Source organism: Pseudorca crassidens, chromosome 2 (genome assembly GCF_039906515.1).
Source record: "Pseudorca crassidens isolate mPseCra1 chromosome 2, mPseCra1.hap1, whole genome shotgun sequence".
NCBI classification, from domain to species: domain Eukaryota; kingdom Metazoa; phylum Chordata; class Mammalia; order Artiodactyla; family Delphinidae; genus Pseudorca; species Pseudorca crassidens.
The window spans coordinates 173,671,771-173,743,859 of NC_090297.1; the positions used below are offsets into that span (position 1 = coordinate 173,671,771).

General features: G+C 35.5%; 1 protein-coding gene and 1 pseudogene across 1 annotated transcript in view; one reads left to right on the forward strand and one right to left on the reverse strand.

Annotated features, from left to right (window-relative positions):
• Window positions 1-32,975: 32,975 nt before the first annotated feature.
• On the reverse strand, window positions 32,976-48,752 carry LOC137209734 (small ribosomal subunit protein uS2 pseudogene; annotated as a pseudogene).
• A 22,809-nt stretch (window positions 48,753-71,561) lies between these two features.
• Window positions 71,562-72,089, forward strand: part of LOC137212198 (small ribosomal subunit protein uS15m-like) — an 807-nt gene continuing 279 nt past the window's right edge. The window contains exon 1 of the mRNA XM_067715288.1: window positions 71,562-72,089. This exon is cut by the window's right edge and continues 279 nt beyond it. Within this exon, the coding sequence (XP_067571389.1) occupies window positions 71,589-72,089 (501 nt within the window). The 5' untranslated portion in view covers window positions 71,562-71,588.

The window sequence follows — 72,089 nt, forward strand, 5'->3', positions numbered from 1 at the left end:
AGATCTATAAGTGATGTTCACAGAGATATTGGTAATGATGAAGGATGTAGTGTCCAAGAAAATTATACCAAATCTTCCAAAAATACTCAATTATTGACAATCCAAGCTTTTTTCAGCTGGCGGCAGATGGTAGAGTGGCCCCTTGAAGTGATGATGCATTTAGTCTGTATGGGGTTTCTGCTCGGGTTTTTCCTCATAAGACTTTTCAAATACATTCTCTCTGCTCTTATCCACAGGATGGAGCATCTTTGGTAAAGGTTAACAGGAAACACCACATCATCTCTAAAATACACCAACCCATGTAATGTTGGCTTGTTAATGATGAAAGCCAAGATAGTGCCAATGAGGTATTGCAGTCTGTGTAGGTAAACGCCTTCAGGGGAGAGGTAAAACTGGTTTGATATTGTAATTTACAAAAGCTGGGGTAACATAAAGAGAAAAGCAAATGCATACTCCATGCATTAACAGTGCTGATGCATCTGCATCTTTTTATTAGTGTGTCCATAGAACATCTAAATTCATGGCTATGAAAGAAAATGGATTGAATTGAATTGATTTCAATGAATATGAATTGAAACATGATCTAAATTTGCAGTGAAAGAAAAGTCATGTCAAAAAAAAATGAAAACAACTACTTTTTTCTCTAAAAGATTGCCTTGGATTTTATTAGAAAAAAATACTGTGTTATATTTCACAACAATGACCATCCCAGATGACAGAATCAGCTCAAATCACAAACCTTCATGACATTCAGACACAGTTGCATTTAGTTTGTTTCAATGACATAGGATAAAAGATGAGAAGATGCATTAAGACTTGAACAATGTTAGTCTCAAGGCAAATGCTTTAATGTTCCGGCATGCACTGTGCCAACACTGAACACATTTATAAGTGACAAAGGAGCCCACAATATTCTTCAATAAATGTATTTTTACATGTGATACGTGAACCTAAGCACTCCCTACCTCAATTTCCTCATCTATAAAGTGGAGATAATATTATTACTACCTATTGCATAGGCATGTGGTAAATATAAAATTCATGATGTTTATGGCATCTGGATCAAACTGCCTGGTACTTGATAAATTAATGTTAAAGTGTCATTACCTAGTTGGGTTTTATTAATCACCTCTAAGCTTTAAAGGTTTTCTAAACTTATCATATGTAATAAGAAATTCAATATATTTGTAAAAATATTTTTTTAAAAATGAAAAATCTGTTAAATGCGGAGATCAGTGATTAGAAAACTATAACCCATGAACCAAATCCAGCCTACCATCTGTTTTGTAAATAAAGTTTTATTGAAACTTGTCACATGCGTCGTTTTACGTATTGTCCATGGCTGCCCTTACACTCAGCAACAGAGTTTAGTAGCTGCAGCAGAGACTGTGTGGCACCTAAGGTGTAATATATTTACTATACAAAACCTAATATCTTTATTTTATAGAACAAGGAAAACTCCTGTTGCAGATCACAGTGTACATTCAATATCAACTTATCAGTATCCTTCCCCCATCCTAATAAATATTTTAATTTGTAGAAATATGTCATTGATGAATTGTATTTTATATTATTAATATATATATATGTTGAACATTTTATAATGTCCCTACATCCTTAAAAGTATGTCTCCTTAAGTTAGAAATCTGTTTCAAGGGCTTATTAACATTTCATAGTATTACATATCTATAAATTGTGAATGCTGGAATTCAATTCAGGTTTTGCCTGATTCTAAAAACAACATTCTATATTTTTTTTCACTACAGTACATTATGTTAGAGAAGAAATACATTTCAAAACTATTCATAGGGAATTTAAATCACTATTCTCCAGTTAAATTACATTGAAGTAAATAATTATTACAGTACAAGGATGTTAAATTAAATAAAATAATATTTTTGAAAATAGTGTTTATTTTCTTTACTAAAGACAGGACTGAACTAAGGAAAATAATTTGTTTTCCATTAAAAACACACTGTTTTTAAATTATTATCATTTTGAGATAAGAGAAAGTTAAGAAACTGATTAGAAAATCTGTAAACCTATGAAAGCCTGAAGTTTACCATACAAGTCTTAATTCAAATCATTTTGACCACATATAATATATTTTATCAGTCTCAATTTTGTCTTACCCAGTGATCATTTTTTATTGTTGTTTTGAAGTTCCCACTCTCTATTAAAATTTTTTCCAACAGTATTTCCAAAAGGCAAAACCAATATGTAGATAATTTTTACAGCTAGCCCTAGCAGTACGCAATTATTGCCTGTGGTTCGCAATTGTGAATCAAGATATATCAGTTTTATAATGGTTTATACGTTTTCAAAACCAGGGCATATATTTAGGAACTACAGAAAATAACAAACATACGTTTCTTGGTTTTAGCTATGGTTGTCAATTATGGCAAAAAATCCATTAAGTAAATGCATTCCTAGCACAACTACTAATCACTTGGGAAATAACAAAATTGCTTAAAAATTTACAATATTGGAAACATTTGAGCATTGCTAACCTAATACAGATTCAACAATGACCTAAAATGATGGTACTTTTTAATTTTATTTCTGATATTGGGAACATCACTTTTTACTTGTCCTCCTGTAAAATAAAATGCTATTGATTTTTTTAGAATCAAGACATTGCTAGTTATCATGTACATTTCTTCTTAGAAATACTTTTGTGGAAATTAAGATATGATATTATTAGTTCTCTTAAAAACTGATAGGTGTAAAATTTTAAAAAACGCATTTCACAGATTTAAAAAGAAGTAGCAAAGAATTGAAGGATTGTAACTAAGGAAGGTAGCAACCATTTTTAGCTGTGCAGTTATTTATGCCACTGCATTTAGTGTTAACAGTGCTTGCAACAGCCCAGAATCCCAAATGTTCTCCATTACTTTTTCTCCCCTACAGTAAGGAGAAACTATAGAAGATAAACGAGAAACAAGTTTAAACTCATGATGTTTCTGGCATTGGAATCAATAACCAGCACTCTTAAGGTAGAAAAATCAACTTTATAAAACAGTCTTTCTAACAAGATTCATGTTACTCCTGAAGACATATGGTTTCTGATACATTAGGGATGCAATTAATAATAGCTGAAGGTTTAATGTTTCAGAAAACCCCTGCAGAATAGCAAGAAAATTCTGTAACTTATGTGTTCAGAGGAGGCAGATGAAGTTGAGGAAGGCTATCAATCGATTGTGATTTATTCTAGGAGCTTTGAATAATATTGTAGCTATTTTTATTTCAGGCAGACACTGTTGGCAGTATTTTTTATCCACATACCTGAATGAGGTTGAAAATACTTATAGGACACCAATAATCACAATAACAAAACCTAGGCCAAAACTAATACCATTAATACATAAAATTTTTCTTGATGTTCAAGGTGTTATTTTTCTCAGAAATAGTTGATAAGGCTAAGATTTCCTTGAGAAATAGCTGACTTTGCCCCTGTTAAAAAACTGTCAGGTTAGAATGAAATAAATGAGAGTATTTTGTGCACAATTATCATGGACAGTACAGTTAAAACCATCTCAACAAGGAAGCTTTAGCAAAAAACAAATTACTTATACAGCATCTTAAAGACAAGGCAATGGACTCGTTGGTTGAGGTACTTTGAATAATTGGGATATGGATCTAAATTGTTTCATTTTTTAAATCACTGTTTTCAAAGTTATGCTATATAATCAGTTTTTCTTGTCCACAATGACATTTCAAGGAGCATCCATCATTTTATAGTCGCTTTCCATTTTAAAAAGGTCAATTGAGTACGAATTCAGTCTCAAACTCAATTCAGCGTGTTCTTTTTTTCTTTAAATGGTCTAAAACCTTTGAATTGGGAGGACCCAGTGTTGGTTCTTTCATGTCTCCTCCTTCAGGTCTTGCTCTTCTGTGGTAAATCAGCTCAGTGCTTTGCGATGACCTAGAGGGGTGGGATAGGGAGGGTGGGAGGGAGATGCAAGAGGGAGGGGGTATGGGGATATATGTATACATATGACTGATTGACTCTGTTGTACAACAGAAACTAATACAGTATTGTGAAGCAATTATAATCCAAGAGAGATCTATTAAATAGAAAATGACAGTAGTGTGGAACAAGGCTCCTGCCACAATACTGGTGGCACTTTATACAAATTCCATTAATACAGATTCTTTACAAAAACATTGCCTGTTCACACCAATTCCATGTATTTTCTTTCCAGTTATTCCTCAAACCACCCTGACAACTGCCACAACTACTTCACCTTAAAGGTCCAAAATGGAGCTGCTTTTCCCAGGCATTTTCATCCACACCTTCCCTTATCTTTCTCCATAATAACAATGGCCCTAATATCCTCCCATTAATCAAGCTAGAAATCTCAGAATCTTGTTTCTTCAATATTACTATTTGGTATTCTTCAGTATTACTATTTATCTAATATTTTTTTGGTTCCTTTAGTTTTTATATAAAATATGTATATTTCAATCTCCCCTACATATTTTATCTTCACTGTCAAAATTCTAGTCTAAACCAAGGTTGTAAACTTATTTTTAGGCAACTATAGTAGCATCCCCTCCATACTGCTTCCCACCTGTTTCTTTCCTAATGTATACTTCCCACAGCAAAATAATTTATATGTATGTGTGTATATATATATATATATATATATATATCATGTCATGTTAAACTATTTAAACCACTTCCCATTTACTTAGCCCAAAAACCACTTCTAGGCTCAGAACCCTAGCCTCTTTTATCTTTTCCCTTTTCTTTTGGCTTTCTCTCTATGTAATTTAAACATTTAGTATTATTTTTCAGGGCAAGCAGTTTGTTTTTATATGCCTGGCTTTTTTCCATTCCTTAAATTGGATCTTCATTGTGAACATGGCGAAGTGATTTCCCCCAATCACTTTGTTTATGTAGGGTGACCAAGCATTCCTCTCTATTACAGATTGACATTATCTTTGCTAATTTAAAATTTTTGATTTTCAATTTTGTATTTATTTGTTTGTCATTTGTTTATTGTATTATTTTCCTAATGGATGGTGACTTTCACAACAAATGTATTATTGTCTGTTAAAGTCATCAATGTATGCTAGTTCTGAGGAATTAGGGATGGTTTGCCTTATTTAGGCATAACGCATAAGCCATCATACATGCATCTGTGTGTAGGTATGTATATGATATGTATGTTTATGTAAAAGGTACATATATACATGTGTGTGTACAGATAGATAGATAAAGATGGCCCGTTAGTTAATTTAGCATGGGATTAGAAAACAGAGGTAAAATAAAAATGTATCTCTCCATTTCATTATCAATTTAGTACCCTAATTTGAAGGGAATATAGAAAAATATCCTTGTAACCTAGAAATGAGATGATACATTTGCAGCAGTTCAGTCAAATATAAGCCAAAACCATTGCAAGAAACATTAATTAATATGATTACATCTAACTTAGGATTTGGTTAAATGAAGGACATAATGGACAAAGTTTCCAGACAGAGGGCATCCCAGGGAATGATACTGAACTATCTACAATCATGAAGGGAATAATGTTTAAGGATTAATAAGAATACATTTTGTACTTCAATCTAATCTGACAAAAAATATAAAGCTAAATAAAGTCAAGTATTAGTAGGACTGTGGGAAAAAACTAACAGTTGTAGTATTGTTGATCTTTTAAAATTTGTATATTTGAGTGGGTGAATAGTAGCTCGTTTTAAAAAAAAACTTTTAGAAATGTCTAATATTACAGCTATTCTGTGCATATCTGTGAATCTGTTAACACCCAAGCACATTAAGTATTCACCTAGTCTGTGATCGAGTATTTCTATTCTTGGGTAGGTATCTGCATCCCAGAAAATGATCTCACTGCTCTCTTGGTCCTCTGTACAAGAATGGCCATCCCGTTGTTATAAATGATATCAAGGAGTCGTCGGTAGTCTAGGTTTCCATCACTGTAGGTGTTGTTAAGTAAAATGTGATACACACTATGAAAAAGAATGCAGCAGCAAAAGCAGTCTGTTAAGACTGCTAGATAGATAGCAGTCTTAGCAGTCTTTTAGATAGATATTTAAGAAATAGTATGAACTCAAATTACTCATCCACTGGTGAGTTGACATAAACAAAATGTGGTATACCCACTCGATGGAATACTACACAAAAATAAAAAATGAATGAGTACTGATACACTTACCAAAAGCTTCATGATTTGTGAAAGAGCCAGACACATGTAACTGTATATTATATGATTCCAAAGGATATTTTGAGATGATATGAAATTGTGGGTAAAAAAAGAGGCATGAGTGGCGATCTCAACACTCTATCACATCTTTTTATTCTGTATTATCTTTATAAGATGAATGGGCTCTGGTTATGATACGTATATATTCAGATAATCTCATTCATGGAAGATCATGAATCATGTAAGACTATGAATCAGAATGATCTGTAAGGCATACTGTGAACAATACAAGAAATATGAAACCCATATAGAAAACTGGAAAAAGTAAAAATCATCTTTCATGGTGAAGTATACTTTATTCATTTGATTCACTACTCATGTTGGTTGATTTCTTTTTCCGTAAGTGATGTTGATTTAGGTGTTTAAGCAATTTCTCTTATTCGGAGAGGCAAAAGTAAAACAAAGTTTACTGCATAGTCACACACTGGAGCATGTTACCCCAGGAATGTGTTTTCTTTATTTCTTTTATTGCAGGTGGAATTTACTATGGTGGAGAGTAAAATTAGCTAAATTTTCTTCAGGCTACAATTCATAGACCATAGTTTTTACAGGGAATTCTAACTCAAAACTTGCCAATAATACAGAGATAGCAGGAAGTATGAGGCAAACTCTGTTTGAGGACTTTTTTCTCTCCAAGTGACATCCAATATGATGAATTTCTTTTTAACATCATTGACCTGATCTATTAAAATAGCTGTAACAATTTCTGGCTTGGCCATAAAACATGCAATATTTACATACTCTGGCAAGAGCTAATTGCTCCATTCAATCAAGTAGTGTATCAAATATATAATCATGTACAGAACTATACTATCTATTTTATTGAGTGAATTTTACATACGTACAGTTTTTCCACTTTGGAGCACCTATTTACAGTGACAATAAGTAGCACAAGCAAATAAGAGTAAATTAAGTAAAAAAAAAACCAGACAAAACCCAGAAAGTTTAAACAACTATTAATGGAAAGTAAGAAGTAACACATTGAGTTTTATTTGTAGGTAATATGTAAAGACGTGGAGAAACAGATTTGGAGGTTTTGGCGATTTTTTGCTGGAAGAAATCTGTTTCTAACTTGGATGATTAGAGATAAATAATAAACACTTATTTGATTAATCTGGGAAAACTTCCTCAAAGAATTAAACTTCCAGAACTTTTATTCTTTTTATTTTTTTTATTTTTTTAGATTTTATTTTTTTAATCTTTAATTTTAAAAATTTTTTTGCATTGATTGTTCCCTTTTTAGAATTTTTATTTTATATTAGAGTGTACTTGATTTACACTGTTGTGTTAGTTTCAGGTATACAGCAAAGTGATTCCGTCATACATATATCCATTATTTTCCAGATTTTTTCCCATATAGGTTATTATAGTCCAAAGAAGACATACAGATGGCCAAAAAGCACATGAAACGATGCTCAACCTCACTAATTATTAGAGAAATGCAAATCAAAACTACAATGAGGTATCACCTCACACCATTCAGAATGGCATCATCAAAAACAATTAAAAAGAAAAGAAAGAAAGATATACTAGAAAAGAAAGATATACTAGATGCAAAGGTATCAAAAAAAAAAAACAAAGGCATAAACATTTTTGTATTTTAGATGGTGCTATTCAAGCAGAAGTCTAAAAACAATTTATGTAGGCAATTTTATCAATCTTATGTGGTAGAATGCCATAGTGTTATATTTTAATATTTTCCCTAGCTCAATAAGAAACACATTCACCCAGGATATTTTGGGTAGTTTCATCAATGAGAGTCTGAATACCTGACCACCATGACTAGCTTAGTCAGGTGTTGCTGGACTTCTACATTTACCATCAAAACTGGATGAGGGAGTACCACCAAGAAGTATCCAAGTAATAGCTTGAAGACTAAATGTAATTCTCCCCCCATTTCATAACAGCATACCTAACTCCTGATTCAGAGTCAATTACCCCTGTCAGTATGCTGACTCCCCTTCTAAGTTGCTGGTTCCTGAGTTCAAGGATTTTTAAGTGCCCTGGCGATGCTCATAGCTAATAGTTCAGTGGGCCTCTATCTCTTTTTTCATAGTGGAAATGATTATTTTTTAATAGAGTGAACTTGTAAGGAAACCTTTCTGCATATCTACGTGTAAATGCTAAGATTCTGAGCATGCTATATTTTGGGGGTTGGTTCGGTGTATTCTGAATTTTAAACAAGTTTATTTGAAATAAATCCTTACAATTCTTGTATTATTAATAATTATTGAAAAAATGAATAACAACTATTATAAAACCATTGCTTATTTCAATTTAATCCACAGAATATTTTTAAATCATTGAATATAGTCACAAGTAGATTATCTCAACTTATTTTTTTCTTCCAGTTTTATTGAGAAATAATTGATATACAGCACTGTGCAAGTTTAAGGTGTACAGCATGATTTGACTCGCATTATGTTGTGAAATTCACTCCATTAGAGTGTAATAGTGTTGTTCTGTAAGGTAAAAAGAACCAACAGAGTCATAGACAATTCAATATATAAACTCTATATCACACCGAGGGTGTTTTTTCTATGACCCACCGCCAACATTTTAATAGAGCTACAATGAGAACTCCCTTGAATCAGGCAGAAAGGAGTGATGTCACATTCCCTAATGCATTTAGGACAATAATTGATACCAGTACGTATTCACTGTGCACATATTATCTTCCGGAAATAAGTGGAAGGCAGCCAAAATGTACCAGCTTGAGAATAAATTATAACTCATTTTTTAATATCGAGAGGATCCAATATGCTGCAACACTGTAGATAATTGTGTTTGCATCAGCCACTGTGTGATAACATTTCACCTGAAATAGAGAAACTCTTAATGAGTTCCCTTAAAAAAAAAATCAGAGCTGAATTACTGATACCATCCTTCTTCCTAACATCCCCAGACATATGATCTTATAGGACATGAGTTCTGCCATCCCTCTCAGCCATGCTTCTATGAATTTAACTATTTTAGATTTCTTATATGAGGAATATCATGTAGTATTTGTCCTTCTGTGTCTAACTTATTTCACTTACCACAATCTCCTCCAAGTTCATCCATATTGTCACAAAAGATAGGTTTTCCTTCATTTATATGGCTGAATAATATTCCATTGTATGCATATACCACATTTTCTTTACCCATTCATGTGTTGACTGACACTTATGTTGCTTCCATATCTTGGCTATTGTGAATAATGCTGCAATGAGATAGGATTACAGAAAACACTTAAGATATTGATTTCCATTCTTTTGGATATATACCCAGGGACTGCTGGCTTATATGGTAGTTCTATTTACTTGTTTTTGTTTTTATTATTGCTGTTGTTTTGAGGAACCTCCATACTCTTTTCAATAATGGCTGTATCAATTTAAATTTCTACCAGTAGTGTGTAAGTGTTCACTTTCTCCGTATCCTCACCATTATCTGTTATTTTCTTAATAAAGGTCATCCTAACAGCTGTGGAGTGATATTTCAGTGTAATTTTGATTTGCAGTTCCCTGAAAATTAGTGATATTGAACATTTTTTCATATATGTGTTGATCATTCATATGTCTTCTTGGGAGAAATGTGTATTTATTTACTTTGCCTATTTTTAAATTAGGTTATTTGTTGTTGCTCTTGTTTGCTATTGAGTTATAGCAGTTCTTTATAATTTTGTATATTATTTTACTGCATATATGGTTTGCAAATATTTTCTCACATTCCACAGGTTGCCTTTTCATTTGGTTGCTTGTTTCCTTTGCTATGCAGAAAATTTTTAATTTGATATAACCCCATTTGTCTATTTTTGCCTTTATTGCATGTGCTTTTTGTGTCATGTCCAAGAAATAATTGCCAAGGCCAACATCCAGAAGGTTTTTCCCCATTTTGCCTTCTAGGAGTTGTACAGTTTCAGATGTTACATTTAAGTCTTTAATCCACTAATGATGATATTTTATAGTGTTCCTTTTCCCATTCTTAGCATTAATTGAATTGTTGGCCATCTCTGAGTAAAGGCCATTTTAGTTCCTGTATAACGTTCTTGTAACATGTTGTATAATTTATACCCATAAGCATTTTTAAATTAAGTGATAATCAAAGGAGAACATTTTGTAATAAATATGGTAAATATTAAGGTAGATTAATTTGTGTTGCAAACAAGTTTGCAACACAATTTTACTAACTAAAATTGATATGTGGTCCTCATTTTAAAAATCTTAAGAGAAGTGGAAAACTCCAACATCATTTGATCATCCATCTATTCCTGTAACTTTATAGCACCTACAGTTTTATGAACATTTAATTTATGATAGTAATAAACCTATTTGATAGCAAATCCTAACTTCAGTAGAAATAAGTGCAAGATCAGTAATCTTAAATGTACAGAGTCTAACCTTGAACAACATACAGTATCAGCAGTCTAGACTTATATTCAGATACAGGTAACATCCTGTTGGTAACACTTAATGACTTGACAGAGCATCAAATATTGGCAAAATGAGTGTTTAGTTTCATTTTATTAAATATTGAAGGAAAGTTTTAGATACCTATATATAAGGAGTGACCAGTGTTTGCATAAACTTTCGATTTGATGCTTCAAATTTTGACATAGATTTTTTTTAGGACGTTCTGCTAAGTGATTGTTGTATATCTGGTAAGTCTTAAATGAGAAATAACTATTTTATAGGTATATGTTGATAGTCTATAAACAATAATTAAATTAAATACATTTTTATATATTAGCAAAAAGACCTTTGGTGGTGACACAGTGGTATAATAGAAATCAGAAATATAAGTTATTCCAAATTTATTTTTATTTTCTATCACTCCTGCTAAAATATTCTTTCAGGGGGTAAAAAGAAGACTCTGGAGAATATAAACATTTATTGTGTAGTTGTGAGCCTTTATTTATTCTAATGTGTTGGATATCACAAAGCAAGACTCGAAGAAGACAGAAATAGCACAAAGCAATCTTCAAAGAACAAAGACTCACTCTGAGTTATTTTCAGAGTAAAAAAAGGAGTTGTATTTCCCACAATTTTGAAGACTTAATCTTGACGTCTCCCACTTACCCTGAGAACTAGAAAGCAAAGATATCTGCTAGAAATGAGTGGGAGTGTCATATATGAAGGAATGTTAAGGTTCTGTTACTAGTTAGGGCCCTTCCATTGAGGACAAAAAAAAAAAAAAAGGTTATTAGTGAAAATATAAAATGCAAGTAAAAGTTTTACAAATTAAAATCTGTTACCTAAAATGCCACTGCTAATTGTTATCATTGTACATATGTGTCTCTAAATGTGCACAATATTAGTATTAAAAACACAGAAAACAAAAGATAGGACTGATTCAGAGAGGGAATTGGCTGGGTAAGTGACAGCAAACATGGATTGTAAAAGAGATGAGAACTTAAGAAAAACTGGATGAGATGGATTAATGACAGGGGAAAGGTGAAATCCAGAGAGGGATAATAACCCAGAAAAATAATCATGTCTGATTCTAGTAAGGGGGAGAAATTGAGGGCCTTGAGGTGATTATGAGACTGTATATTTAGTATGTATAGTATATGTAATATATAGTATGTAGTATATATATACTATACAACATATATAGTATACATATACACATACTGTACATATGTACCTTTTCTATATACACATTATATATAGATGTACATATATATGAATAATATATACTATATTCAAGCTGCTTCTACTGGAAAATTTTCTCTTTTGGTAATTAGAAATATAGCAGGTATATATTTCTTCTAAAATATTAGAAGAATGCCTAATGTTATATATTTATAAACTGACACATTTTTCTCTTTTTTTAGGCATGACTCATGGCTTGTGGGATCTTAGTTCCCCCACCAGGGATTGAACCCAGGCCCTCAGTAGAAAAGTATGGAATCCTGGTTACTGGACTGCCAAGGAATTCCCAGTGACACATTTTTCAAATGAGTTTTGCATATATAGCTGTCTGGAGTACTAGGTACATTGATTGACTCTAGATCTTTAGATTAGTAACATCTATCATTAGACCTGTGAGCTTTTTGAGATGGGTGCCATCCACATGGTAATTCTGACACTTGTTTTCAGTAATTATTTTAATCTCAAACATATTTTTGTAAGAAATGGTAGACTAGAAATGGAAACATCTGTAACTGAAATAGTGACGTGCTAAATGCCAAATAGATTTTTCAAAAGCAATTTATCAGCTTTGTTGATACCATCTGCAGAGTGAAGCACCATCAAAGCACTGTAAAAGGGCGGTTTTCTCTGAGTGGAAGTTACCGAATGAAGTGATTGAAGAAATCAATATAACAAAAAAGAAATAGGATAAATGCAGTGAAAACAGGGGGAAAAATAACCCCCCCCCAAAATTACAAAGATGAAAAACTACCGTCATTTTGGCTTATTCACATCTTTTTAAATTGCATATTGTATGTCCATCTTTGAAATAAAAGCTGTGAAAAGATGCCCATTTAACTAGTTCTTTAGTTCATCTTAGTTGTGTGTGAGAGGATTTATTTATTGAATACCTTCTACCTTCTCTTTTATCTGTGCACTTTCTGCAAAAAATAAACTCTTTTCGATTATGCATTATTCTTTCAGTATATAAGGGGAGTATTTGCTTCACCATTTGACCTGTGTGATTGGCTTGAAATAATTAATGTGTTCACAATATGAGCAGGATGCCAGTGGTGGGAGCTGGCATCACAGAGGTATGCTCCTTACAAGACTATCAGAGTACAGGGCTTTGGTGAAACGAATTGCCGAGCAAAGTTATGACAATGCCATAGTCGCATGTCATTCAGCCATTTGAAAAATAACACTTATTAAATGCCTGCTCCATCTGTGGGTATTTCTGTGAGGAAATAAAACTTGTTTTTGCATGGCCCTTAGATTCTAGTGGTGACAACAAAAATTTTTTAGACTTAATCTTATAATAAGTTAGGAGGCGATATATGTCATGGAGAATAAGGCATAGAGAAATAAGATAGATTTCAGTAAAAGGGATATACTTATAAAATAAGAGTGGTCAGGGAGAGCCATGTGGAGAAGGTGACCTGGAAGCAAAGACTGGAAGAGGCTGAGGAACAAGTGTTGTGAATCTCTGGGGGGGAGGAGCTCTCCATTTAGTGAGAATATGAAAGGCAAAGGCTCTGAAGCAAGTAATTGATGTTGATACGCCCCAAATATCTGTTAATCAACAAATAGGACAAACATCACGGTTGTCTGTGAAAAATGGTCAATTATCGTGCATTTGCATTTCCCAAAATTAGGTGGAAAAGATAGCAATGTAAAGTCCATGACTTCAATAATAACAGGAATGTAGTCATTTGCATAAAAAGTCTTCTTACCATAACCAGAGTCCATCTTAGTAAATAGAGATCATAGACATGTTTTTACCTACCTAAGTAGAAGACTTTCTGGTTGACATAAATGTATTAATCAACTGGAATAAACCTCCCAGATTAAACCAAATCCTGGTGACTTTTATTATGATAAAAACATTTTTCTTATTTTTAAGGTATTCTCCAAGGCAATATTCTATGAGTGAATTTCTCTGTGTGTGTGTGTGTTTACAATCGTTTAGAAAGTGCATTCTATTAAGATGGGGAGTATTATTTGAATAGATTCCCGAGTGAGTGAGGCATCATCAACAAAACCCACTGCACACCCTGAAGGACAAATCAAAACCCCTTAATAGAGGAATGCTTTACAGAAAAGCTGCATCCCAGAAAACAGAGTGGGGATCAGAGTTGTGACTGTCACAATCTCTTCTGTGTAGACAGATTCACTTGAAAATGGAATTGTTTCATTCAGTTTCAGGAGCACTTTGGGTTCTCTCATGATATTTTTTATTCCCTCCTTTGAATGTGGGTTGTTTATGTCGCCTTTCTTCTTATAGAACATAACATTCTTTAGAAAAGAAGTTGTTCCGCTTACTTTCGTATTTTGCTTAGGATTCAGCAAAATGTTCTACTAGGAGAATCATATAAATATATTTGCTCATTTAAACATCTAATAAATATAATTAATTGGATTACATAGATTTGGTGTTAAATGTATTAAAGTCATGACATACTTAAAATATTCTATCTTTAAAAAGATTATTTAATAAATCAGTCTGTATTTCTCATATGTGTGCCGTTGCCAATTTTTCAGATTTTACATTTGCTAAAAAAAAAAATCCTTATACTTGTGTATAGTAGTTTTTCTGATAGAATGTTAATGTGAAAAGAAATACCTTCTCTTTCTTAGTATCTAAGATTTGGGGAAGATATCCATGTTTCCACATTACTAAGTCTATTTCTCTGTAGACAATGTAACGCAAGTCATTACAAAACTCAGAGAAAGCATTACACTACATTACATCATGTAAGGGAGTTTTTGACATTTCCTAACACACAGCAGATTTCAGGTCTTGAGATGCTGCAGCAGCAGGGAGAGTAGAGAAATTCACTAATTCTAATTTCTAAATAGGATTGTGTGAATGCTGAAAAACATTCAATCCCTGCTGCTTCACTTTCATGCTCAACGATGACCCACAAGAGTCTCATGCATATACTTGGCTACCAAAGAAATTCTATGTTTTATATCTAACCGCAAAAGGAACAACTCCCTATTTGCTTACCATGCAGAAGAAGGTAATGGCCATGTCTTTGACACCAACAATTTTAAAAATCCAGGAATATTTTAAGATGCATAATCTATCCTTCAAGCAATCCATGAGCATCAAATATATATATTTGTATGTATATATATAAAATATGTACATATATTTATATATATAAAGTAGTCTAATAATTAATAAACTATTTTGATGAAAATATCCTATGACTTCATATTGTGTTCCTACTGTGTGATGAATACTATATATATGTATATATAGTAACTTTCAATATATATTACATATACTATATAATAAAATTTCATGTGGTAATCATTGCAAAAATTTTTATGAGGTTCAGAAAGATTACTTTGCTCAACATCATTCTACTTGTATTTCTTAACAAGGATTTATATCAAGATCTTTTCCTTGTAAAGACATTTATCTATTTTGCATATTGCTATTCATAAATATTTATATCTAGTCCCTTCAATAAGAAATAAAAATGCAGTCACCCTTGGTTCTCCTAGTAGAACAATGAGTCTTAACTAGGTTGGGGCATATGATAATCAACTAAGAGGTTTTTTTAATAAATAACGAATATGATACCCTCTCCCCTTTCCCCCATCTGGATGTTGATGACCCTCCAGTAACCACTGTGTGTGTTTAAAAAAATATTAGAGTTGACTAATGATCTTCCTCTACTTCCTCACTGCCTCCCTTCCATTTGAGACGCTATGCTATAGATTTCTATTTAGTAATATCAGGAGGTACTTATAAATAAAATTGGAAATGAATCTCCCTGTTCCCCTTTTACCTTCCCTGTATTCACACAGTTATCCTATGAAAAATGGGAGATGTAGAACAATCCTCTTTTCATATCCCCTTTTGCTCATGCATTGCCAAAGAGTTAGCAATGCTGGATTCAAACCGCAGGACATAATTATCTGAGCTCTTAGGGCTAGCATAAGCAAAATTTTAAGAATTTTTCAAATTAAAACAAGATATAAAAATATTAAGATTCATCTTGAAGGGAGACCTAGTAATACTTAGGAGAATAATACACATCTTATTTTACAACATAGCCAAATCTGAGTAAAGTATGTTATTATATGCAAGCCAGAGCATCTTACCAAATACTATTAGTGTTTAATCAATATCTGTCATTTCCTCTATCAACTGTGATTAGGAGATCAAAGAATTTAGAAAAAGAATATTTATAGAGTTCAGATTTCATGCAGATATAAATACTATAATGTCTTTGCCTTATGTTAGATGATGAAATTTAAAAAACTCAAGTACAGTCTAATCTCGATACTGACTGTGATAATTAAAGAATATAATGGTCTATAATTATGACTTAAGTAAAATAATTAAAATTATTTAGCTGACATATCAATTCCAGCCAGTGCTTTTTTGCAACAGTCTGCCAATTGATTAAGCATGGTGGCCTAATAGATTCAGTCAGTTTAGGAGAGATATTTATTAAAACAGATTAATACATATGTATCTCTGTCCTGGAGAGAATGGTAAAATCTACAACAATATAATGGAGGACACTTAGAAAGAAATTTTATTAAAATACAAACGAGTTGGGTAAGAAAAGTTGAAGACTAGTTATTGGAAGAATAATAGCAAAATGAACTCTCAACTTACGTGGGTCCTAAATGAGACTTTTAGGAAATATAACCACTCTGTGAGCATACTGATTGATCATATTATTTTGAGGGCATGCCTAATAGTTTCACTTATGATGATTAGTAAATATGCAAAGATACATATTTTAAGACAATATATAATCATCCCCGAATTTGGATGGCTTCATATGTGTATAAGTACATGAATATTTTTGTGAGTGAGGAGGAGGGGGAGATGTTTATGTCTAATGTTTAAGAAAATAGATAGTTATCTTAATTGTGAAGGGTTTGGGGAGCCCAGAATAAGTGTGGGTTATCTATCTTATGTTTTCCTAATTATAAGAATAGTAATATTTAAATTTCTTTTCAGATATTTGGTGAAATCTTGAAGTGAGTCAGTAGAAGTTTATTAGCATAAAATGATCTATGTGAGAGGTTTTTTCCCCTGTGAAGAATAAGTGTACGTGGCTGTTTTCATTTCAGTCCACAGGAAAAAAAGGTTGCTTCTGTTATTGTCCCTCCAAGAACAATTAGAACAATCAGGCTAAATATTAAAACATACAATTTGTTTGATTGCATCAGAGTGCTAATAATGCGTTGGGGGTTTACCTGGGGAAGATAATAAGAAAGACCAGAGAAGGTAGCTAAGTTTTACATTTTCTCTGAAACCAATTGCGAATCCTTAAAGTAGTTCATAAGAGATCATGTGGTTGAGCAAATACGTTGACAACAGACTCAAGAGAATTGGTGGAAAAAAAAAAAAATTGGAAATGAAGGCATAACAAAGAGAAGTGCCCTGTTAACCAATCCATTTTTAGTGTAGGACCACAAAGCTTTATTCTATGAGTCAGGGTGAAGTGGATAAAAGCCAACCCTTACAAGGTCTAAATCCCAGTTTAGAAGCATCTTAATTTTTGCTATAAGGCAAATATGAAAGACAATGGTCCGCAGGCCAAATTGGACCCACTACTTATTTGTGTACAGTTCACAAGCTAAGAATAATATTTACATTTAGTAATATTTTACATTTAATATTTTAAATGTAAATGTAGGAAAAACTTTCAGCCTTTTGGCAAAAACTGTTGCTCAGATTGTTGAGGAAATTGTCTCATGGCACACAAAGCCTAAATATATTCTGGTTCTTTACACACAGTTTGCTGACTCCTGTTTTGTGATGATCTGGGCTTGCGAAGCCAAGAGGCATGCCAGGAGCAAAAATAAATCTGTGGAGGAAGATGGTACAATTTGAAGCCTCAAAAATCTCTACCTTTTTTCCCGTAAAAATATTTTCCACTTAATCAAAAATAAAGAGAAAATCTGCAGACTGTACTGACTGTAAACCCAAAGAAGATACAAAAAATATAAACAGATCCAAAGTAGATGCAGATAATTTAATAGTCAGACAAGATCAAAAGAGCCACAATAAATATAGACAAGGTATTAAAAGAAAAAATGAAATATTTGGCAGAAAACTGAAAATTTAGAAAAAATAATCAAATAAAAATCCTACAGCTAAAATGTCAAGAATTGAATTGAATAACTCAATAAATATACTTAGAAGAATATTAGATACAGTTCTAAAGTTCTGTATCATAACTTTTGTTTATTAGTTTGGAGGTTCTACCTTGAAGGCTAAGAGAGAAATATGAAAAAACCCCAGTAAATTGCATATATATACAATTCTTTTTGTATGTCTACAACATACAGATTCTAGTTAAAAAAAAACATTAGAAATTGTACAATATTTTTTACTATTTGCTTTGTATAAATATTTTTAAAAGTCAATATTTTCATATCATATCATATTGGAAATAAGCCTCTGGAAATGATGATTTTACAGTGTAACAAATAGTAATAGTAATAAAGTTAAAATTAAATACATCACAACCGAATTACAATAAAGTGAACAGAAACCGTATTAAAATAACAGTGAAATCCTGTTTAAAGGCATAAAAGTATAAAAAGAGCCACATTCAGGGGCTGCATGTCCGTGGAGGAGGTGAATGAGCAGACACTTAACATCCAAAACAAAAACAGCAGCTAATTTGTGGAGTGGATTCCCAACAATGTGAAAACAGCTGTCTGTCACATCCTACCCCAGGGCCTAAAAATGCTGGCCACCTTCACTGGCAAGAGCGCCCTCCATCCTGGAGCTGTTCAAGCCATCTGGGAGCAGTTCACGGCCATATTCAGGTGCAAGGCCTTCCTGCCCTGGAGATGGAATTCACTGAGGCCGAGAGCAAGGTGAACTACCTGGTGTCCGAGTACCAGCAGTACCAGGACCCCGTGGCTGAGGATGAGGCTGAGTTTGAGGAGGTGGCTTGGAGCTGTCAGCTACCTGGAAAGCACAGAAGTTATGTGAACTCTTCACTCACAGCCTGTTCTCTGATAGCCATGTCACCCTGCCTGGGCACTTGCCCTTCTTTCTGTCTTAACATCACATGCTGTACAGAAGCCACCAGTAAAGCATTTTCATAGTGAAAAAAGATCTTTAAGTTACACTTCTTTATGTACATGTATACATTGTTTTTAAATGCTCATGAAATAGGAAATAATATCAGATATCCTAGTTTATGCACCTTGACAATCTCAGACAGATGGGGTTGAGTTAGGGAAAAGAGTTTAAGTTCGTCTTTCATAACATTGCAGGGTTTTTTTTTCTTGCACTATTTACAATATATTTACCATTTACAATATATTCACTATTTACAATATATTTCAGCAGTTGTAATATAATGCCTAAAAATTTAGAAGAAAAACAACAAGGAGAAATTACACCAATATTATATTGTGACTTCATATGAGTGTCTCAGGGGATCTAAATATTTTCTTCAGCCTCTATTTCAGGTACTTCAGGGAGATGATGCATCCGCCCCTCTCTATACCAAAGCATGAATGTAGATTGCCTGAAATAGAAAGGTTGATTGCTTCCTGGAGCTGTTTCTCCCTGGGAGATCATCCTTTGAAAAGGTTCTACATTAGAAAATAGACTTCATCATATAGCATTCAAATTTGTTTTAAAAGGAGGAAACATGAAAACAGTTTCATGAAGTAAAGAAAATTTGTTGAAATTATTGTAATCTCCAAGGTATTCTCACACTTTGATTAAAAACATAGCAATTTAATATGAAATTCTTTGAAAATATATCATTTTTGAGAGTAGGGGCAATAGAGTGTAAGTTTAATGTCTTTTTGGGAGGCAGCATTTATGTTGAATGTTTAAACGTTAACACCACTGTGAGCTGTCAAAATATTCCTTCCTAGCAAGGTTACAACTTATGGTCTATCATTTTCAGTGCTTTCTGTTCTCAATATTACTGACTTGCTTCCCTGCAACATTCTAATGTTTACTTTTAGCACAACAGTTACTTAGTGTCAGACTCTAACACCAGAACTTAAAAGCTATGTGATTTAGGCCAATCTATTTAGCTTCCTTTTATGTAAATTTGAAAGAATGACACTTTCCTTAGAGGGTAATGAGGATTTAATGAAAATTTTGTAGAAAGAATTTATATATATTGTGTCTAAAACACAAGTGGTGTTTTATGAATATGAATTGTTCTACCTTCCTTTACCATAACTTAACTACACTTTTCTTCATTTTGCATGGACAAACTTAGTTATGGATTACTCCTTAGAGGTCAAAACTACCTCGAAATTCTACCCAGTATGCTGTTAAGATACAGGCTCAAGACTTCTGTTTTTATATATAAATCTTAGGCTTAGGAAGTAATACCTCAGGATCGATGTAAACATCATCAAAAGCTCCTTGTAAGCACTAGGTGGAAGTTCTACTACCAACAAAAATGAAATTTATGTACTATACTCACAGCAACAGAGCAGGATTGTTAAAGAGCCAGGGAGGGCTTCCCTGGTGGCGCAGTGTTTGGGAGTCCGCCTGCCGATGCAGGGGACGCGGGTTCGTGCCCCGGTCCGGGAAGATCCCACATGCTGCGGAGCGGCTGGGCCCGTGAGCCATGGCCGCTGACCCTGTGCGTCCGGAGCCTGTGCTCCGCAACGGAAGAGGCCACAACAGTGAGAGGCCCGCGTACCACAAAAAAACAAAAAACAAACAAACAAACAAAAGAGCCAGGGAAAGGCCCCCCTGATTATTTGTCCCCTGGCTCAGAAATGCAAGTGTTTCACAAACTAGATACCTGGGAATTTGTACCTCTTTGCATAGATGCACCTTCTTGGGATATTCACTTTTACTACATTCCTATCCACAAACCCACTGCCATATTTGTCACTTTCATATATATATTTTCCTCCCCTTTTTCTAGCAGGAGGATTTCAGAAAAGTTGTTAAGAAAAGCCTTCATAAAATAAATGTCAAAGATCGAATTCTATCTGCTTAGAAAAGGCTCAGATAATGGGGCAGGATAAGAGAGTATCATTCCTTGATCCATCAGAAGAATTCTACAGGAAAGCTATCTCACATAGTAATTTCAGCTAAGATTTGCACAAGAATTATCCCCATTGATATACCCTATATGGGTACAATTTCAATATGCAGAAAGAACAATCAAATATGTTACAAAAAGGATATCTTTTTCAAAAACTTTAAGCTTAGATAAATCTCCATGCTTTGAAGATTGATAAAAAGGAAGAAAAAATAGAACTATGAAAAATATTGCAGAAGAAGGAAAAAACAGCATCAGCCTAAATATATAGGGAATACATAAAATATCTGGAAATTACCCATGTGAAATATAAAGTGTTACATTCATCACTTCATTTAAACCTTAAGATCATCCTGTACTCTAAATGGTTATGTATCCCATGTTTATATATAAGTAAAAGTGTTAAATAGCTTACCCAGAGTTACACAGCTAGCATATATAGAATCCAGTATTTAAATCCAGAGAACCTAAATCCATACTTGTTGCTGGATAGATAGTTGATTTCTGAAGATTTAATTACCATATATTGCTTCAAAATTTTTGACTGGAAGCTATTGTATGCTTATAATTTTATTCTTAGAGAACTGTGTGAATGGTGACAGAAAAATAATTCATCAAATTGACTCATTCAGCAATGTTTATTAGGCAAATGTTACATACTAGAACAACAAATTCTCTCCCCTGTATGAGAAGTCTATCTTTCTAGTCAGGACAATAGGTAACAGCGGTCACTGAAATTACTGTTCTCTCAGTAATATTAAGATTTATACATAATGCCATATTATCAGTACCTTAAGAGCTTCATGTCACAGTCCATATACTTTACAAAGTCCTGGTGTCATTCTAGAGTGGATATCTAGAATGGTACACATTTTCTCAGGCCTGAACCTTCAATAAGTAGGGATGCTTTTTGAAGAAGAATACACTCTTGCACATACAAAATTAAGTTACAAAGTGTGCATTTATTTCCAATTAGAAAGACTATCACACCAAACATAAATTTGGTAAATATCAAAATCATTACAATAATCAAAAAATAAGTTTAATCTCTCATCATTCTGAAATACTTCTGTAATATGTATCCTTAATTTTTGCTTTATACTCTCTGATTGCCTCTTCCTATAAAAATGATTTTGGAAGATTATTTCCATCCTGAGAAAAGTAAGTTAAGGTAGTCTTTCTTCTAATATGTTTGATCAAATATTTTTATCATGATTTACATGCAGATCAGTTCCAAAAGTTTCACAACTAGTTTTTGTTGATGTCAAGTAAGTTTTTAATATTGTTATTAAATTTGGGAAAATTTCTCTCAGGCATTTTTGGTTTTCAAATTTTAGCTGTAACAGATAAAATCAGTGTTTGTGCTGTTAAAGTTCAGTGCCTTGCACACACAGGAATTCTGGTGAATTTTCCTTGTGGTTTCCTATCAAAAATGAAAAAAAAAAGCACTACCTCACACATTTATCATTATAGAGTATGTAATCAAGATTATGATGTTTTGATTCTTGTTTTTGCTAAGTATTGGTAAATGAATATTCCACTTAAAAAGTTTATAAGTGTGAAGATTAGGAGAAATTTTTACACACTGCTTTCTCACAACTAAACATTTCAAATCAAGTTTTTCCCTCTATTCATATTTCCGGTACCAGGTAGCATAAGACACATACATACTGTGCTAAAACCTCTGACTTTCCACATAAATGAAATAACACCAGGTGACACAGCACACGAAGTAGAAGGAAATGTCCTGAGAGTCATTTAAACCCTAAATGCTTAGCAATAATTTACCTTTTCATAGAAGAGACTACAAAATACACTGAATCCCAAGTAAACATATCCTCAAACTCCATTTCACTTGAACTAACTCCAACTTTCCTGTGGACCCTCCTGCATATAGTATCATGGAGGGGAAGGCAAATTAGAAAAATATAGCAATCTTAACCAATTTGTGTAAAAATATTTTGCAAATTTTACAGAAACAAACACCATACTAAGGTCTCTGAAAGAGGAAGGGCTCCATGAAAGTGTGCAAAGGTAGGAAACAGTCCACAATCTCACCCTCACTTCTGATACCAATGCTTGGGTGTCCCAAGACCACCTTTAGTTTCAATAATTTGCAAGAAGGACTCACAGATCTCACTGAAAGCTTAATGCTCACTGTTACGGTTTATTACAATGAATTAGTGAAGGGAAGGGACACATGGGGCAGAGTCCAGGAAAGTTCCACATTTGGAGTCTCCACTTATTCTCTCCCCGTGGAGTCACAGACAGTGATAACTTTCCTGACAACAGAATGTGACAGTAGTCATGGAGTATTGGCAACCCGGGAAGCTCTCCTGAGTTTTGGGATCCAGAGTCTTTATTGGGGCTCTGTCACGCAGACATGGATGACTGCCCATGTGGCTAATCTAAGCCTCTAGCCCTTCCAGATGTGGAGCTAATACCACATGACCTAGAGATATCATTGTCAGACTGTCTTTATTGGCCTAAGGCCCTCATGTAAGCAAAGATAATTTTATCAAGTAGAACATTCCCTGGACCTAGAGATTGTCTCACAATAGCCAAGGGCAAAGTCCAGACCTCACCTTGGGCAAAGTTAAACTCTTTACTGCACGAAATGATAGAACCTGAAGCTTAAGTTCCATAAGTTTCACAGTAAATCTGCCCCTGCCAGAAATATAAGTGATTGTTAGTGTTTGTTGAATGAGTGGATGCTTTCTGTGTTTATCTATATATAGGTCCTAGAAAACCTATGTGAATATGGAAATCAACTACATTATCTGTGATATTAGACTACCATGCCTTGTAGTAGGGGTTGCAAAGTAGAGCTACATGCCTTTCCAGAATCTTCACTGAGGTCACAAATTCTGCCTTCTTGAATTTATCTCTTACACCTTAATATGCATATACCTTAAAATAAACCTATATTATCTACAACTTTCTCTTATCCAAGTTCTATCAGCATGATGTAATCAACTCAGGGATTCAGAATGTTTTTGGAATGGTGGAAACACTAGGTTTTACTGCATCTTAAGTTGTATTGCAGAATAATAGAACAAATACAAGTTTGTAGCAAGTCTCTCAAGATGAAGTGTGATCCCTAAAAGGTAGAAGCAAACTCATTCTAATTCTCTGCTTTGGGGATAGAAGAGGTGAAGAGTGGACAGTTTTGAATTCAGTAGCTGCATGCCAGATGCACATATCTTTGCAATGAGTCAGTCATATAAGGTTACAGGGAATGTGCTAGAATCACAATGCCTGCATCTCTCAAGTTGTCTAGCAAAAGGAAAAGAGTAGATATGCACCATATTGGTACCTATAACAATATTAGAACGAGGTTTAGATTTTTAATAAATATATTTAAATCATTAAAGAAAATAATACATCTTAAAACCTTAAGACAGTTATAAATTACTCTGGAAAAAATGAAATTTGAAAAAGAAGATAATGGACCTTATAAAGACAAAGTATTTAAAAGGCATTGGAAAACGAAGAGAAGCCTTATTAAAGCTGAAGAAAACTTAGTGTACCAGAAGATAAAATTGAGGAAAGAAATCAAAATAAACTATAGAGAAAATAGAGATAAAAATATGGAAAATAAGTTGAGTGGCATAGAATAAGAATAAGGAATAGAAAACGAGAGGAAATTGCAGAAAAATAGTGTCTGAGAACTTCCCAGAACAGACTGAGTGCATGAAGTTACTGCCTAAACAAGGAAATAAAAATAAATCCATTCCTGCTAATATCTTATGAATTGGTGAAAATAAAACACTCGACAATACCTTAAGAAACTATAAAGAAAAGGAAACACCCCTAACAATGGCAATTAATGTGTAAGCAGTCTTCTCAAAAGCAAAATAGAAGTCAAAAGAATAGAAACTTATTTTTGAATACTGAAAAAAGTTCCATTTTCAATCACACACCCAATTACACTAACTTTTTAAAATAATGAAAAAATCAACTTAAAAAAAGAAGCACATACAGCACTGCTAATATCAAGTAAATACTATTAAGGCAAGAAAAGCACCATATAAAAAGCCAATATTCTTCATAAAATCCTCAATTTAGAAGAATAATATAACTGTGTCATGCAAACAATAAAATATGCTATATCATTCATAAAATAATAGATTAATGTAAAAATGAGGGAAGAAAATAGAAGATAGGAACAAAAATTAACAAGTTTTTTTTCTAATAGAGAGTAAAACCTACCCTAAACAGATAATATATATTCTTTCTATTTTTCATGTGTTAATCCAGAGAGACCACCTTAAACTAATACTAAAAACATCATATGAACTCAAAAGAAAAATAGAATTAGAAATCAGTAGTGAAGAGAAACCTAGAAAATATTTCTACATTTAAAAATAAAACCCACACATTTATGCCTGTGTTTGCATACAAACATATTTCTGAAGGCATCAAATTGTGAAGTCGAAAAAATTTAGAATTGAACAAAAACAAAAGGATCCTGTATGGAATGTAATTTGAAGTATACTTTAGAGCGAAATTCATCATTGTAAACAGACAAATTAAAAGAAGAAAATAGGGCTTCCCTGGTGGCACAGTGGTTGAGAGTCCGCCTGCCAATGCAGGGGACACGGGTTCGTGCCCCGGTCCGGGAAGATCCCACATGCTGTGGAGCAGCTAGGCCCGTGAGCCATGGCCGCTGAGCCTGCGCGTCCGGAGCCTGTGCTCCGCAACGGGAGAGGCCATAACAGTGAGAGGCCCGCGTACCGCAAAAAAAAAAAAAAAAGAAAAAGAAAAATTAATGGTCTAAGCATCTCATTCATGAAATTAGGAAAAGAAAAATGGCAGCAATCTAAAGAATTTGATGGACAGATATAATAAATATGAATGCATTTGTGAATATAGAGGTACTCAGAAAGCAATCGAGAGGATTAGCAAATCCAAATTTCCTTGAAAATATGCATAAAACCCACTAGAGCTTTCCTCAAACATGGTACTCATTAGCATCATGTGGAGATGCTTCAAACTTCTTATGCTCAGCTCATAATCCCTAATCCAGCCCTCAGAAGTCTTTAGATTTTCCCAGGTGGTTCCAATATATAGTCATGTGGAAAACACAAACAGACAAAACTCTGAGTTTTGTACTAAAAGAAATAGAGAAAGAAATGTACTAAAAGAAAGAGAGAGCTGATGGGGTGATGAAGGATGTTGAAAAAAAGCAGTATTAGAGAGACATGGAAATATGTCAGGGCAATCGTGATTTCAAATTTAGAAAGCATCCTATAAATAAGTTTATAGACATTCTGAGTTTGTTTATGAACATAAAGAGTAATCCAGCTGTTTAAAAATCCATCCACAAAAAACTTGATGATTTTATAGGTAACCTCGACCATTCTTTCAAAGAATAGGAAAATCTAGAGAATGAAGAGAAAGAAAAGACAAGGGCAACAGGGTGGAATGGGGAGGGAATCTGGGAGGGGGAGCTAAAAGGAGAAAAGAAGAAAATGTCCACAGTTTTGTTTTGTTTTCAATTTTAAGGCAAGGTATATGTTAATAGGGAAATCTGGGGCAGCATAAGAGAAAAAATTTAAGATTTGTTTAAGAGCACAAATTTAGTAACAATAAATAAAAGATCAACACACCAAATAATAAGTATGTTTTTTCTCAAAATGAAAAGAAGGATTAAAGTAAGAAAATCTATTAATATAAGTTACAGCACGTGGCAGGGACTGCAAACTGCTGGTATCCACCGGCCTTCTTCCATATGACTACACAAAACCTATCTGATTATTCGACTCACACTTGTTACTTGTCCATGTGAATTAATTCTACACTTTCTCTCCAAGATGTTTAATGGAGATTTTAGGATTTATGCACTTAATTAATTGCGTGCAGAATATTAAATGATTTCCCAGAGTAGAAACCATCTACTCTGAAAATGCATTTACTGTCTCTCCAAGCCATGAATCTGGTGTTCGGTAGGGCACGCAGAGTCGGTTTATGAAAAAGAAAACAATACAATCTTTTAAAGTCCTTGAATTATATTAACACATTTAAAACTGAGTTATCTCTAATAAAGAAAAAATGTGTATTTAATGATTAAGGGTACAAAACATTTGCTAGCCCCTAAGCAAAGCACAAAAATGAGCAAAATGATACAAAATGATACATTCTACAGGAAGGGAGAAAGAAGACATGCATATCCATAATTAGAAGAATGAATAAAAAATGTCATCAGTGCTCCTAGAGCCTAATAGTAACAAGTAAAGCTCTTTGTATGGACAGACATCTTCATGGAGATTGATTTGGTAGTAACAGTTAAGGATAGCATTTCCAAGTCTGATTCATATACAATGTTCATGGCAACAGCTATACCATAATGTGTTCTTCTATAAAAACTGTTTTGCCTTGTCCATGAGCACATTGAGTGCAACTGCATGTGCCAGTAATAGATTTTGTCCATGATCCTCTTATGAAGAAATAGCTTTAAATCTTACTGAAAGTTATTGCTAATAAATTATTCATTATAGATGATATGAGAACTACATACACCGGTTAATCATGGAAAATAAGGGAAACTTACATAATGTATGTTTCACTTGTTTCATAAATCAGAATAGTTGAAACAGACATTTAATAATTTAAATAAAAGTATACATACAATTGTATTTTCAAAGAAATCCCATATTTTAATGATAATAGATGGTCTTGGCTTCATTATGCCTGAAGGTTTTTCTTAATATGAAAAGGTGATGCATATATAGGGGCTGATTCATATAACATATTCTCTAAAGTGCTCAAGATATGCTACATGTTTCTGGACCTCTTCTAGAACATCTTTGAAAGGCAGTTTGAGATATTGCCTTTATTACTGTACTGTGAGATTTTGAGAGTTTCTATAGACACGTAAAAATTGGAGGTGGTTACCCTCAGAAAGAACAGATGTTTTGACATATGTCCAGATGAGTACTCTGAACTAGAAATTCAAATCTCCTTCTGGAAAACTTTTTGTGCTAACATATGGTAGACAATGAATCTTAAAAACCATTGGCTATGGACTTGACAGAAAAAATGGGATTAGTTAAGATTTATTTACAGAGATTAACCAAATTGAGCATAGAAATGGGTGGAACTGGCTATATGCCTCTGATTTTCAAATGATTGGCAAAAATCCTTTAATCTCTCCAAAAATTCTTTAAATTCTCTGAAATTTACATGCAATATAATATTTCTAAATACATTTCCTATCTGTCTTTGTTAAATCATGTGGAACACTTTCCCTGCCTACAACACTTCTAAGAGGAATATACATTTGCAGACCGAAACTGTGGAAAGAAAGGCTCAAATTTGAATAACTTTACTCTCTTTTCTGCATTATGATAAAAAATGATGGATTCAAAGCATAACAATATCCACATTTAAATGGCGTCAAGCAAAATCATATCATTTCTCTATTGCTGATGATAATTACATATGAAAATACCTCTCCATTTTTGTAGAGTTACATTTATATAATTCAAAATAAAAAATGCGTATTTGTCAGCTATTTTTTTTAAACAAACCCAAACTTATATAGAACATTTATGCATTTAAACAAGATATAAGGCATGTTTTTTATTTCTCCTCTTGGAGAAATGTCATGTGAACATGGCAAAAATAGTGATCTCTAATCATTCTTCCTTTTGTTTGAAGGTCATTTCCCTTGCTTTCTCTTGTTTCATATGTTATATTGTCACTGGACATTAAACATGTTTTGAAAAGCACCAGAAACCCAGAATATACTTTCAACACTGTCTACAGAAAAACTTCAAATTTAACTCATAACAGTTTCAACATGCATATGATATATAATAGATTCCTCATACGCTTAGGAGTTGAAATTAGAGATAAAGTGTGAATAATCAGCACTGTTTGGCTGAGAAAGAGTATCCTATAATAGCCACTAATTTGGCAAGAATAATATGTGCTTAAATTATCCAAATTTCCACGTGGCCCTGAAATTAATCTCTTGGGGTATAGGTAATTCTTTAATTCCATTCTTCTCTACAAATCATTGAAAAATGTCCATCCTGTTGTGAACAAAACATTAGGGAAAAGTGTATAAAACTATTTTTACTAGATCTGGGATTTCTGAATAGATCACTGCAATAACGAATAGTGTAGTCATTACTGTTCTGTATATTTTAGCCCAGATACTTTTCCTCACAGACATATTTTCTCCAGCCTGGGATTTTCAACTTTTAAAGAGTGTACATTCAGCGTTCCCTGCTGCAGAAAATAAGAATTACTTTGAAAGTTGCTTTTATCTAATTATAACCATTGTCTTGACAACAACTGCAAACAAAAGTGTTTCTTTTTTTTAATGAACTCATTGATCACTATGCCTAATCTCCATAGGATGGCAAGGCATGTTTATTTTGAATAAATATGTTGAAATGCTTTTAAAATCTCTGATGTCTCCTTGAGAATCACTTTTCTGGATACACTCCATCAATCCCTAATATTCTTCTCCTGCTTCTCAGCTGGTTAATATCTATGATTGATCTTTGGCCAAGCAGTAAACATAGAAATCTGTTTACATTAGTTCACCTAATTATAAATTTGCTTTTCCAGTTATGATAGGACACTTTCAAGTTTCATAGAATTTAAATATGCTTGCTAAATATAATTTTCAAACTCTTTAAAATTTGTGCAGGAATAGTGAAAACACTATATTTAAGAACCACATCTAGATTGGAATGAAAAACCTGCCACTTAATATCTGTGATTTTAGGTGACTTAACCTCTCTGAGACTCAGTTTACTCATCCATAGAAAGGAAATAACAGCATCAACTCTTTAAGAGTCATGGTATAGGTAAAATCTCTTAGCACTCAATATGGTTTAGTTTTCTGTTTCTGCTTCCAAGTCAATATCTCCTTACAAAATAAAAAAGAAGAAAAAGAAACATTAACCCTCTGACACCCCAGTCTGAAAAAAAGTCTCTGTGGCATGCTGAACTAAGAATCTAGCCTCAGTGTCTTTTATTTCAATTATATATCCTGGGATTACACAGTTTGGGGATAATGTTAATGAGTTTTCACACACAATAAATGATGCACAAGACAAGCTATTTAGTATCCAAATCTGACGAGTTGATGTTCTGTAAAGCTGCTTTAAGAATTTGAGTGAAAGATAATTGAAACATTACAAGGATGTAATGTTTCCATTACTTCAATACATATGTTAAAATACTAAATAAAAATTAACTGCAGTCTATAGAACCTGATTCTATTACTATTACTTCTATTATTTCTGGGCTAACAAAATTAAATTTCAGATTGGTTGAACTTTATGGAAAATGAGTAAGTTTGCTGTAGAGCTGTAAAGAAGAATCATATTTTCAATCACACCACACAACCAAGATACAGCATATTCAAAGTGCTGAAAACCAATGATAAAAAAATAAATCTTGGAGGCAGCAAAATATTACATACAAAGAAAAAAGAAAATGACTTCATCAGACAAATATAACCTGAGAGAAATTGCTGCCAGTAGATCTAAGAAATATTAAAGAATACTTTTTATATCAAATCAATATGATATCAGACAGAAATCTAGATTTGTTTAATAAATAAAGATCTCTGGAAATGGTAAAAAATAATAATAACTACATTTTTTCTTATTTTGACTTGCTTTTATAGAAATTTGACTCTCTGAAAGAAAAATAGTAAAAATAAAGTGGCTAATAACATAAATACAATGAAAATATATAATTAAAAGAGGATAGAGGAGGGCTTCCCTGGTGGCGCAGTGGTTGAGAGTCCGCCTGCCGATGCAGGGGACGCGGGTTCGTGCCCCGGTCCGGGAGGATCCCACGTGCCGCGGAGCGGCTGGGCCCGTGAGCCATGGCCGCTGAGCCTGCGCGTCTGGAGCCTGTGCTCCGCAACGGGAGAGGCCACAACAGTGAGAGGCCCGCAAACGCAAAAAAAAAAAAAGAGGATAGAGGAATGGAAGGAGTAATTATACTTATCCTGTTGTAAGTTTACCACTGTTTTTCACAGCTATAAATAATGGACAAACAGTGAAGCATGAATGGAATAAAAAAGAAACACTCAACCCAAAAGCTATCATGATAAAAAGAAAAAGGGAACAAAGAGCCGATAATAAGAGAAAAATAAGTTGGTGTAATTAAATTCAAATATATCAATAATTGCATTACATATAAACAGTCTGTAGACCCAATTAGTGATAGAGATGGTCAAATTGGATTTTAAAAGATACAATCTATATATTGTCTATTGAAACCAAATTCAAATATAAAGATGTTGGAAGGTTAAATGTAATAATATGGAAAAACATAATATGTAAATATTAAGCAAAGAAATCTGGAGGGGCTATAGTAATATCAAAAAATAGAATTCAGAACAAGGCATATTACCAGAAAAAAAGGAGTCAATGAGGGAAAAGACATAATAATCCCAATAAAGCTTCAAAATGCATGAAGCAAAACCTGATAGAACTGAAAAGTAAAAAGAAAAATCCACAATTGTAGTTGGATATATTAATACTTCTCTGTCTGAAATCCATAGAACAGCAGATATACAGTAAACATATACAAGACCTGATAAACAGAAGTTGACCTAGTTGACATTTATAAATCCCTCCAACAAACAAAAGCAAAGATACAAATTTCAAAAAGCTTTTGGAATACGTAACCAAAATAGAACATTTTCTGAGCCATTAAACAAAAATCAATATATCTGAAAGAACTGATGATGGTCAAAGTCTATTTTCTGAGCACAATGCAATTATTGTTGATAACAGGAAGATATCTGGAAAAACCCAAATATTTGGAAGTAAACAAATGCTTCTAAATAACTCATAATACTTCTAAATAACTCATGAGATTCATAAGGGAAATTAGAAAATATTTTAATTGAATGAAAATGAAAACATTACATATTACAATTTGTGGGAAATAGATAAAGCAGTGCTTATGGGGATCTTACAGCATTAAACACTTGTCTTTAGAAGGAAGTAAGGTCTCAAATCAGCTACCTAATATTCCATGTTAAGCAACAATAAAAAAAGGGGGGTAAATAAACCCAAAGCAAACAGAAGAGAGGAAATAATAAAGATAAAAGCAGAAAAGATGAAATAGTAAAGGGAAATAATAGGAAAAATCAATTAAAAGGGAACTGTTTTTTTTAAAAGATCAATGAAACTGAAAAATCTCTAGCCAGAATGATCAACTAACTCAAATCCACAAGAAGAAATGAAAAGCACTGGAATGGTACATCTGTCAGTAAATATAGACTATATATATAATGTTTCTCCTCAATTTTATTAAAAGACATAAGATTACATAAAGCAATAATTATAATCTGTTTTTAGGTTTGTAACATACACAGATGTCATTTTTAAATTCAATTTATTTAAACTAAAAAAAAAGTTCACCCATTTATTCCAACCCCTACCCACCACCTCTGGCAACCATCTATATAAATATAAATATATGTAGATTCCATATATGACAAAGATCATACAGTATTTGTCTTTCTTTGTCAGACTCATTTCACTTCATATAATAATTTGTAAATTATATGGCAAAATAGAACAAAAGAGAAAAATGGATACGGAGCAGTAATAGAGAAAAGTTGCAATATTTTATTGGAATTAAGACAGTATTATTGTGAAGTAGATCATAATATATTGATTCATATTATAAATCCTGGAGTAAATAGAAAATCAACAGAGGAATTAAAATGAATACTAAAAATTTGGTTTTACATGAAATGAGTTAAGGAAGAATAAAGGAGCAACAAAGACAACAGACATAAACAAATGGCAGTCGTAAAGCCAATTAATGACTATATCAAGTATAAATGGACTCATCACTCCAATCAAAAGTCAGAGATTTATTTTATTTTATCTCATCTTACTTTGGAAACTTTATTTTCTGTCACCCTATTTCCTTTTTCTTTTTTCCTTTGGGTACGCGGGCCTCTCACTGCTGTGGCCTCTCCGGTTGCGGAGCACAGGCTCCGGACGCGCAGGCTCAGCGGCCATGGCTCACGGGCCCAGCCGCTCCGCGGCATGTGGAATTTTCGCGGACCGGGGCACGAATCCGTGTTGCCAGCATCGGCAGGCGGACTCTCAACCACTGCGCCACCAGTGAAGCCCCCTATTTCCTTTTTTAAGAGTCTGCAGAACAGCTGCGGACCACTCAGCGATTGCTCCTCCCATTCCATGGCCTGAGCAGTGGCAGCTGCAGCCCATCTTCAGTGGCATCTTCACTGACCGCTGTGCACTGTGGTTCTCAGTGGGGAACTAATGGGCAGGCACAGAGGGCACCTGCTGCCTTCAAACCAGGCTGCCACCTGGGGTTTAGCAGCAGTAAATTCAGGAGCTGGAGAAGTCCGTTCACTCTGAATTCCTCCTTGCTCACAGCCTTCTCAGCTGAGGCCTGCCCTTCCTTTACAAACACCTGTTGAGGATCTTCGCACAAGTCGAGAGTAGGCGGGACTCCCGCAGGTGCTCACGGGAGAGGGAACCGCGCATGCGCAGAACTTCCCGGGTCAGCGTCCGTCCGTCACGTCAGACCCGCAGAGCGAGCTCCCGGTTGTTGCACAGATGGCGGTGTACATACAGCAAAGAGACTGGTTTGTGTTACACGGAGCAGTGGTAGGCAGGTTCACAGAAGATGCCTTTCACGCCGGTGGTCAGGCCTGGTGTCGGGAACCACCACGAGTCGCGGCTCCCGGAAGCCTGCCGGGCTCCGGTGAGTGAGGTTCCAGGAACGAGGTGACCAGCAGTAGGAGTGGCGCCCATGGCAGCAGCAAACTTCCGCACAGCTCTCTGGCTGGTCTTCCTGGAGGTTATGGTACTGACATCAGCCAGATTTTCAATGGCAGTGATGGCAGAAGAGGACGGCAGAAGCTTCTCCCAGGTTCTCTTCAGATTTAGAGGTAATGCCATTACTTTTCCTTCTTAGATAACTGTCCCATTTGGAAGTCAAGGTCGGTGCCACCTAAGTGGGTTCTTGCTGCAAGGTTTGAGGACATCCTCCTTCATTTGCAGGACATTAAAGGCTCAGGGCATTGTGAAAGTTTCTCTTTAAGTTATGCTGGGAACCCAGAACAATGCCTTACAGACCGCTGTCTGGGTAGCACAGAAAGGGAAAAGTCAAAGATTTTAAATTTGTAAATTGGACTAAGGAGCAAGATTAAATTATATTGAGTAGAAAAGATATGTTGGATTCAAAGATGCAAACGAAGGCTTACCCATATATTACTATATTCTCTATCAATATGTTAAATCTATCCACCTTAGTTTTGAAAGATATTTTTTAGGGGATTATACATTTCATGAGGCTTTGCCTATAAAATCTATGTTACTAAGAGATTATTAAAAATGAAAGCCAATCAAATAACAGTATACTAAAAAGTTCATAGATATAGGAAAAGAAATGATTTTTAAGAAGTACCTGAAATTTTAAAGTTCAGACATTTCAGATTGTAATGAAATGTTCTGTGATGGAAATACTCTGTAGCCAGTAAGTTTGGAAATGCTATATAGACTATATCCTCTGCAAGAGATTCATCATTCACATTAGCATCATGGAGTAGTCCTGCAAGAAAAGAACTATGACTGAGTTTAATGTACCATTCCTGTCATATTTGTCCATGAAATGTATGTATTTATAGTCTATATAACAATTGTATTTATATATAACAGTTTCTAATACCCACATAAACAGATTTCCTTGCAGGATTCTCACACATTGATGTAAAGAAGAGCATACAGATCCTTCTTAGTGTTCATTAAAATATAAGCTCTAAGAGGGCCTTTTTACCCCAAAGCTTAGTACGGTGCCTGGTATAGATTGTATGTTTGCTTTTATTTTTGTTATATCTGTATCTATATCTATCTAACTGCTGATCTATAGAGAGTGAGATAAATGGTTGAATGAATAAGTTACTTCATTCCAATTATGAAACAGATACAACATATTAGTATACATCTGAAGGAAAAATCAATACTAAGAAAATCAATATAAGAAAATCAATATAAAAATCAATATAAGAAAACCAAAACAATTGTTCACCACAAACAGGCAGCTTATTTTGTTTCTCCTATTTGTGGATCGTTAATTTTAAGTGAGTGATCTAAAATGAATACGCTTCAAACAACAATACAGAAAGGAATAGTGAAGTATCTTTTGCCATAACTATAGATGCTGGCATTAATAACATTTCCTAGAGAGAATCAGCATTCTACAGGATAATACAGTTGCTTCCTTGGTTGTAGAACACTAAATTGAATAGCAGTGGTGGTACAATTTATTGAAATATGAGCCAATTGATTATTAATTTTTTAAATAGTTTGTCTCCCTTCTGTTTTAAATGGATAGCCAAACTTTGTTCTGTCTTGTCTCAGGAAAGCTGTGGCACAATAAAGATTACATAAAGTCCAAGGATGTTTCTTAAGAACAGATTGTATTGGGTGTCTAGGAAGAAAAGGAAAAGGCAGATGGGAACATTCCTTTGAGGACAGCAGAGAGGAATGGATAAGACCTCTGATGTGACTCCTGGGTGTATGGGGAAGGATCAATTCTAGGCATAGGGCTTTCATGTTTAATAAAACTTCTCACACACTACATATGACAAAGAATTGAGTGACCCAGATAATTGAGGAATTGTATAGTCTTCAACAATGACATTATTAAAGGCCACTATGATAGAAAGATAATTGAAATTCTCTTACATTTTCCGGAACTCAGAGTGCTCCTAGATTCTTAAGAAACCTTACAGAGGCTGAAGAAAAGCAAATGATGCTGACACTAATTATCCTGACAAACTAGTAGTTTAGGCTCATAGATGAATTAGAAGTTAATTAATGGAAACCCAGAAATGTGATATTCTATGATTTTAAAAGTTGACTTTAAACAAAGTGTTTTGTTAAGAATATAAAACATGGGGCTTCCCTGGTGGCTCAGTGGTTAAGAATACACCTGCCATATATCCTGAGAAAACCATAATTCAAAGAGAGTCATGTACGACAGTGTTCATTGCAGCTCTATTTACAGTAGCCAGGACATGGAAGCAACCTAAGTGTCCATCAACAGATGAATGGATAAAGAAGATGTGGCACATATATACAATGGAATATTACTCAGCCATAAAAGAAACGAAATTGAGTTATTTGTAGTGAGGTGAATGGACCTAGAGTCTGTCATACAGAGTGAAGTAAATCAGAAAGAGAAAAACAAATACCGTATGCTGACACATATATATGGAATCTTAAAAAAATAAAAAAGTTCTGAAGAACCTAGGCGCAGGACAGGAATAAAGACGCAGATGTAGAGAATGCACTTGAGGACACAGGGAGGGGATAGGGTAAGCTGGGATGAAGTGAGAGAGTGGCATGGACATATATACACTAGCAAATGTAAAATTGATAGCTAGTGGGAAGCAGCCACATAGCACAGGGAGATCAGCTCGGTGCTTTGTGACCGCCTAGAGGGGTGGGTTAGGGAGGGTGGGAGGGCGATGCAAGTGGGAGGAGATATGGGGACTTATGTATATGTATGGCTGATTCACTTTTTTATAAAGCAGAAACTAACACACCACTGTAAAGCAATTATACTCCAATAAAGATGTTGAAAAAAAAATGAATACGACTGCCAATGCAGGGGTTACAGGTTCGAGCCCTGGTCTGGGAAGATCCCACATGCCATGGAGCAACCAAGCCCATGTGCCACAACTACTGAGCCTGTGCTCTAGAGCCTGCGAGCCACAACTACTGAAGCCCGCATGCCTAGAGCCTGTGCTCCGCAACAAGAGAAGCCACCGCAATGAGAAGCCCGTGCACCACGATGAAGAGTAGCCCCTGCTCGTATCAATTAGAGAAAGCCCACACACAGCAATGAAGACCCAACACAGCCAAAAATAAAAAAATTTAAAAAAATATATAAAACATTTTAGATAAGTGGACAATTTACAAAATATATTGAGGCAGAGAAAATATTTCCTACGATACTATAATGATGGATACATGTCATCGTACACTTGTTCAAAACCATAGAACGTACAGCACCAAGAGTGAACCCTAATGTAAACCAAGGATTTTGAGTGATTATGATGTGTACGTAGGTTCGTCAACTGTAACAATATATCACTCTGGTGGGGGATGTTGATAATGAGGGAGGCTCTACATGTGTGGGGAAGGAGGGGGTATATGGGAAATACCAGTATCTTCTCCTCAATTTTTCTGTGAACCTAAAACTACTCTTAAAAATAATATATATATATGCAAAATAAATGTATATATTTATGAATATATATATATATATATATAGAGAGAGAGAGAGACAAAAAGTGTAGTGGGAGGGTAATTTTTACTAGGTACAGATAAATTTGGACATCAGCAGCAACCATAAGTTAAGGAAAATGTTGCTTTCAGATGTCTGTTGTTTTTGTAGACATCCAAATCCTAGAGGCTTCAAAGAGAGCCAAGCACTGACAATATCGATGAAGTGTAAGAGTAAAAATGTCTGATGATGCAAGCAAAGCCAGACAGAGTCATCTTAACACAAATTTTGCACTGGTAAGACTGAGGCTGGAGGCAATATTCATTGCATTGTTTATGTAAAATAGCAGCCAAGTGAACTGAAGTGGTTTGGAAAAAAAATACATAATTAACACAATTGTGTGCCATAAAAGTTTACATATGGATGAAACCAGATTGCTTGAGAAAAGTGCCTGTTAGGACCTCATTTTTAAAAAGAAAATAGGTTAACTAGGATTGAAGTCTATGGAAATAAGGCTTATGTCTTTAACTTGGGGTAAGTAGGAGACTGCAAGTCAGTAGCACAGCTTGTTTATTACACACACACACACACAAAAACAAGTTTAGAGGTCTCTTTATTTGTTTTTGCTTCACATAAAATTCAAGTTGTGCAAAATTATCTTAAATGGAACAATTGTGAAAGAAAGAATTTATCTCTAATTAGTTACTTCTAAGAGAGGATTATTAAACTGTTACTGGAATTATTTCAATTTGTCATTGTTGATTTAATTTTGAATATTTTTGCCTTTCCTGTTTTCATTCAATGATGTTTTATGGCAAAAACATTTAGAATTAAAATAGATTTAATTAGTAAACTTTATTTGACATGGTACAATCTTCTATAACTTCTAATAGGAGAAATAACCTGAAATAAGAGAGATCTAGTGAAGGCATGAATAATGAAACACATTCACATGGGAAGCCCTGCTTATACTGCAATGCTGTGTACACAAGATTTTTTTTTAACATCTTTATTGGAGTATAATTGCTTTATAATGGTGTGTTAGTTTCTGCTCTATAACAAAGTGAATCAGCTATATACATACATATATCACCATATCTCCTTGCTCTTTTGTCTCCCTCCCACCCTCCCTATCCCACCCCTCTAGGTGGTCAAAAAGCACCCAGGTGATCACCCTATGCTATGCAGCTGCTTCCCACTAGCTATCTATTTTACATTTGGTAGTATATATAAGTCCATGCCACTCTCTCACTTTGTCCCAGCTACCCCATCCCCTCCACATCCTCAAGTCCATTCTCTACATCTGTGTCTTTATTCCTGTCCTGTCCCCAGGTTCTACAGAACCTTTTTTTTTTTTTTTTTTAGATTCCATATATATGTGTTACCATATGGTATTTGTTTTCTCTTTCTGATTTACTTCACTCTGTATGACAGACTCTAGGTCCATCCACCTCATTACAAATAACTCAATTTCGTTTCTTTTTATGGCTGAGTAATATTACTTTTGTGTTTATATACCACATCTTCTTTATCCATTAATCTGTCGATGGACACTTAGGTTGCTTCCATGTCCTGGCTATTGTAAATAGTGCTGCAGTGAACATTGTGGTACATGACTCTTTTTGAATTATGGTTTTCTCAGGTATATGCCCAGTAGTGGGATTGCTGGGTCATATGGCAGTTCTATTTTTAGTCTTTTAAGGAACCTCTAAACTGTTCTCGATAGTGGCTGTATCAATTTACATTCCCACCAACAGTGCAAGAGGGTTCCCCTTTCTCCACACCCTCTCCAGCATCATTGTTTGTAGATTTTTTAATGATGGCCATTCTGACTGGGGTGAGGTAATATCTCATTGTAGTTTTGATTTGAATTTCTCTAATGATTAGTGATGTTGAGCATCCTTTCATGTGTTTGCTGGCAATCTGGATGTCTTCTTTGGAGAAATGTCTGTTGAGGTCTTCTGCCCATTTTTGGATTGGGTTGTTTTTTTTTTTGATAATGAGCTGCATGAGCTGCTTATATGTTGTGGAGATTAATCAGTTGCTTCGTTTGCAAATATATTCTTCCATTCTGAAGGTTGTCTTTTTGTCTTGTTTATAGTTTCCTTTGCTGTGCAGAAGCTCTTGAGTTTCATTAAGTCCCATTTGTTTATTTTTGTTTTTATTTCCATTTCTCTAGGAGGTGGGTCAAAAAGGATCTTCCTGTGATTTATGTCATAGAGTGTTCTACCTATGTTTTCCTCTTAGAGTTTTATAGTGTCTGGCCTTACATTTAGGTCTTTAATCCATTTTGAGTTTACTTTTGTATACGGTGTTAGGGAGTGTTCTAATTTCATTATTTTACATGTAGCTGTCCAGTTTTCCCAGATCACTTATTGAAGAGGCTGTCTTTTCTCCACTGTATAGTCTTACCTCCTTTGTCAAAAATAAGGTGAACATATGTGTGTGGGTTTACCTCTGGGCTTTCTCTCCTCTTCCATTGATCTATATTTCTGTTTTTCTGCCAGTACCATACTTATTGATTACTGTAGCTTTGTAATATATTCTGAAGTCAGGGAGCCTGATTCTTCCAGCACCATTTTTCTTTCTCAAGATTGCTTTGGCATTTCAGGGTCTTTTGTGGTTTCATACAAATTATGAAATTTTTTGTTCTAGTTCTGTGAAAAATGCCATTGGTTGTTTGATAGGGGATTGCATCGAATCTGTAGATTGCTTGGGGTAGTATAGTCACTTCCACAATGTTGATTCTTCCCATCCAAGAACATGGTATATCTCTCCATCTGTTTGTATCATCTTTAATTTCTTTCATCAGTGTCTTATAGTTTTCTGCATACAGGTCTTTTGTCTCCTTAGTTAGGTTTATTCCTAGGTATTTTATTCTTTTTGTTGAAATGGTAAATGGTAGTGTTTCCTTAATTTCTTTTTCAGATTTTTCATCATTAGTGTATAGGAATGCAAGAGATTTCTGTGCATTAATTTTGTATCCTGCTACTTTATACCAAATTCATTGATTAGCTCTAGTAGTTTTCTGGTAGCATCTTTAGGATTCTGTATGTACAGTATCATGTCATTGGCAAACAGTGACAGCTTTACTTCTTTTCTGATTTGGATTCCTTTTATTTCTTTTTCTTCTCTGATTTCTGTGGCTAAAACTTCCAAAACTATGTTGAATAATAGTGATGAGAGTGGTCAACCTTGTCTTGTTCCTGATCTTAGAGGAAATGGTTTCAGTTTTTCACCATTGAGGACAATGTTGGCTGTGGGTTTGTCATATATGGCCTTTATTTTGTTGAAGTAAGTTCCCTCTATGCCTACTTTCTGGAGGGTTTTATCATAAACGGGTGTTGAATTTAGTCAGAAGATTTTTTTGCGTCAATTGAGACGATCATATGGTTTTCCTCCTTCAGTTTATTATGGTGTATCACATTGATTGATTTGCATATATTGAAGAATCCTGGCATTCCTGGTATAAACCGCACTTCAACATGGTGTATGACTCCTTTAATGTGCTGTTGCATTCTGTTTGCTGGTATTTTGTTGAGGAGTTTTGCCTTTATGTTCATCAGTGATATTGGCCTGTCGTTTTTTTCTTTGTGACATCTTTGTCTGGTTTTGGTATCAGGGTGATGGTGGCCTCGTAGAATGGGTTTGGGAGTGCTCCTCCCTCTGCTATCTTTTGGAAGAGTTTGAGAAGGATAGATGTTAGCTCTTCTCTAAATGTTTGATAGAATTTGCCTGTAAATCCATCTGGTCCTGGGCTTTTGTTTGTTGGAAGATTTTTAATCACAGTTTCAATTTCAGTGCTTGTGATTGGTCTGTTCATATTTTCTATTTCTTCCTGGTTCACTCTCAGAAGGTTGTGCATTTCTAAGAATTTGTCCATTTCTTCCAGGTTGTCCATTTTATTGGCATAGAGTTGCTTGTAGTAATCTCTCATGATCCTCTGTATTTCTGCTGTGTCAGTTTTTACTTCTCCTTTTTCATTTCTAATTCTGTTGATTTGAGTCTTCTCCCTTTTTTTCTTGATGAGTCTGTCTAATGGTTTATCAATTTTGTTTACCTTCTCAAAGATCCAGCTTTTAGTTTTATTGATCTTTGCTATCATTCCTTCATTTCTTTTTCATTTATTTCTGATCTGATCTTTGTGATTCCTTTCCTTCTGCTAACTTGTTAGAGTTTTTGTTCCTCTTTCTCTAATTGCTTTTGGTGTAAGGTTAGGTTGTTTATTTGAGATGATTCTTGTTTCTTGAGGTAGGATTGTATTGCTATAAACTTCGTGCTTAGAACTGCTTTTGCTGCATCCCTTAGGTTTTGGGTCATCATGTTTTCATTGTCATTTGCCACTTAGTATTTTTAAATTTCCTCTTTGATTTCTTCAGTGATCTCTTGGTTATTTAGTAGTGTATTGTTTAGCCTTTATGTGTTTGTATTTTTTACAGATTTTTTCCATAATTGATATCTAGTCTCATAGCGTTGTGGTCAGAAAAGATACTTGATACGATTTCAGTTTTCTTAAATTTACCAGTGCTTGATTTGTGACCCAAGATATGACCTATCCTGGAGAATGTTCCATGAGCACTTGAGAAGAAAGTGTATTCTGTTGTTTTTGGATGGAATGTTCTATAAATATTAAGTAAGTCCATCTTCTTTAATGTATCATTTAAAGCTAGTGTTTCCTTATTTATTTTCATTTTGGATGATCTGTCCATTGGTGAAAATGGGGTGTTAAAGTACCCAAGTATGATTGTGTTACTGTTGATTTCCCCTTTTATGGTTGTTAGAATTTGCCTTAGGTGTTGAGGTGCTCCTATATTGGGTGCATAAATATTTACAATTGTTATATATTCTTCTTGGATTGATCCCTTGATCATTATGTAATGTCCTTCTTTGTCTCTTCTAGTAGCCTTTTTTTTAGTCTATTTGTCTGATATGAGAATTGCTACTCCACCTTTCTTCTGATTTCCTTTTTATGGAATATCTTTTTCCATCCCCTCACTTTCAGTCTGTATGTGTCCCTAGGTCTAAAGTGGGTCTCTTGTAGACAGCATTTATACGAGCCTTGCTTTTGTATCCATTCAGCCAGTCTATGTCTTTTGGTGGGAGCATTTAATCCATTTATATTTAAGGCAATTATCGGTATATATGTTCCTGTTACCATTTTCTTAATTGTTTCGGGTTTCTTATTGTAGGTCGTTTCCTTCTCTTGCGCTTCCTGCTAGCGAAGTTCCTTTAGCATTTGTTGTAAAGCTGGTTTGGTAGTGCTGAATTCTCTTAGCTTTTGCTTGTCTGTAAAGGTTTTAATTTCTCTGTCGAATCTGAATGAGATCTTTGCTGAGTAGAGTCATCTTGGTTATAGGTTTTTCCCTTTCATCACTTTAAATATGCCTTTCCATTCCCTTCTGGCTCACAGAGTTTCTGCTGAAAGTTTAGTTGTTAACCTTATGGGGATTCCCTTGTATATTATTTGTTTTTCTTCCCTTGCTGCTTTTAATATTTTTTCTTTGTATTTAATTTTTGATAGTTTGATTAATATGTGTCTTGGCGTGTTTCTCCGTGGATTTATCATGTATGTGACTCTCTGCACTTCCTGGACTTGATTAACCATTTCCTTTCCCATATTAGGGAAGTTTTCAAGTATTATCTCTTAAAATTTTTCTCAGCCCCTTTCTTTTTCTCTTCTTCTGTGACCCCCTATAATTCAAATGTTGGTGCATTTAATGTTGTCCAAGAGGTCTCTGAGACTATCCTCAATTCTTTTCATTTTTTCTTTATTCTGCTCTGCAGTAGTTATTTCCACTGTTTTATATTCCAGGTCACTTATCTGTTCTTCTGCCTCAGTTATTCTGCTATTGATTCCTTCTAGAGGAGTTTTAATTTCATTTATTCATCATTGGTTTTTTGCTCTTTAGTTCTTCTAGGTCCTTGTTAAACGTTTCTTGTATTTTCTCCATTCTTTTTCCAAGATATTGGATCTTCTTTACTATCATTGTTCTGAATTCTTTTTCAGGTAGACTGCCTATTTCCTCTTCATTTGTTAGGTCTGGTGGGTTTCTATCTTGCTTCTTCATCTGCTGTGTATTTCTCTATCTTCTCATTTTGCTTAACTTACTGTGTTTGGGGTTTCCTTTTCAAAGGCTGCAGGTTCATAGTTCCTGTTGTTTTTGGTGTCTGCTCCCAGTGGCTAAGGTTGGTTCAGTGGACTCTGTAGGCTTCCTGGTGGAGGGGACTGGTGCCTGTGTTCTGGTGGATGAGGCTGGATCTTGTCTTTCAGGTGTTCAGGACTGCATCCTCTGGTGTGTTTTGGGGTGTTTGTGACCTTATTATGATTTTAGGCAGCCTCTCTGCTAATGGGTGGGGTTGTGTTCCTGTCTTGCTAGTAGTGTGGCATAGGGTGTCTAGCAGTGTAGCTTGCTGGTCATTGAGTGGAGCTGTGTCTTAGCATTGAGATGGAGATCTCTGGGAGAGCTTTCGCCATTTGATATTATGTGGAACCAGGAGGTCTCTGATGGACCAATGTCCTGAACTTGGCTCTCCCACCTCAGAGGCACAGGCCTGACACCTGGCAGGAACACCAAGACCCTGTTAGCCACACAGCTCAGAAGAGAAGGGAGAAAAAAGAAAGAAAGAAAAAATAGAATAAAAAGAAATGAAGTTATTAAAATAAAGAATTAAAAAATCATTAATAGTAAAAATATTAAAAAGTAATAAAAGAAAGAAGAATGAAAGAAAGAAGAGAGCAACCAAACCAAAAAACAAATCCACCAATGATATCAAGCACTAAAAACTATACTAAAAAAAAAAAAAGTACAGACAGAACCCTAGGACACATGGTAAAAGCAAAGCTATACATACAAAATCACAGAAAGAAGCATACATGTACACACTCACAAAAGGTGAAAAAGGAAAAAAAAAAGTCTATAGGTTAAAGAAAAAGGAAGAGAGCAACAAATCAATGAACAAATGTACCAATGATAATAAACTCTGAATACTAAACTAAGATAAACATAAAATCAGAAACCAGTCAGTTGCATACAGCAAACCCCAAGTCTACAGTTACTCCCAAAGTCCACCGCCTCAATTTTGGGATGATTCGTTGTCTATTCAGGGATTCCACAGATGCAGCGTACATCAAATTGATTGTGGAGATTTAATCTGCTGCTCCTGGGGCTGCTGGGAGAAATTTTCCTTTCTCTTCTTTGTTCGCACCGCTCCTGGGGTTCAGCTTTGGATTGGCCCTCTCTCTGCATGTGGGTCACCTGAGGGTTGCTGTTCCCTTCCAGACAGGACAGGGTTAAAGTAGCCGGTAATTAGGGGGCTCTGGTTCTCTCAGGCCAGGGGGAGGGAGGGGTATGGGATGCGGGGTGAGCCTGTGACAGCAGAGGCAGGCGTGACGTTGCAACAGCCTGAGGCGCACCATGTGTTCTCCCGGGGAAGTTGTCTCTGGATCGCGGGACCCTGGCAGTGGCGGGCTGCACAGGCTCCCGGGAGGGTTTGTGGATAGTGACCTCTGCTCGCACGCAGGCTTTTTGGTGTCTGCAGCAGCAGTCTTAGCGTTTCATGCCCGTCTCGGGTCCGTGCTGATAACCGCGACTTGCGCCTATCTCTGGAGCTCGTTTAGACGGTTCTCTGAATCCCCTCTCCTCTCGCACCCGAAAACAATGATCTCTTGTCTCTTAGGCAGGTCCAGACTTTTTCCCAGACTCCCTCCTGGCTAACTGTGTCACACTAGCCCCCTTCAGGCACTGTTCACACAGCCAACCCCTGTCATCTCACTGGGATCTGACCTCCGAAGCCTGAGCCTCAGCTCCCAGCCCCGCCCACCCCAGCAGGTGAGCAGATAAGCCTCTCGGGCTGGTGAGTGCTGGTCGGCACCGATCCTCTGTGCGGGAACCTCTCTGCTTTGCCCTCCGCACCCCTGCTGCTGTGCTCTCCTCCATGGCTCCGAAGCTTCCCCTCCACCACTCCCATCTCCGCCAGTGAAGGGGCTTCCTAGTGTGTGGAAACTTTTCCTCCTTCACAGCTCCCTCCCCGAGGTGCAGGTCCCGTCCCTACTCTTTTGTCTCTGTTTTTTCTTTCTTCCTTTGCCCTACCCAAGTACGTGGGGAGTTTCTTGCCTTTCGGGAAGTCTGAGGTCTTCTGCCAGCGCTCAGTAGGTGTTCTGTAGGAGTTGTTCCACATGTAGTTGTATTTCTGATGTATTTGTGGGGAGGAAGGTGATCTCCGCGTCTTACTCCCCCGCTGTCTTGAAGGTCTCCCCTAGAGGGCAGTGTCTTCAGCGTGATCACAGTCTTCTGGACCACAAAGGATGGATGGTGGTTTTAGCACAGTCCTCTCACTGGATCTTTCCCTGATTTTCTTGTTAGACTTCTGCTGGGTATGCCTCTATTATATCACACTAGTACCACTGTTAGTCTTCACTGGTTCTTAACTGATTGCTTTACTGCTTTCAGCAAATCCCTGAGTCATTAATTGTGCCACAGTGTAATGCACATACATTTAGGCCCTTCAGGCAGGGCCAAGGGATTTCCAATTTTCAAGGCTTGCACTGGCTCTCCCTGGACAGGGCAGAACTTCTGTTCCATGAGCAGGAGCTAGGGATGGGAGAGATGGAGGTTTTGTTCTTCACTGTGTCCTCCCCAACCCAGATCCTCCCTGTAGAGAAGGAGCTGTGTGTATATGTACTTGAGGAGTAGGTAGAGCTTATGCTCTACCTAGCTTCCACAACCCATCGTCCTCAATATATGTCTCCCAGACCACATAGTCTGGGAGATGGGATATTCATGTTCAGTGGATGCCAAATCTACCCAAAAGAGCTCTTTTGCACCAGAGAGCTGGGGGGAGTCGATAATAGATATACCTTTGCCAAGACACTGGAAGGGTTCTTTACGGGAGAATGTTGTAGCCCAGAGCTTGAAGTCCATGGCCTTCCAATGTTGTTAAAAATCTCTGTAGGGCTTCCCTGGTGGCGCAGTGGTTGAGAGTCCGCCTGCCGATGCAGGGGACGCGGGTTCGTGCCCCGGTCCGGGAAGATCCCACATGCCGCAGAGCGGCTAGGCCCGTGAGCCAAGGCCACCGAGCCTGCGTGTCTGGAGCCTGTGCTCTGCAACGGGAGAGGCCACGAGAGTGAGATGCCCACATACCACCAAAAAAAAAAAAAAAAAAAAAATCTGTAGACTTTGTGCCATAACTGCTTCTCAATTTATTTTAAGCCCTTTATAAAATCTCCAGAAACCCTGAATAATTGTCTTTGCTAATTTTGAACAGTCCACTAAAAGTTTCTCTGGCAGAGAGTTTCATCAAGCTTTACACACTGTTGTTACTGACAGAATATTTTCAAATGTGAGGTTCCTTGATGTTCAACCTACAACTGATCCAACATTTATTTTATCAATAAATATTCAGTGACTAACTTGGATCTGTATGATAATTAAACACTCTAGAAATTTAGAATCTTTGTACATGATGGTGAATATTTAGATATTTTGAAACATACAAATTATTTAATTGTTCTTATTGCTTTAGAGATTTATTCTTGTGTTTGTCTGGCCTTTAGTATGAACTGGCCCAGTGATAACTTTTTGACATTGATAGAACAGCACCTGGGGACAGGGTACAGATTATCTGTATCATTTCAAATATATTTTTAATTATATAGCAGCAGAATTGACTTTATCCTAATGGTGAGGACTGCCCTAATCCTTCTATGAACATTTCTCCTTTCTCTGGACTTCAGAATTCCAATTACACAGTTTAGGGATAATTTAGAGATCTACAATCTCTATTGTATCAGACCAGGAACTTCCCCATTCAATGTCTCTTTTTGATATATTGCTCTCAGGGAGCAGAAAATTGTTAATTCAAAAGTAGAGCATTATTTGATATTTCTTAAAATTGCAGAGTGATATTTTAAAAATCTCCTTAAAGAGAGGAATAACTTCACCAACAAAAAAGAATAAAGTACTTTGGTAGAAAGAGGTAAGGAAGTCTAGGAGGCTTAAGTCCTTGCTGGAGCTTAAATAAGTCTCCCCGCCTCTCTGTACCTTTGATAATCACTGTAAACATTGATGGTAGCAATTTGCTACATAAAGATAAACAATTGTTATATAGAAAATAGCTCACAAAGACAAAGAAACAAATATTCATTAGATAACTACAGAATGCCAATTTTGATGTGATAAATTTTTTAGAAGTATAATACAGTGAAACTCTATTTGAAATTGATGGGTTAAAATTTTAGCTATAACACTTTGGCAAAATTAGTTATAGTTTCTGATTTTAAATTTCCTTATAGGAATGGTAAATCTGACTTTGCATCAAGTGGTGCTAAGGATTAGTATAAAGATATGAAAAGCATAATCACAATACTTATCCTTTTTTTTTTTTTTCGTCATGGTACGCGGGCCTCTCACTGCTGTGGCCTCTCCTGTTGCGGAGCACAGGCTCTGGACACGCAGGCTCAGCGGTCATGGCTCACGGGCCCAGTCGCTCCGCGGCATGTGGGATACTACCGGACCGGGGCACGAACCCACGTCCCCTGCATCAGCAGGTGGAGTCTCAACCGCTGCGCCACCAGGGAAGCCCTTCTCTATCCTTTTTAATTATCAAAACAACATCATGTGAGAGACACTCTTCTCTATTTTGTAGATGAAGAAGTCAAGTTATAAAGAAGTGTTGTGTGCAAGATAGCTTTTACGGGATGGATCCAGAATTTGAGTTGTGTCATTTTTATACCAATTCTTTTGTTATTGTTGTTAAGGTACCCTGAATAGAGAAGTACCATTGTCTGATTATTAGAATATGGGTTCTGAAATATTGTTATAGTCTTAATGTTACTTCTTAACTACAAGTCCTTTAACCTGTTTGAACATTAGTCCTATGATCATTATTATGAGAAACATAATACTTTCCAGGGATGTTGTGATTCATTCCTGTGAATATGTTTTCTTGTTGATAAAACACTATAAAATAGTAATTGGTATAGTTGATTCAGCAAATCAAATGGAATAGGAAACAATAGATTTATCATCGTTATATTTACATAATATTTAGACTACCTTCTAAAATTATAGGATTTTAATTTAGTAAATTAGATTTTTATTTGCTCCTAAAAATTATAAATCTATGTGCAAGTTAAATAATTCTAAAAATCTATTTGTAAGCATTGCTCTTAGATATATTATTTTTAATGTGGTTTAGTTCAAAGTAATATAAAAGGGAAAATTTTTCAGAATTTTCCTGCAAATATTATTCATGTGGATTAGTTATCAAGAAATCAATGAGATTTCTGTAAATATTTATTCTTTCTAAAGAACATCTGTTCTTTGGGAGAACATACCAAATAAAAGGTTTGTATATTGAATTGAAAAATATATTTGCATATACTTTATTGAAGTCTTTTGAACCCTGTTAAAGTTCATGTAGAGACAATGCTTTATGTTATTCTATGCATTTATTTATATTTTACATTTTATAAAGCATTGACTTCTGCCTTCTAAAAGTAGAAACAGGTTATCAAGAACAATAAATTATAATTCAGTATAAGGTGAAAATCTTCTCTAAGAGACTGATAATCTTTCAAAAAGATAAGAGATGAAGGGCATAAAAGTGTTTTACTTACCCATAGTCCGGCAATACACCCTGATATTTAGAATTTCATCAAGAGCAAACAACAGTATTTTATGTTAGCACTATAAAAGAGAAATACATCAAGATCTATAATATTATCATACTCTTATTTTTATTGACCCAAAGACCAAAAAATTAATACTATTCATGTAATCTTTGTAGATATTTGCAATAAAAATCACTTCATGTGAATACTGATCAATTTATATTTGAAAATAATCACAATGTCAGCATTTCTGCAAAGGTGAGAATATAATTTGGCTTACCTAATGTCTATTATGAGTAATTTCTATACCTTCCTCTTTATTATAATTTAAATAATAAATCCTGCATCTAGATCACTTCTGTAAACATTTATACCAGGTTGCTAATTACAGCAAGTTTGCCAATTCTAATGGGAACTATAGAATTATGGTTTAATCTTACGGATTTGGGTTACAAAAAATAAAGGTGTTTGTTCATATATATGAAGCATTGTCTTGAACCCTACTTCTTTAGTAAATGTACAACTTTTAATAGAGAAAACTGAGAAATACACTACAGCAAATATTTCTTCTATGACACCAATCACTTGAGTCTTAAAAGGGAGCAAAGTGGAAAGGGCACAGTTTGTAGCCAGAGAAATTACAATTTGAATCCTAACTGTAACTTGTTGAAAGGATGTGGCCTTGATTTACTGCCCTGATGCTGTTGTAAACACTGAAGAAATACTTATAATGACACTGATGTATTCTTTGAAACCTCCACTTGGAATCTAGGTAGAAGTCATTAGATTTAGCTTCTTATTTGGTTTCATATATTCTTCTTCTGTTCTGTTCTACATTTTCATTCCTAAGTCTGAAACTCTGCTTTCATTGATTTTTATCTCTATTCGTATATCTCCCCTATAACTGCTAGGACTATTTCTTTCTATTTGGAATCGTGGATCAACAGACACCCATTAAATTGTTCAGGGTCCACTGACAGTATGACGATTTATTCAGATATACTTCTTACATTTGTTGGATTTGTGCAGGAGTACAAATTGAGGCTAACATACCATATGTCTAAGAAATTTAAAGTTATTAGTAAAACTAATAAACCGTTAAAATACTTTTTCCTTGTATTATGGAAAATATACCTCCATTTCAACAAAATGGGCAAATATAATGAAAGCTATGATTTTATAAAAGTGAAAGTCTGCAAAATATCAAATGACTGAAAAAAGCTAATACTTTGTGGTCTGTTGATATACTAGCAATGTTGTTATTAGTAATAAAATAAGAGTATACACAATACATAAATCCTTGCTATTTATTCCATAAAATTCATTTTTTGCCTATATATCAGCAAATTAATTATATGTTCTAATTATAGTTTTCATACAATCTGTTAATAATAATATAGAGGTTTAAAATTGTAATATGATTCTAAGTATACTAAATTTAAATATATTTACATGAAAAATGAGTACAAGTAATTCTAAAAACTCACAACCTTAAAAAATGCTTCAAACATTTTCAAACATTTTTTTCTCCAAATATATTCAAAACTGTGCATTAAAATGGATATGTAAAATACAAATTATAATGAGTATATATCAACTTTTAAAATCAAAGTTATTTAAGTCAATCTGATGTTGGTATATGATATTTGAACATTGTATTCGAACTATTTGGAATTCTAGTTTCTAATCTAAAGAATCTATACCATGCTTTACGTATTATGTGTAGACATTTGTATCCAAATTTAAGAGTAATAATGAATAGCTAATATTGAAAATTTTCTTTACCACCATGGACAATTACCACCATGGGTAATTTGTTGCAAATACTACAGTAATTTGTGAGTATATCAGAAACCATGAATTGGAGTGTAAATGGGTATAGAACTTTGACACTCAGCATTATGGGGAAACAATACTCCATATTCAAAAATCCTTTACATCCATTTAATCTGATAGAAGGATATGACAATTCAATTATTTTTCTTTCCTTTTTCTTTAAGTGTTTTTGATGATCAAATTCTTTCCACTTTAAGAAGAAAATTTTACTATCAGCTGCAGCAAACTTCTCAAAACTTCTAGGTATTTGGAACTTGTTGCCTTTCAAATCAAGAGTACGAGGCAAATGATATGAAAATTTTTTTCTAGAGCTTGAATGTTGTTGGTCATGGAAATGGGTATTTTCAATCTCCCAGTAGCATCATGTCAACTCAAGGCTCTGAATCCCTAGTGGCAGTGGTGCCCATTATGTCATTTGCTTTGTATGTTGTGATAAGCAGGGCCATTTATAGGGCTGTTCCTCTAAAGCGTAGCACCATGGCAGTAGCCTTCTTCCCTGGGCCTAAGTAGGTATTAGGTACAACAAATTAACTACGTTATTTTTCTCATTTCTTGATGCTTCTGAGTAACAGGAACATTTCTTTGTTTTTATTTATTATCTTGTTTGTTTGGGGCTGGTTATATGCTATACTAGTGGTTTCAAAAATCACTTTTTTGGGGCTTCCCTGGTGGCGCAGTGGTTGGGAGTCTGCCTGCTGATGCAGGGGACACGGGTTCGTGCCCCTGTCTGGGAGGATCCCACGTGCCATGGAGCAGCTGGGCCCGTGAGCCATGGCTGCTGGGCCTGCATGTCTGGAGCCTGTGCTCTGCAGAGTGAGGGGCCCACGTACCGCAAAAAGAAAGAAAAAGAAAAATCACTTTTTTGTTTCTATTGTTGTTCACCTGTTTCTGGTGATGTATTTCAGATGTACGAATGAATACTCTGAGGACTTCAGCTTTTTCTTCTGACCACAGGCTGTGATCACAGTGGTTGCCTTTCTAATTTTCTAAACATGTACAATGAGGCCATTGGACCAGTGTCTGTGATTTCACTGAATATTTTTCAAGACTTTCTTCATCCCTCAAACTGTCTGGTTTCATGGAGCATCTCAGCTACACTAGCTCTGCTAGACTATCCATCAAACCAACCTGCCCTCAAGTTCAACGTCAGTAAGGTTGCTATAAATTCTCATTTGCCCAGGACAGTCTGGGTTTATACTTGTCTGGAATAATTATGAATGGGGACCCTTTCAGTCTTAAGTTTCCAAGTTTGATGATGTTATGTGGTCACCCTTCATATGGATCTCTGTGGTGCCTAAAATCTCCCTGAGTTCTATATTTGCAGTGATCTCCTCATCAAGTCAGGTTTATGTTTTTATCTTGTTCCTCTAATTTCAAGTTGGCTGACATGCTCCCAAACAGAGTAAAACCAAAGACATTCGTTCTTAGGAAACTGGACCCCCTTCCCGTGTTTGTCCTACAAAACTTTTCCCATATACTGGTTCACAGTTGCTCCTACAAGTTAATTCTGCTGGTTAGACATATTTAAGTTTCTCACCCAGTATGCATTTTTAATTTCTTTATGCATGTTTTAATGCAACTTTATTAGAGTATAATTTCTTCACAATGCTGTGTTAGGTTCTGTTGTTCAACAAAGCGAATCAGCTATATACATACATATATCTCCATACCCCCTCCCTCTTGAGACTCCGTCCCACCCTCCGTATCCCACCCGTCGAGGTCATCACAAATCACCAAGCCGATCTCCCTGTGCTATGCTGCTGCTTCCCACTAGCTAACTATTTTACATTTGGCAGTGTATATATGTCGATGCTATTCTCACTTCACCCCAGCTTGCCCCCGCCGACCATGTCCTTAAGTCCATTCTCTATGTCTACATCTATATTCCTGTCCTGCCACTAGGTTCATCTATACCAATTTTATTTTTTTTAGATTCCATATATATGCGTTAGCATACGGTATTTGTTTTTCTCTTTCTGACTTATTTCACTCTGTATGGCAGACTCTAGGTCCATCCACCTCACTACAGATAACTCAATTTCATTTCTTTTTATGGCTGAGTAATATTCCATTGTATATATGAGCCACATCTTTTTTTTTTTTTTTTTTTTTTTTTTTTGCGGTACGCGGGCCTCTCACTGTTGTGGCTTCTCCCGTTGCGGAGCACAGGCTCCGGACGCGCAGGCTCAGCGGCCATGGTTCACGGGCCCAGCCTCTCCACGGCATGTGGGAGCCTCCCAGACTGGGGCACGAACCCGTGTCCCCTGCATTGGCAGGCGGACTCTCAACCACTGTGCCACCAGGGAAGCCCGAGCCAAATCTTCTTTATCCATTCATCTGTTGATGGACATTTAGATTGGGTTCATGTCCTGGCTATTGTAAAGAGTGCTGCAATGAACATTGTGGTACATGTATCTTTTTGAATTATGGTTTTCTAGGGTATATTCCCAATATTGGATTGCTGGGTCATATGGTAGTTCTATTTTTAGTTTTTAGAGGAACCTCCATACTGTTCTCCATAGTGGTTATATCAATTTACATTTGCACCAACAGTGCAAGAGTGTACCCTTTTCACCACACACTTTCCAGTATTTATTGTTTCTAGATTTTTTTGATAATGGCCATTCTGACCTGTGTGAGGTGATACCTCATTGTAGTTTGGATTTGCATTTCTCTAATGATTAGTGACATTGAGCATCTTTTCATGTGCCTCATGGTCATCTGTATGTCTTCTTTGGTAAAATGTCTGTTTAGGTCTTCTGCCCCGTTTTTTTATTTTAATATATGAAGACAAATTTCTTTCTTTTTTTTTTTTGTTTTTTGTTTTTTCTGTACGTGGGTCTCTCACTGTTGTGGCCTCTCCCATTGCAGAGCACAGGCTCCGGACGCGCAGGCTCAGCGGCCATGGCTCACGGGCCCAGCCGCTCTGCGGCATGTGGGATCTTCCCGGACTGGGGCACGAACCCATGTCCCCTGCATCGGCAGGCAGACTCTCAACCACTGGGCCATCAGGGAAGACCTCTTTTTCTTTTTAATTTAGTTTTTAATTTTTGTCTGCCTTGGATCTTCATTGCTGCACGCGGGCTTTCTCTAGTTGTGGCGGGCATTGCGGTGCACAGGTGTCTCACTGCGGCGGCCTCTCCCGCTGCAGAGCACAGGCTCCAGGAGCATGGGCTTCAGTAGTTGCAGCACATGGGCTCAGCAGTTGTGGTTTGTGGGTTCCAGAGCGCAGGCTCAGCCGTTGTGGCGCACGGGCTTAGCCGCTCCAAGGCATGCGGGATCTTCCCAGACTAGGGCCCAAACCCGTGTCCCCTGCATTGGCAGGTGGATTCTCAACCACCACACCACCAGGGAAGTCCTTCTGCCCATTTTTTAATTGAATTGTTTGTTTTTTGATATTGTGCTCCATGAGCTGTTTGTATATTTTGGAGATTAATCCTTTGTCTGTTTTTTCATTTGCAAATATTTTCTCCTATTCTGAGTGTTGTCTTTTCATCTTGTTCATGGTTTCCTTTGCTGTGCAAAAGCTTTTAAGTTTCATTAGGTCCCATTTGTTTATTTTTATTTTCATTACTCTAGGAGGTGGGTCAAAAAAAATCTTGCTGTGGTTTGTGTCAGAGTGTGTTTTTCCTGTTTTCCTCTAGGAGTTTTATAGTGTCTGGCCTTACATTTATGTCTTTAATCCATTTTGAGTTTATTTTTGTGTATGGTGTTAGGTAGTGTTCTAATTTCATTCTTTTACATGTAGCTCTCCAGTTTTCCCAGCTCCACTGATTGAAGAGGCTATCTTTTCTCCATTTTATGTTCTTGCCTCCTTTTTACATCTATGTAAGTTAGGTGACTGTATGTGTGTGGGTTTATCTCTGGGCTTTCTATCCTGTTCCATTGATCTGTATTTCTGTTTTTTGTGCCAGTTCTATACTGTCTTGATTACTGTAGCTTTGTAGTATAGTATGAAGTCAGGAAGCCTGATTCCTCCAGCTCCATTTTTCTTTCTCAAGATTGCTTTTACTATTCGGGGTATTTTGTGTTTCCATACAAATTGTAAAACTTTTTGTTTTAATTCTGTGAAGAGTGCCATTGGTAGTTTGATAGGGATTGCATTGAAACTGTAGATTGCTTTGGGTAGTATAGTCATTTTCACAATATTCATTCTTCCAATCCAAGAACATGGTATATTTCTCCATCTGTTTATGTCATCTTCGATTTCTTTCATCAGCGTTTTATAGTTTTCTGAGTACAAGTCTTTTGCCTCCTTAAGTAGCTTTATTCCTAGGTATTTTTTTCTTTTTGTTGCGATGGTAAATGGGATTGTTTCCTTAATTTCCTTTTCTGGTTTTTCATTGTTGGTGTATAGGAATATCAGAGATTTCTGTGCATTAATTTTGTATCCTGCAACCTTACCAAATTCATTGATTAGTTCTAGTAGTTTTCTGGTGGCATCTTTAGGATTTTCTATGTATATTATCATGTCATCTGCAAACAGTGACAATTTTATTTCTTCTTTTCCAACTTGGATTCCTTTTATTTCTTTTTCATCTCTGACTGCTGTGGCAAGGACTTCTAAGACTATGTTGAGTGCTGAGAATGGACATCCTTGTTTTGTTCCTAATCTTAGTGGAAATGTTTCATTTGTTCACCACTGAGTATGATGTTTGCTGTGGTTTTGTCATATATGGCCTTTATTATGTTGAGATAGGTTCCCTCTATGCCCACTTTCTGGAGACTTTTTCTCATAAATGGGTGTTGAATTTTGTCAAAAGCTTTTTCTGCATCTATTGAGATAATCATAGGTTTTTAAAAAAATTTGCTAATATGGTGTATCACATTGATTGTTCAGTGTATGTTGAAGAATCCTTGAATCCCTGGGATAAATCCCACTTGACCACGGTGTATGTTCCTTTTAATATGTTGTTGGTTTCTTTTAGCTAGTATTTTGTTCAGGATTTTTACATCTATTTTCATCAGTGATATTGGTCTATAATTTTCTTTTTTTGTGATATCTTTTTCTGGTTTTCCTATCAGGGTGATGGTGGCTTCGTAGAATGAATTTGGGAGTGTTCCTCCCTCTGCAATTTTTTGGAAGAGTGTGAGAAGGATGAGTGTTAGCTCTTCTCTAAAAGTTTGATAGAATTCACCTGTGAAGCCCGCTGGTCCTGGACTTTTGTTTGTTGGACGATTTTTAGTTACAGTTTCAATTTCATTACTTGTGATAGGTCTGTTTATATTTTCAAATTCTTCCTGCTTCAGTTTTGGAAAAGGGTATCTTTCCAAAAATTTGTCCATTTCTTCACGGTTGTCCCTTTTTTTGGCATATAGTTGTTTGTAGTAGTCTCTTATAATCCTGTGTATTTCTGCAGTGTCAGTTGTGTTTTCTCCCTTTTCATTTCTCATTTTATTGATGTATGTTCTCTCCCTTTTTTCTTGATAAGTCTGGCTATGGGTTTATCAATTTTGTTTATCTTCTAAAAGAACCAGCTTTTAGTTTTATTGATCTTTGCTGTTGTTTTCTTCATTTCTATATCATTTATTTGTGCTCTGATATTTATGATTTCTTTCCTGCTACTGACTTTGGGTTTTCTTTGTTCTTTCTCTGATTGCTTTAGGTGTAGTGTTAGATTGTTTATTAGAGATTTTTCTTGTTTCTTGAGGTGAGATTGAATTGCTATAAATTCCCCTCTTAGAACTGCTTTTGCTGCATCCCATAGGTTTTGGGTTGTCGTGTTTTCATTGTCTTTTATTTCTATATATTTTTAAATTTCTTCTTTGATTTCTTTAGTGATCTCTTGGTTATTTAGTAGCGCACTGTTTAACCTCCATGCAGTTGTGTTTTTTACAGTTTTTTTCCTGTAATTAATTTCCAGTCTCATAGCATTGTGGTCAGAAAAGATGATTGATTTGACTTCAATTTTCTTAAATTGTCTGACACTTGTTTTGTGATCCAAGGTGTGATCTATCCTGGAGAATGTTCCATTTGCACTTGAGAAGTAAGTGTATTCTGCCACTTTCAGGTGGAATGTTCTGTAAGTATCAATTAAATCTCTCTGGTGTATTATGTCATTTCAAGCTTGTATTTCCTTATTTATTTTCTGTTTGGATGATCTGTTTATTGGTGTAAGTGGGGTGTTAAAGTCCCCTACTATTATTGTGTTACTGTCTATTTCCCCTTTCATGGTTGTTAGCATTTGCCTTATATTTTGAGGTGCTCCTTTGCTGGGTGAATAAACATTTATAACTGTTATATTTTCTTCTTATATTGATCCCTTGATCATTATGTAGTATCCTTCATTATATCTTGTAACAGTCTTCATTTTAAAGTCTATTTTATCTGCTACGAGTATTGCTACTCCAGCTTTCTTCTGATCTCCATTTGCATAGAGTATATTTTTCTATCCCTTCACTTTCAGTCTGTATGTGTCCCTAGGTCTGAAGTGGGTCTCTTGTAGACAGCATGTATACAGGTCTTGTTTTGTATCCGTTCAGCCAGTCTGTGTCTTTTGGTTGGGGCATTTAATCCATTTACATTGAAGGTTATTATCGATATATATGTTCCTTTTACCATTTTCTTAATTGTTTTGAGTTTGTTTTTGTGGGTCTTTTTCTTCCCTTGTGTTTCCTCCCAGGGAATTTCCATTAGCATTTGTTGTAAAGCTGGTTTGGTAGTGCTGAATTCTGTTAGCTTTTGCTTGTCTGAAAAGCTTTTGATTTCTCCACTGAATCTGAATGAGATCCTTGCTGGGTAGAGTAATCTTGGTGGTAGGTTTTTCTCTTTTATCACTTTCAGTATATCCTGCTACTCTCTTCTGGCCTGCAGATTTTCTGCTGAAAAATCAGCTGATAATCTTATGGGGATTCCTTTGCATATTATTTTTTGTTTTTCCCTTGTTGCTTTTTTTTTTTTTTTTAAGAATTTATTTATTTCTTTATTTATTGGCTGTGTTCGGTCTTCATTGCTGCCTGCGGGCTTTCTCTAGTTGTGGCAAGCAGGGGCAGCTCTTCATTGCAGTGCATGGGCTTCTCATTGTGGTGGCTTCTCTTGTTGGAGAGCATGGGCTCTAGGCGTGTGGGCTTCAGTAGTTGTGTCTCGCGGGCTCTAGAGCACAGGCTCAGTAGTTGTGGTGTATGGGCTAGTTACTCCGCAGCATGTGGGATTTTCCCAGACCAGGGCTCGAACCCATGTCCCTTGCATTGGCAGGCAGATTCTTAAGCACTGGGCCGCCAGGGAAGCCCCCCTTGTTACTTTTAATACTTTTTCTTTTAATTTAATTTTTGTTAGTTTGTTAATCTGTGTCTTTGTATGTTTCTCCTAGGGTTTATCCTGTATGGAACTCTCTGCACTTCCTGGACATGGGTGAGTATTTTCTTCCCTGTGTTAGGGAAGTTTTCCACTATAATCTCTTCAGATATTTTCTCAGACCCATTCTTTTTCTCTTCTTCTTCTGGGATCTCTATAATTCGAATGTTGGTGAGTGTGGCATTGTCCCAAAGGTCTCCAAGATTGTCATCAATTCTTTTCATTCTTTTTTCTTTATTCTGCTCCTCAGCAGTTATTTCCACCATTTTGTCTTCCAGCTCACTTACTCATTCTTCCACCTCAGTTATTCTGTTATTGATTCCTTCTAGTGTATTTTTCATTTCTGTTATTGTGTTTTCATCTCTGTTTTTTCTTTAGTTCTTCTAGCTCTTTGTTAAATATTTCTTGTATTTTCTTAGTCTGTGCCTCCATTCTATTTCCAAGATTCTGGATCACCTTTACTATCATTACTCTGAATTCTTTTTCAGGTAGATTACCTGTTTCCTCTTCATTTATTTGGTCTTCTAGGTTTTTACCTTGCTCCTTCATCTGTGACATATTTTTGCCATCTCTCTTTTTTTTTTTTTTTATGAGTGGGATTGTGTTCCTGTCTTACTGGTTGTTTGGCCTGAGGCTTCAAACACTGGAGTTTGTAGGCTGTTGGGTAGAGCTGAGTCTTGGTGCCAAGGTGAGGACCTCCGGGAGACCTCACTATGATGAATATTCCCGGTTTGCTTGGGGGCTCCTCCCATCTCCTTGGGCATCAAGGTCCCCCACCAGCATCCGGAAGGCCCCCTACTTGTGGGCAGATGCGAGCTCCACATCCAATTTCTTTATACATTTTGATTTTTCACAAAAGATCATTCATTATACAAAAGCATTAAAAATACACTAGGCATTTTTGTCAGCGTCCTCCCCCAAACCTGGGTAATATTTAATTTTCAAATTAAATATTTTACTTATCAATTAAACTGAAGAATATTTTTTACCTTATTATCACCATACTTACCAGCTACCCACTAGTTCTTCCAAGTTAAATTTTAATCAACCAAGAAATTTTAGTGAGCTACAGATTTCACCTAATTATTATTCTTTATTCCTTATTATTTTTCAGAAATATGGTCATACTATTATCATATCATCAAGTAGAACAATATGGTTATCTCATCTTAAATATATATATTTAAATATATATATGTATTTAATTTTTAATGTCTTTTTTATTCCTAAGTATAAGGAGACCACCTAATTTAACCAATATTTAAATTGCTTCTATAAATAGAAAGCTACATATTATGCTATCATTTTATTCTTACTTATACTGTAGGATCCACAGCTATGTTTTATTTAAATGTGGTAGAAATATTCTTTTTTAGTGGAATTCAGTTTAAAAAATCAAGATGATTGTAATGCATATTTCTGCCTTTTAAACTTTAAGCACCCATATTTTGAACACCATTTATTTAAGACTAGCTTGTTCAAACACAAGACAAGCCCAGTTCATATGGTCCATTTTCTAGGATCTGTGAACATGCCATGGCCTGCTTTCATATTTTTCTTACAAGAAAAAAACAATAACTTTAAGTCAAATTTTTGCTTAGGACACTTTTATTTCAGAGAAACTCATTTTTAAAAAGTCTTTCCCCATTTTCTCTTTCAAAAAATTCCTTCATTTTCAGTTATGTGGAAGGTGAAATGTTTGTGGTTTAAATGCAAATATTGTAGCTCAAATTCAAACACTGTGACTGCTTTTGCAGTGGATGGCAAAACAAAAACAAAACAAAACAAAACACACATACACGTTATTTAACGCTTATAAATGAGTTCCATTCTAAGGCACTTCTGGGTTCAAGTTCTTTGAGGTGTCCATTTACACATAAGTAGACCTCATATTTTAATATTCTCTAAATTGAACATGACCATAAAATATTAATCTTTCTAAATGTCCCTTTGCTTTGTGTGCAATCACCATTTTCTTTTTAGTTTCTTTTATTTAAAAATTAGACAAAAACAAAAAGAAACTAAAACTTACAATTTTTGAATCTTCTCTTTCCTTCATCTCCCTCCTGATGATTGTTTAATTAAATTTTTTATTGTTAAGCTTAGCATAAAGAGAAGTGTAAAAAGCATAAATAAGTAACCACAATGGTAAGTTTGTGATAACTAAGAGATCAAGGAAGGGACTTTCCCGCTGAAGGGACCTCAGAAGTCTTCTTAGGCCACTTCCCTCTTCCACTAAGGGAACCACAGTACCAATCTCTAAAGAAGAGTTTTGTTGGTCTTTGAATTTTTATGTGTCATTATTCATTCACTTCTTTCTCTTAATATTTGTGACCATAATCCATATTGTATAAGCATGATATAATTTGTTTTATTCTATATAGTATTTGATTATGCAAATATTTCACAATTTACTTGTCTTTCTACTAATGATAGACATTATTACTTTAGAGTTTTGCTGTATTACGAACAGCACTCTTTATACAAGATTAGCTAGTTCAGACAAAAGATAAACCTAATTCTAGCACAATGTAATTTGGAGAATAGATACTTGTATTTCTAAATGCCCAAGCATGGAATTGCAGGGTCATAGGGTATGTGCTCTTTATAGCCTTAGGAGATAGGATAGTATAAAAGAGTTCCAGAGCAGACATAGGTATTCTCACCCAACAGCAGTGTATGCTATTTACTCTCCATTTTGGTCACTTCTTCTTTTCTTTCTTTCTTTGTCTCTTTCTTCTTTTCTTCCTTCTTTTTTTTTTTTTTTTAACAGATGTATCCAGATACAATTGATGACAATAAACTCATGTGCGGGAGGGGGCGGATGTATAATTTGATGAGTTTTGGCACACACGTATGCTCACGAAACCATTTCAAAATCAAAAATAGCGAACATTTTCATTAACCTCAAATGCTTCCTTTTGTCCCTTTTAAATTTTTCCCTCCTTCCACCCCCATCCTTGGATAACTTCTGATCTGCTTTTTGTCACTACAGATTGTATTTTTGTATTTTGTATATTTGGTTATTTCTTCTGTGAGCTATCATTTGCTCATTTTTCTATCATTATCTGTCTTTTCTCTCATTGCTTTGTAAAGATTCTGTATGTTTTTAATATTTGCCTTTTGTCAAATGCGTGTGTTACAGTAGTTCCCGACCAAGGTAACATCTGCTTTTATATTTGTTATGGGTATTCTCTTTCTTCCAGGGTATATGTTGATATGACATTGGGTTGATTATTAGCTACAACATTATATTCCAGGTATTAAGGCTGAAACATTTTAATTTTTGGTAAACATTCTGTAAGCTAACTTGATAATACAAAATCAAAGGATACACCACTTTTTTTTTTAAATTTATTTTTGGCTACGTTGGGTCTTTGTTGCTGCCCGCGGGCTTTCTCTAGTTGTGGCGAGTGGGGGCTACTCTTCATTGCAGTGCGTGGGCTTCTCATTGCGGTGGCTTCTCTTGTTGTGGAGCATGGGCTCTAGGTGTGTGGGCTCAGTAGCTGTGGCTTGTGGGCTCTAGAGCGCAGGCTCAGTAGTTGTGGTACACGGGCTTAGTTGCTCCGCGGCATGCGGGATCTTCCCAGACCAGGGCTCGAACCCGTATCTCCTGCATTAAGCAGGCGGATTCTTAACCACTGCACTACCAGGGAACCCCGATACACCACTTTTGAGCCACAAGCTTTATTAAGATCTAATAAAAAAAAAAAAAAGAAGGCATTAGTTCATCTACTTTTTCTAGTATGCCACATTATAAAGCCTTTTCCTTCGGTGGAATTGAATTCACCCTTTAAATATCATACTGACAATTATTTTTTTTAGAGACAGCTTTATCATGATGCATACATTTTAGGACCTCACACTTATATGTGCCCTTTCCAAGGTCCAACTATTTATTTATATCTTTATAAATACATTTTAAATTTTATTTCTCTTAAAAAGTGCCTCCATATATGTAAGCTTCAGGCGTGAGAAAACCTGGGAGTGATGCATATCATCTTATGACATCTCTAGTTGCTTTTCTCCCACAAATAGTAGTAAAAACCAAAACTATCTACATGCTTAAACCCTTCACTACTCATGAACTTACTATAACACAGCAGGTAAGGTAGTGAGAGCCGAGTCATTAATTGACTGATGGCATACACTAGAGCTTTCTAATGAGGGAAATAGTAAGTGGAAATGGCCATAATTAGTTCTAGTAATGAAAATTAATACATTTCAAGTCAGCTAAATCACAAGCACTATTACATTTCACCAAATGTATAAACTTCCAGAATATGGAGAGTTTTAAGATTTTTCCCCACTGAGCAGTTTTGATAAATCATGTGTCTTGAATGGGAACGTGTATCTTTCTGACTTCTGCAACATTTCAGACTATAGGTATTTAGAGAAATTTAATGAATTAAGCTATTCATTATTAAGTGTTCAACCTACAGGGATTTTCTAATCGGTTCCATATATCTTAAGAACAGATCGCCCATTGGAAATAATTGTAACCTGAATTAATAGCCAATATTACATAAACCCTTATACGTGAAAGTAAAATCCTTGAGAAGCAGTATTATAACTAAATTTGCACTGTTCAAGAGCAGCAAAAAAATCCTTTCTGAGTGGAACACAAGCATTCACCTTTCTGAGTGGAACACAAGAATTCTTTCCAAGAACTGCTTAATGTGACACATTCATATAATTAATGTTTTATAAAGGAAGTTTCACAGCAGACACTTGAGGCTATGCAGTTTCATTATCTCTGGATACAATATACCGCATTCTCTGCTTATTACTTTAAATTTTAGGTCTTGTTGTAGTGCAGAATATTACCTTGAAGCAATAAACAGTTGTACACCAATTACATAAATCTTAAATCCCCATGATCAACCACTTTCTGGTTTTGGTTTTGTTTTCTTATTTTATTTTCTAAAGCTTTGGTCACACTGGCATTTGTCTCTCCCTTCTGAAGGTCTGTTGGTCTCACTGTCATGACTTTTCTCACTTCTGGCTCCTTTCTTTCCATTCCCCTTGTTTATCTCTTTATCAACTAACACCCCTAACTTGTGGCTCTGTCCACGTCTCTTTTATTTGTTTTTCACAATATTCACTGATATTTCCCTGATGTATCAACTTCCTCTATTCTTGAGGACAAAGCAACAGCAGTGGCATCATGTGTTGTATTCTTACATTTTTCAAACCTAAACCATCCACGATCTGAATTCAGCTTGCCTTTCAAAAATTATCTTCCATTGCTGCTACCCGTAATCCTGTAGTCACTAAGTATCTCTGGCATGTTTGATGAATTCTAAGATTTTCACTTATACAAATGTTAATTAATTCACTGTTAGGATTCTGTTCTTTTACTGGAATCCTTTAAGGTCTGGCTTATCCCCCACCTCCTTCTTGATCTCTACCCCAGTTATCCTAGCTCTGAGGGAGGGCTTCCCTATAACTACTATAGCACTTTTAAAAATAAAAATAATAGTCCAGTTTGTGTCTTAAAGTCTGTGTCTAATTCTAGCAATTAAAAATAATCTACTCAAACAATAAAATATTGTTTAAAAAATTGTTCTGTGTATAACAATCGACAGTGTATGGAAAGTGGTACTTGGCTCAGGGTGTTGGTAAAGGGATGAGTTTAATTTTTTAACTTCTTCTCATTGTAGGTTAGGAGATGCTGGGGTTAATATCAAACCTCACAAATAGATAACAGTGAGAAAAGCCAAAAAGATAAATCTCGGTTACATACTAAATAAGTTCCAAGGGCAAAGCAGAAAAACCTAGATCAGTGCACAAATCTAAAAAGCAGAGTAAAACTGCAGGCAATACTTGAGGTCGGGAAAAGATAGGATTGGTTAAGCTTGATGCAGTGTAGGGATGAACCTAGGAGGAGACTGGCACTCTTGTGATATAGAAGGGTTTATCGCATTTGCTACATAGTTCTTTGAGGTATTACAAGTACCTAACATTAGAAGTACTAGTTGGATGCATTTCTCCAGGCATAAAGAACAGATGCTAGCAGAACATACATATGCGAACATTAGCATAAAATAATTATTGATATAAAAACATATGCAACTAAACATAGTTCACACTTTTGCAAATTAAATGTGAGACATTATAATTTCCAGAAAATCTCCCTAGCAACTTCTGTTTGCTTTTGACAAGACAGAAAACTTAAGAAACCCTCTCAAGTCTCTGTTGAAGGCAAGATGAATTCCAGACCAGCTATAATCATAAAATGTCCCCCCAACATATTCAGAAAGAAGAGAAACTTATCAAGAATCACATGCCAACTCCTATGCTAAATAACTTCACATTTATTTCATTATTTAATACACAGAAAACATCATGATATATTGTAGAGAACAGTCTCTCATTCCACAAAATGTTTTTCATATATAATTATTCAAATACAATAATGATAATTATATTCCTTGTGGTAGTATATTTTTTTGGGGGGGGGGAAACTGCCTTTAATGACATCTGGAATGGCAGAGGACCCTTTCCCAAGAGAAACAACCATAATCAGTGGAAATTATTTTTAAAAACAAAACACGTAAAGCCTCTGAGTAGTGCTCTAAAGACATACAAGTGAAGAAGAATGTTTTACAGAAAAAAATAAATTCGCTAAATACTGGTAAGAATATCCAGAGACTGTGGCACTTGAGCCGCTCAATGTGACAGCATCACTACAGGTGGGTGTGGCCAAGATCGCAGGGCTCTCCCTTCCTCCAGTTCCCAGCCTCGGGCTATAGTATCTCTCCAGGAGATGGAGGACATCAGCGTTGCCTGTCCTCCTCAGCTCTGTGCTGCAGGAGCTCTCTTACAGGCAGTAGACAGGGAGAGATCTGGGGCTCCCTTTGCCCATCTATCCCCAATTCCTATGGTGGAGTTTCTATTCCAGGGACTGCAGCCTCAGAATAGAGTCCTGACATCCCTGCTTAACATTATTCACAGGGTAAAGGTTTTATGCCCCAGAGGCAAGCTCAGAGGATCATGAGCTACTGCCCTTGCCCAGAGCCCTGCTTGTACAGGAGAGGTTTCCTTCTGAGGTCAGGCCACTGTCTCTGCCCTTATCCCAACTGCACAGCAGTGGTGCAGGAGATTGACCTAAGGGGAGAGGAAGGCAGTAAGAAGTAAGAGCTGTGAGACTCTCCCCAAGGGGACAGGCTGAATTTGGAACAGAGCGTGGGGAAGTTTAAGCATCAGGGCACTTGAAAACAGTGGAAATTTGGGTAGGAAACATTAAGAAGAGTCTGGCAACAACAGACTAGAGCAACAATCTAAACTTCGACCAACTCATATTTTAACAGAGAGAATCAGGCAGGAAGACAGCTGAGGGGAGCCTCCTTGGGGCCAGATTAAACCTCAGAAAAAATGACCTTAAAGACAATTCCATTTTTTAAAAATAAACATTTTGCCCCTCCCTCTCTTCCTTCCTGTCTAGCTTTTTTCTACTTTAAATGTAAAAACCACCTTGGTACAGCAGAGACACACACGCTGGGCAGGTGGAAGGGCTGCATGTAAGGACTTGCCTTGGCTGCTGCCACTCTGTAACTTACTAGTTATAAACCTCAACTGAAGAGGTTTGACTGAGGCAGTAAATCAGGCCCTCCAGAGTCACTGGCTGGGAAGGTTCCAGAACCTCCGGCTGGTTCAGATCTCGTAATGCCCCGGGGGCTGAGCTCACAGCAGTGGTGCAGTAGGGGCCCCTGAGCAGTGATAGTGAACACTGAGCCACGTGCTGAGTGGTGCCAACCTGGGCACTGATTGGCTCACCCTGCCCATCAGTGTACTGGGTGGGGCGGATGCAACTGATGTAAGCTGTGTTCACAACAAAATACTAGAATAGTCAACTCATCAGCATGTAGAAAGTATTATACACCATAACAAAATCGGGGTTATCCCAGGAATGCAATGAAATAAATGTGATACGTCATATTAATTGAATAAATAAAACAACTACATGATAATCTCAATAGATGCAGAAAAAAATTTTGACAAATTTAAACACACTTTTATGACAAAAATACTCAGTAAATTAGGAGTAAATGGAAACTTTCTCAACATGATAAAAAGATATCTATGAAAATACCACAGCTAACATTATAGTTAAAAGTGAGAGAAGAAAACTAAACACTTTGAAAGCAAGAAACAGACAGATAAAGGCAAGACATTTGACCCTTACAAGGTGCTCTTACATTGAAATTAAAGCACTAAGAGTAGCTGATACAAAAAATGCATAATTGGCATCTACATGCTCACATAGTTTCTTTTATCAGCTGTACAAACTGTTTGTGAAATGCCTTGGCCAAATAAATTATGCATATTAATCCACATTAAATAAAATGTGTATGTGTTCTGAGAAAAGTAAAATTGTGTAAAATATAAATATAATTATTTTGATATTCATATAGGCTGTATGCATATGCATTTATGGTTATTTTTAATTTCAGAGTACAATATTTTCCATACCTAACCAGTTCTTGCTATAAGAACTAGTTACTTGACATATTATAGGCAGTAATGACTAGTAGTAATGGTATAGCATTGAAGATGATATAAGATTCTCTTAAGAAAATTTACAAACATCAAAGTGTGATAGAAATATTACTATGTTTTTTTAAAATAAAAAAACTTACACATAGATCATGTGAGTATAAATATCCATGTTGATTCCATGTTGATTCTGTTGTTGGAGAAATTATCACTGTTCTACTTAAGAAATATAAGTATATTGCTAGAACCATGTTCTTCTCTAGGAAGAAAAGGAGAATGATTTGTTAATAGGTGGGGGATAGTTTTCCCTCATATTTATTAATAAAGCTTTTCTCTAAAGTAATGAATTAAGAATCTGAGACTATTTCATAGTAAACGTCTCTGTTATCAGCTTCAAAGCAAACTGTATATGGTAGCCCAGTTGAAAGATTTTTCTAATTCTATATATGTGGCTTTTACACCCCTAATTTTCCCCTGAATTTGTTTTTCCTTGAGTATCAAGCTTCTTGAATCTTGTACTATTGAGAATATTTCTTACTAATGTAATTATAATAATTACTAATATGATAAAAACTATACATGTTTTAGGATGCTAAGTTAAGAATTATTGTATATCATTAGTTTATTCAATATAATTAATTATATTTGCATAAATACAAAAAAGTTAAAATGAGAAAAACATAATTGGAAAGCATTAAGTGTAGCTGTGTATTTAATGCAAGGGTTTTTTTTATGGCTATTTCTAGTCTAAGTGGGAAATAGTATATAAAAAATACCACCTGTGCATACAAAAGAATTTTAATAATTAAATGACATTTTCCATATATTTGCAAGTGATTTTTTCTGGTTTTCTAAAATATATTAAGATAACCCCAAATTATGAAATTATAATCCAAGCTCCATAGCCCAAGATATGAGCATGTTATGTTTTTAAGTGGAACAAGAATACCTATTTGTTTTAGTTTATGCTCAAAGTATTATTTTTTGCTCTGGTTTATGCTCTAATTCTAACACTTGAGTCATATTAATTATAGGTTTGCTAGATCTAATTTTATAAGAAAAAGTATAATTAAAATCAGTATTTTCCTCCAATTTTCTTGTTTTTTTCTTTTTTACACATATATGAAGTTATTAGACATTTACAATCTGAGTGTGGGCTGGGTATCAGTAATATCATTGCATCAATGCTGAACTTCCAGCGGAATTCTCTGGCGGTCCAGTGGTTAGGAGTCTGTGCTTTCACTGCCGTGGGCCTGGGTTCAATCGTGGTGGGGAACTAAGATCCTGTGATGGTGGGGGCGGGGTCTGGTCCTCAGCTGGTCCCAGCAGCATCTGGTTATATGGGCTCCAGCAGAACTTTAAGGGCCATCAAGGACCCTCCCAAGACAACACTCAGGGACCCTTCCCAGCCAGTAGGAAGGTCACACCTAGCCCTGGAGCAAGCAGGTTGTTGAGTCAGTGTGTGGGAGGGTCCCAGATCTTATCAGCAGCCCAGGAGGGTACCAGCTTAGCCAGTGGAGAGAGGTGCAGCTGTGAGGACCTCTTAGAATCATCCTTCCCTGGTTTCAGGACTTAAGGAAGCTCAGGTTCTTCATGTCTCATCACAGAAAGAATTCAGTGTGAGACAAAGTAATGAATAAAAAGTGGATTTATTTAGAGAGAAACACACTCCACAGAGCGTGGGCCATCTCAGAAGGTGAGAAAGGCCTCTTATGTTGTTTTCAATGTATAGAATATGGATTGTTATAGACTGAATGTGTATGTTCCCCTGAAAATTCATATGTTGAAACTCTACCCCCCATGTAATGGAATGAGGAGGTGGGACTTGTGGGAGATAACTAGGATTAGATGAGGTAGTGAGGGTGGAACCCTCATGAATGTGATTAAGTGCCCTTATAAGAGTTAGGAGAGAGCCTGATTCTTCTCTCTTCTCTCTACCATGTGAGGGTACAAGAAGTCATCAATTTGCATTCTGGAAGAAGGTCCTCACCAGAATCTGACCATGCTGGCAGCTCAGTATCCAATTTCCAGCCCCCCAAAATGTGAGATATAAATTCCATTGTTTATAAACCACTCAGTCTACATATATTTTATAGTAGTGTGAACTGACTGAAATAGTGCCTTTCAAAAATAATACTCTTGTAAAGTCCTCAAGTAGAGGGTTAACAATTCAGTTCTAAGTATTTAAATTTCTCTTTAAATTGTATTTTTTCTGGCTCCACCACTTAGTTATCGTGTGACCTTGGTCAAATTATGTTTCCCATTCCTCAGTCACCTCATTTAGACACTATTTTAGACCAACGACAGTTTCAGAGCTTGGATTATGGAGCCTGACTGCTGCACAAGTACCTAAGAACTCACAGTTAACTTGAATAATTTGAGTATGTGCATGTGTGTGTGAGTGTGTGGGTTACTCATCAGCTTGGGCAGTTTTGGGGTATTTGTGAGACACACACTTAGAAAAGTTTGTCTTCTATACAAAAGATTACATTAATAACCATGTTTTTGGTATGTTTGTTTTAAGTTCTTTGAAATGCTCTTGTGATCTCAGCTGACATTTTTGCTAGAGTTAAATTGTAGAACAATTATGTGACAGAATAAACTCATGCTTCAATAACTAAAACTTACAGGTTTGCTTAAATGGAAATTTTAAAATCTATAGGAATTTAAATACTAATTTTGTGAAAAGACAGCTTTTATTGGAGCACATTCATCTACTTGCATTTTTTTTTTAGCAGACTTTTCAGTTCTGGAGGACTTTTATTTATCTATGTGCATTCAATACATTGTGTGTTTAGTATCAGTAAGGTTTTCTTCAAACCGACTGTCAGGTGATATGAATTTCAAAGAACTCAGCTTTCAATATGTCAATCACAGTAATAAAGAAAAGCAAAATTCTTCAAAACTGGGAAGCATCACAGTGGTACGTTCAAGGTATTAACACTGAGACTAGGTTTATTTGTTAATTTTATTCTATCTATTACCTTTGTCATTGCTTACCTAACCATTGGGACCCAATATAAAAGACATTTTTCAAATATATGGTTGATGGGTAGTTAGATCATTTACAACAGTAGCTGATAGGCCAAGAAGTAACGTGGTAAAAGAACACTCATTTTCAGAAATTGCTGTAGCATAATGATGTTGCTGTAGTATCCCAAAGTGTAAGAAAACTATTGCTATGATTAGCGTTCCATATCATTTTAAATGCATGATGACACAAGTTTTTCGGAATATGCTTGGTAAGGAGAATTTCAGATTTTTAACTCAACTTTTAAGTTTTTACAAGTTGAATAAACATTTAAAAAATGATCCTAAATAATTTTTTCTGATAATAGAGTATTGTCTGATGTCTTCAGGCAAATTTGATTAGCAGTTGCTTCATGCTGATTTTGATAAATCATCACATTCAAAGCAGATGTGCTTTTCAATAATCCTAAATTTAAATTCTTTCAGTTCTTTTTTTCCTCCTAAAGTGTGTATGCTCTTCAAAAGCATTCAATTTCATATCAACAAAAATATTTAAATGCATAAGTTAAAGAGTGTTCCTTTTAAATAAGCATTCTAAACTACTATGAGGCTAATTTTGAATGAGAAATGCTGCACTTTTGAAGAATAGCTATATCATTAATCTGTAATCAGCCATTGACATATTCATTTGTTCAAGAGACCAGCTGTTGGTAGGACAATTTTCATAAAATTAAGAAATCAATGTTATAACCATATGCAGTGTTTGATTTGATGAAGAGTAGCATTAGTAATAAAACTAGAGTGTAGTACTTCATAAAGAGATGACATTCATATAACCTTAACCCTTTACACAAATAAATCTGAAATTAAAAATGTTTTATACTTAGAAATAATTTTTTTCACCTTCCAACATATGTTCTGAAAGTTCTTTATTTATGTTTTGTAGAGAAGTGATATCAGAAAAATGTAACTCCAAAGACAAAAAAGTGAGCTAATAAATATGTCCTTAGTATGAATATCTGTGACTAGGTTAAAATAAATCCAGCAATAATTTATACATAAAATTCCATATATAGGTCATTTTGAGATAAGATAATTACCATAATAAAAATGTTTTGATACAAAACAATCTAATGATTTGAGTATGTATTCTGAATTCTATTCATACAATTTAATTCATGCAAACTAAAGGTAAATTGTTTAAATCAAAAGAAAAATAATTTAGAAATAGAGATTATTTTGAAAATCAAATGAGTCAACACAGGGTGATAAATTATGTGTGATCTATAGTTATAGAAAGTAAACACAAATAATACACAAAATGACCTTTATTGTCTAGTTTTAATAACTTCTTTGAAGAAATCATAATCAGGACTTCTAAAAGTATCAATCAATTGTATACATATAATTTAATAAGAAATAGGAATACATGTGCACTCATATATCAAAAAGTTTGAAATTCGGTTCTTTAATTCAAGCAAGTAGGAAAAATGTGATCACAGAATTATGATATAATTAGAATAATTGAATTACTTTGCTAGCTTAAAAAAAAAGAGCTCTACAAATGTTGAGTATTTGATTTAAAGTCAATTCTTTATGGAAAGAAAACCCTGTTCTAACAGCTTATATGTTGAATAACAAAGGAAACATCTTCAATTTAGGTTTCTAAATTGGTTTTTACAGTTCTTCACTAAAATATTTAATTGAAACACTTTAACACTTTGCATGTATAAAGATGCACAAAACGTCAAATAAAATGACCATAAGCCTGCCTTGTTGTGCCTGTCCACAGCCTCTATCTCCACCAAATACAACTTTATTAATGAGACCACTAGCTGAGGCAGGAAAATATCAAACCTCCCATACTGTATCTTCCTGTTCACAGGTTTTTTTTTTAGTTTCTTCAGCAGTGAGAAATTAAGGAAAACAATCACAGAGGAAACAAACCTCATCTCAAATATACTTTTCTAAATGCCCTAAAACCTTAGCTTCAACCCTGTAATTTTGCAACTTCAATTTCCTTAATAATATGAGTAAAGTAAAACAAGCAAGCAAGCAAAAACATAGCTGCAAACTATTTTACATTCTTTTAATGGAGATAAGGGGTCTCTTTCCTGCTCTTGAATCTGAGCAGGATTGCTACTGCTTTGATCAAAAAAAGATGGTGTTTTAAGTTCCAACTGTTCTCAACACTCCACTTATTCTTCTGATTAAGTGGAGCGGGTCCCTCGGGGGTCAGAAGCCACCATGCTGAGGGCGGCGTGGAGGGCGCTGAGTTCGATTCGGACCCAGGCAGTGACTCAGGCCCCAGTCCTCGGGCTGCCGGGTGGAGGGTGCGCCAAGCTTCTCTCCATCCAGCGGGACCTTCCCTCAAGTCCTGGAGGTCTTATCCTCCGGGCCGCCCGCAGATATGCCACCCAGACACCAGTCCAGCCCAGCCATGAAGATGACCTGTCCCCTTCTGTGCTGCTCAAGGACTACCAGGACATCCCTGGAATTGAGAAGGTTGATGATGTCGTGAAAAAACTCTTATCTTTGGAAATGGCCAACCAGAAAGAGAAGCTAAAAATCAAGAAAGAGCAGTTGATGAACAAGGTCGTGGAAAAGCCTAAGGACACCAGCTCCCTGGAGGCTCGAATTGTTGCATTGACTGTCAAGATCCGCAGTTGTGAAGAACACATGAAGAAACATCGAAAGGACAAAGCCCACAAGCGCTATCTGATGATGAGCATTGATCAGAGGAAAAAG